Here is a 72,089-nt window from a genome sequence, read left to right on the forward strand (position 1 = left end):
AACAGATTAGTTTGTATAGATATTGTCTAGTGAGTTTCATTGTAATAATGTTGCTCAAGTCCTTCTGCTGCTAGTATTGACTTATTTTCTGAAATAGCTTGAAATGACAAAAAATGATTCTGCCTTGTGTGATTTAGTAACAACATTTCAACAGAGTGATGTCTTTCATTTAGTTTCGATGGTAGTGATTTTGCATCATGTGCTTAGGATATATTTTGAATATTTGTTTGTTGCTAAGTTTCTTATGTTTATGTCTTACAGTCTAATATGCACATTGCAGGCTGAGAAAATAGGACTGGACTCGATGGATGTTGAAGCTTTGAAGAAGCTCAACAAAAATAAGAAACTAGTGAAGAAATTGGCTAAGAAGTACCATTCATTTTTAGCTTCAGAAGTTGTTATCAAGCAAATTCCGCGTCTTTTGGGTCCTGGACTCAACAAGGCAGGCATGTGTTTTATTTTGTAAAAAAAATGTCGACATATGTTTAGTCCTAGCATGTAGAACTGAATTATGGGCAAGAGTTTTCTCTCAATTGGCCCTGATTCTATTACTGATGAATATATTCTTGTGTATTCAGTTTGTAAATGTTTTATGTTCGTATTGATCTGTCACTACTACTTAATGCCATTGTCTACTAATTTAACTTATCTTTAATGTTGTAGTTACCATTAGATCAAGGAGGAGGTGAGGGTAAAGCTATGGACATAGAAGCTAAGGGAACATTTAGGCCTCAGCGACTCTTACAGATTGCAGACAGGTATAATGATTCTTTATATTGCTTTGTTAACCTGTGTCTGTGAAATGTTCATTTGATATTTATGTTACTTAATGCTACAGGTTTGAACTGAATGGTGCTGATGTATTGAAAAAAAAGACCCACTTACTGAACTTTTTGCAGACTACTACTTATGATATCTTTGAAGAGTCTTGGTTTTTCTTCTTCAGCTCAAGTCAAACTGTATAGATCATACTGGTTCAATAAGATAGGGGTGATGGTAGTGCTTGGTTATTGATCACATTTGTTCTATAGTTTAAGGCGAAAATGGAAATGCATTTGTGAATAAGTGTGTACTATAGGTTGTGAATAATGGTTTGAATATTCAGGATTTAAAAAATCTATTTTACTCTCATAGTCAATATTAATGGGTTCACAACACTGAAACCATTTAACAAGACTAATGGTTTCAGTGTATAACATGTTGAAACCATTTTACAAGAGTAATGGTTTTAGTGTACAATTTTTATTAAAGCCATTTAACAATAATAATGTTATACTACATTCACTTATAATCTGCCAATATTAAGGATTTTAAAAATCTATTTTACCCTCATAGTCAATATTAATGGGTTAACAAAACTGAAACCATTTAACAAGACTAATGGTTTCAGTGTATAACATGTTGAAACCATTTAACAATAGTAATGGTTTCAGTGTATAATCTTTATTTAAAATCATTTAACAATAATAATGTTCTATTACATTCACTTATAAATGCCAATATTAAGGATTTGAAAAATCTATTTTACCCACATAGTCAATATTAATGGGTTAACAAAACTGAAACCATTTAACAAGACTAATGGTTTCAGTGTATAACATATTGAAACCATTTAACAAGACTAATGGTTTTAGTGTATAACATTAGTCAATGGATTATAAATATACTAGTAACTACTACTATTGATATGGACTAAGCAGTGTATAATTTTTCAAGTCAAGAATTGCGAGAATTTGTGTCATGTTTCTTTTACTTGTCTAGTTCTTTATGAATTATCTTTTGGTGTGAAAGGTAAAAAGATTTAGGCTTTTTTATAGTTAAGACTTAAGATGAAAAAAACGGGAGTGACTTTGAGAGATGAGAGGAAAGATATATGAGAATTTCGTATTTTGTTTGAAAGAAAATTATTAAAGGAGGGAGGAGGAGAATGTTTGTGATCAATATATTTTTTTGTTACCCTCATAGTCAATATTAATGGGTTAACAACACTGAAACCATTTAACAAGACTAATGGTTTCGGTGTATAACATGTTGAAACCATTTAACAATAGTAATGGTTTCAGTGTATAATCTTTATTTAAAATCATTTAACAATAATAATGTTCTATTACATTCACCTATAAATGCCAATATTAAGGATTTGAAAAATCTATTTTACCCACATAGTCAATATTAATGGGTTCACAACACTGAAACCATTTAACAAGACTAATGGTTTCAGGGTATAACAGATTGAAACCATTTAACAAGACTAATGGTTTCAGTGTATAACATTAGTCAATGGATTATAAATATACTAGTAACTACTACTATTGATATGGACTAAACAGTGTATAATTTTTCAAGTCAAGAATTGCGAGAATTAGTGTCATGTTTCTTTTACTTGTCTAGTTCTTTTTGAATTATCTTTTGTTGTGAAAGGTAAAAAGATTTAGGCTTTTTTATAGTTAAGACTTAAGATGAAAAAAACGGGAGTGACTTTGAGAGATGAGAGGAAAGATATAGGGGAATTTCGTAATTATGATTTTCAATATTATAACCTTGATTTTGTATATTATTAACCCATGATGGATTTGTACACTGAAACCATTACTCTTGTTAAATGGTTTCAGTAAGTTTTACACTGAAACCATTATGCTTGATAAATGGTTTCAGTACGTTATACACTGAAACCATTAGTCATGTTAAATGGTTTCAGTTACATATACACTTTTGATAAAAGGTTCAGGAACTTCCATTAGTTGAAACTTTCATTATAGTCTTCCATCAGTCTTGTTAAAAGTGCAAGAGGAAAGTAACAAATGGCTAAATATAATAATAATAATGGACTAGAAGAATTGCATAACTAGTAGAAACTATGGGAAGGATATTGAAACCAGAAAAATGATATTGCAAAATCATTAGAAATCTAATTGCATTAATCGATAGTACACAAATATAGGTCTAAATTCTTTACAATATGTATGTGGTGATATTACAATTTCTACCCAAGATGACACATAAAATAACTTAAAATATATAAATACATCCAAAGGTCTACAACAATTTATACAACAAGAATAACATCAATTCTGAGAACTTTTCTAAATTTACTATGCAACTCTTTTAAGAGCTTCAATGGTCTTTTCAGTTTCAACAACATTGTTCTCTTGCCAAACTCCAACAACATCAATTGTTTTAACATAGTTTCCTTGAAGTGGAAGAAATAGTCACAAGAAAGGGGGGGGTTTGAATTGTGACCCTTTTAAAATTAATCCTGCACTCTACAAAATTAATCTCAAGTGTATACTTGGATAAATGTTAGTGGAATATAAAACAGCTTGTTCTGAGAATGTTCTCTGCTGCGTGAGCTTGTTCTGAGAATGTTCTCTGCTGCGTGAGAATTCAAAGTGAATATAGATTAAGTGGTTTGTGTGATGTGTGTTTGCAGTAAATAAATAGTTAAAGGTAAGAGAGATTCACACACAAAAATTATACTGGTTCACCCAAATCCTGGGCTAGTCCAGTCCCCACGCCTGTGAGTTTTCCACTATGATCTCGAGATACTACCGATCTCAAATACAAATCTTCTTTGATCTAAACCACGATCAGAAACCTCCAATCCCTACAAGCTTGATCTACCTCAGCCTTACAGAGGTGTCACTCAATCAATAGTTACGTATTGACTTGAGCCAATCTTCTTTTTACAAAGGGAAGTTGTTCTGGATCTAAGCTTATATAAAAACTCAAAACTAGTTTGAGAAGCTTATACAAAATACACTCAATACACTCAGTAATATTGTGATCCAATAGGTTGATAGAGAGCTGGAGTGTGAGTGGTAAAATTGAGAGACAAAGATATAACCACTTAAAAGTGAGTTATGTTGAAAAGTGGTCTCTTAAGAAATTTGCTTGTAGAAACTCAAAGGTTGTTTGAGAAGCAAATAGAAACACTCAAACTCAGAAGTATGATGTGAATGAAGTGCCTGAGTTTGAGTGATGAAAGAAGAGCTTTAGGACTTGTAGAAAAAAACAAGTAATTGATGATTTTGTAGCTTGAACTCTTGCTCTTTCTCTTGGATTTGCTTGCCTTTTATAGATGCTTGCTTGAGGTTGAAGCTTGGCCTTCAAGTATATCAGTTAGAGGGCAAAAAAGAGCTGTTACTCAGTGCTCCACAAGCAGCAGACAACTTCTGCATATTTGACAGGTTCTCTGTTCAGTCTTGGAACAGTCTTGAACTTCATTTTGCTTTGATCCACAAGAGCCAAATATGTGTGAGCTGTAAGCAAGTACAAATGAGTTGTTTCCTGCATCCTTCCAATGTCAGAGGTCAGATATAGCCGTTTGGAACCTCAGTAAAAGGACTCATGACAGTTGGAGATGGTTTTGCAAAACTGTGTGCAGGAACGTTCTTGAATCAGTCTTGAACCAGTCTTGATTTCCATTTGGCTTTGATCCATAAGATCCAAATGTGTGTGAGCTGTTACCAAGTACATATGAGTTGTTTCTTACTTCCTTCCACTGTCATGTATCAGATATAGCCGTTTGGATGCTCAGAAAAGGACTTATGACAGTTGGAAATGGTTTTGAAAAACTGTGTGCAGGATCAGTCTTGCATCAGTCTTGAAACAGTCTTGACTGCACCAGCAAGTGTGATGAAGCTTCATCTCTATTTCCTTTGTGATATGCAGCTGTTCAGTAGGCTCAAGGACAACTCAGAGATAGCCTTAGCTTGGGAATAAACCAGCTGGATTAGTACAAAGGCATGTGAGACAAAAATGTACTTGTATGACAACACCATTGAAGAATGTTCCAACATAGTCATTTTGCAAGTACATCACAACTCATAGTTCATAATGTGTTGTTGCAATCTGATTGGCCTATGATATATGATCAGGTATTTTCATTGGATGATCAATACCATAAAAGATCATAAAAGATATAATTCATTGCATGAATTATGACTAGGAAAGGTATATGCTCATTTTCCATCAAAAGTGTTGATCCAAAAAGATATTATCTTCTGTAGAGATTTGATCCATATTTCCTTTGTAAAGTGCTTATTTGTTTTGTCCAAAGTTGACTTATAAAATCAGAAAGCACTTAATCCAAAATGTGCTTATATTCAAAAGTGCAGTCTGTCTGTTAAGAATGTTCTCAGATCATTCTTAAAACAGTATCTCAAGATTTTCTTAAGGAGGGATCTTCATGTTGCTGCAAAACTTTCCACAATTCCTCTTGATGTTTTGCACACATTGTTACTTGTTCATTGAGTACTTTGAGATGCTTTTAGTGGAGGCGTGGGAGTACTCATCATGAGGATTATCATTTTCTAGCTTAGACAATGATTAAAACTTTTATGCCTTGTGGTGCATAAGCTCCTTTGTAAATTCATGGAAAATCATTCTTAGATCATTCTTGTCTTGAGAAGCTAAGATGAAACTTTGAGTAGGTTTTGAAGATCTTCAACATATGCATCATTTCCATTGATGTTAATTGTAGTAGTAAATCCTCAAAGCATGTAACAAAACTCAATGTGAGTTTTGACATGATAACATCAAATATGTTCTTGTGTAGCTTGTGATGCAAGTATTTCCATCAACTATGATCTTCATATTCTTCCTTGAATCTTTAAGCTCATTGTGAACCTTGTGGTGATGAGGAAGACTATTTTACCATGAAACTTGCTTTCTTGTTTGAATCTTCAAATGAAACTTCTTATGATTCAAACAACATCCTTTAAAAATCTTCATGAAGCTTGTGATGCTATTGTTGTGATCATCTGATGCTACTCTGATTCTTTCATTGCTTGAGTATATAAAATGCACTTGTTGATGTGAGTGGCTTCTAGATTGTCCACTTTTGTCATTACCTATCTTTCAACAAAAACTCAAGTGCAAACATCAGTAGATCACCATTCATAAAACTTAACATTTATTCCATAAGGTTTGTTGTCATTAAAACACTAAAATGGATTTTGCCTCAACAATCTCCCCCTTTTTGATGATGACAAACCTTTTGAATAAATCTTATGTTTTATGGATGGAAATAATAACAAATGCAAGAATGTTCGTAGATATGCAATTAAGCTCCCCCTAAACACATGCAAGGGTTTAATTCTTATCATTTTAATTAAACTCCCCCTAAATACATGCAAGAGGTTAATTCATAACATTCTTCATTAATTAGTTTCATCTAACATTTCTCTCCCATCATATATATCTCTCCCCCTTTTGTCATCTATCAAAAAGTATTGGGGGTAATTTTAAATATGAAGTGCAATGATAGGATTCAAATTAAGAAACATTGCATACATAGATCATGAAGTTGAGAAGTTCATTCATATATCAAACTTATCAAGTTTGCATTTAAACATTAAAGCACATAGCATGTATGATCATCAATAATCATTGTAATCAAATATTGCAATCACAACATGAATAATGGTTAAATCACATGTAAACATATTTTTAAAATCTGTCAAAAAAAATATTTGATTTTAAAAGATAATGTTATACATTCTCAATTTAAAAAAGGATTTTGACCTCAAAGATATTGCAAGTTCTAAAGAAACAAAATTTCTCAAAATTTAGAAAAACTCCCCCTAAATCTTATGAGATGAATATTCTCTAAAAGTTTCAAAATAATTTGGGTAGAGGTAACTTTTTTTCTTTTAAAACATGATCATTCCAAAAAAAAATGATGGACAAGAATATGTTGTGGTCATTTTAACAATAAAATATAGTTTAAAATTGTCCAAAAACTTTGAAATTAGAGAGAAAATGGCGCAAACGAAAAAACTTTGAAATCAGAGTAAATTGACAACATGTCAAAAATAGATTTCTCTCTTTTCCAAATATTTCTATGATGAAGATGTTTCCTTTTTATAGAAAAAAATTCAAGAGGATTTTATGTTAAAACATATGATCAAAACACATAAGTTTAGAAAAAAGTCAAATATGAGTTTATGAACATAATGTGCAAGAACTATTATTCTTAGACCAAATTCTAATTTTATGGAGAGTAGACACACAAATTATTCTCACGAAGACCAATCATATGTTCTCTTGTTAAAATCCTTCAAATAATAAATCCAACAAAAAATGGATATTCATTTAAAACCTTTGAAGGAGGATCTTTTACATAAGTCATAACAAAATCTCAATTTTTGAGAAGCCATGTTCAAAAAGTTCTACTTAATCATCAATTAAGCAAACTATAGGCTAATCAAGATGTGCAACAAAATTGGATTCATCCAAAGTTTTATATTAAGAGCGGTGCACATATAAAAGACTTATAGAAAAAAAATGTGTTTTCATAAAAAAAATATACTATAAGCCGGACTTATGTAAGAACAAATATGACATATAATTGTTTATCAAAATTATGAGTTTTATGTCATTTTTCTTGTTCTAAAAGTTTTGGTCTATCATGAAGGATAATTAAGAGACTAACTCCAAAAATTATTCATTGATCATTAAGGATAATTTTTCATTAAGCACATAACATGACTTGTATTTTAAAAATATTTATCAACAATGTGATTATGAACTTTTAAAATATTTATCACGAGATCATAAATTAAGACAAGTGTTAATTTAAAATAAAATTGTCTTTTGGTATGTCAAAATAAAATTGATCATTGAAAAAATGTGACTAAGACATATGGAGAAAATCTAACTTGATAAAATAACCCTTAACAAAAACTTTGATAGCAATATGAGTATAGCATTTTTGAAAATGTATTCCTTACAAAGGTGTAGAAAGATGATTTTGCATAGCAACAATGTTCATTCATTTAACACTTAGCATGATATTTTGAAAGAGATGATTTTACATTATATGAACAAAAATCATGAAAAAGTGTAAGAACAAAGAGTGGATTAAAGATATGAATTAAGCATCTGCACATATTAGTCATTAACAAACAATGATATGCATTTTAAGCTTTTAAAGTCATATATTTGCATAGAGAAAATTTCACACTAAATTCTAGATTTCAAGATCATCAAATCAATCACATAATAACATTGCATAAATGTATTCAAGCTTAATATAATGCAAATGTTATAAGATCTAGAATTTTGTGTACCTTATATAATGGATTTCGTCACTTGAGATTCAATGATGAGAGCATCTTTAATTGTTTGAAATTTCACCACATGCTCGTCATTGGAAATATAAAACACTTGGTTGACGGTTGAGTAGAAAAGTTTTATCCAATGTCAATGCTTGAATAATGAGGTGTCAAGATTAAAAAATAGAGCTGCAATTGGTTATCTTCAAGTAGAACTTCTTTGCCTTTTCACTTGTTGCCTTGGCAGGAAGAACGTTCTCAGATTAATCTACTGGATTCAACATAGTATAAAGTAACTCATCCAAGTTCCTCTATTTTTCAAGGTCCTCTCTTCCCATTTTAGAATGTTTAGACCTGATGTTTTCTTCATCTCAAACTGGTGCAGCGGAAGTAGAGAATACGAGAACAAATATTTCGGGGTTTTTGGGATTGGTATTTTGAGCAATTTTTGTTTAGGAATTCAGAGCTAAAAATTGAATCAAAATATCTTTGATAGTGATTCTCATATGGGAAAAACAAAGAGTTGTCGAAAGGATGAGGTATGGTTGAAAATTTCCAAGAACTCTTGTAGTAACTTTGTGAAGGAGTGAGATCAACACCAATATACTTGAGTCAAAATGCAGCGATGCATGCATCAAGGTCCACAAAGGGAATAGACTTAGACTAAAATCCAGTACCCTTAGTGAAAGATCATTTGCCTTTGGAAGTTGTTATCATAACAGCAAGAACGTTCTCAGATTGTACTCCTTGAAAAATTCAGCTTCAACAAATGTTTTGAAAAAGCTTTTGTTTCCAGGTTTGGCTTCAACATCAATTATCTCATGTAATGAATGTTCTTTATATTTTGTTGTCATTCATCATCAACACTATTATCAATGTTTCTCTTATTATCAAAAATAATATGCATGCTTTTTAAAATATGAGTTTTGAGATTGCATATTTTATAATCTTTAATGTAGAGAGTAAACAAAATATGCTTTTTATATTTTAAAACAATTTTCTCAATGTTTTCTTTACTATGTCAAGTATAGTAATGACATCAAAATTATAAATGCATGATATGATTAAATTTTTATATTTTCACATGGGATGAAATTTTACTCAAAACATGATGCAAAAACATATGCAATGTCTATGGTTTCTTTCAAAAATATTTTTCAACACTTGATTAAAAATATTTCATCTAATGAATTTTTCTTTATAACAATTCTGTTTTTGCTGAAATTCTAAACCAAGAAAATCAAGTGAAATATCATTTTCTTCAAAGAATGTTTTGATATATAGTTTTTCATAATCTCCCCATGATCACTACTACTAAGAGATGATTTTTGAGATCTTAAAGTTTAAACCATTTTTCAAAGAACATAAAAGTATTTAAAGAAATCATTCTCATGTTTTAAGAATAAATTTCATATGTATCTTTGAATAAATCATCAAGTATTAAAAAGTCATAATACTTGTAGTTTTGACAAAAACAAACTAGTAAGTAGTAATTCAAGATGTTTTTGGTTGAAATTATATTTTTGAAATGAAGACTGCTCTTGACACAATACATACAAGTTTCACAAAATTTATCCTTTTCAAAATCAGTAAAAATATCTTACTAGATAAAATTTGGGCAAAAATGCAATAGTTTTCATACTTACTTGATAGGCCATTTTATGTCCAAAATATTATTTTTTCAAGGACATTAAAACATGATTTGATTTAAAAATCATCTAAGTATCATAATCATGAGGATGAGGATGAAATAACTTTAATTCCAATTTTCCCAAAATTTAATGAAGTTATGTGTTAGACCTTTAACATATCAATCATCCTTAATTTATGCAAAATCATTTTACTTAATGATACATGTACCTTTGGTTTGATTTTTGTCGATGATTGCAACGGTTGTAGATTCACCATTCCTCCCTTTTTAAATGTGAGGAAATATTGTCTTTCTAAAGTCATATTCCTTGAGCATCAATTTTCCAAGCCTTAAAGCTTTTTCTTGATTGCTTAAAGACATTCCTGCAACACAAGTTAATAATGATTTTGGTACCCATAGTGATTTGGGTCCTTGGAGGTTAGTGTTGTTCCTCTTATAAGATTTCTTCTTATGATAATAAGTTGATCTCTTATAGGAAGATTTGGAATAAGAATGCATTTTCAGAACATTCTGAGACTGTTCTTGTTTCTGATGAGAATGTTCTTTTCTTTTGAATTTTCTTAAAGCAAAAGGATTCAATATGACCATATTTGGAACAATATGAGCATTTGTATCTTTGTATTCTTTGATCATTATGAGGAACAAAACAATCCTCAAATGACTTATGTTTTTGAAAAGTTCTACAACCTAAACTAGTTTTGTCAAAGATTATAACTTGTGATTCCTTAATGTTTTGAAAATTCTTTGTAGATTTTACAGAGCTAGTTATGTCTTTTTCCAAATCTGAAATATTTTCTTTTAAAACAACATCATTTTCATGAACTTTAGAACATTCTAAAAGATGATTAGTGGTTTGTTTATCATGGAGAATCTTTTGTTGCTCAAACATATTAAGATGAGAGTATTGCAATTCTTGAATAATTTTGAAATATTTATCATTCAAGATTTGTAATTTCTCATTTTCTTTCTTCATCTCAAATAGTTGATTTTGTAGTAAAGTACACTTTTGAGATAGAGAGTTTGAGTTATTTATAAGACTATTAAATTCAACTTCCCTTTTAATACATAAAGAACAAGGTTTAGAATCTGTTACCTCATTATTTACCATTAAGCATGTGTTGCCTTTTTCTTCTATTTTTGAATCATCAAAGTCACCTTTTGTTGTCATCATGAATTTCTTCTTGGAAGTGAACTCTCTTTGCATTTTCTTGTTTTGAGAACATTTCGTTTTGGAATGTCCCTTCTTTTTGCACTTACGGCATGCACTTTGATTTGTAGGTTTTGACATCACTTCTTCCTGAATCTTTTTCTCTAACACTGTTAAGTGCTCAAACCTTAGAGCCAGAGCTCTGATACCAATTGAAGTGGAAGAAATAGTCACAAGAAAGGGGGGGGTTTGAATTGTGACCCTTTTAAAATTAATCCTGCACTCTACAAAATTAATCTCAAGTGTATACTTGGATAAATGTTAGTGGAATATAAAACAGCTTGTTCTGAGAATGTTCTCTGCTGCGTGAGCTTGTTCTGAGAATGTTCTCTGCTGCGTGAGAATTCAAAGTGAATATAGATTAAGTGGTTTGTGTGATGTGTGTTTGCAGTAAATAAATAGTTAAAGGTAAGAGAGATTCACACACAAAAATTATACTGGTTCACCCAAATCCTGGGCTAGTCCAGTCCCCACGCCTGTGAGTTTTCCACTATGATCTCGAGATACTACCGATCTCAAATACAAATCTTCTTTGATCTAAACCACGATCAGAAACCTCCAATCCCTACAAGCTTGATCTACCTCAGCCTTACAGAGGTGTCACTCAATCAATAGTTACGTATTGACTTGAGCCAATCTTCTTTTTACAAAGGGAAGTTGTTCTGGATCTAAGCTTATATAAAAACTCAAAACTAGTTTGAGAAGCTTATACAAAATACACTCAATACACTCAGTAATATTGTGATCCAATAGGTTGATAGAGAGCTGGAGTGTGAGTGGTAAAATTGAGAGACAAAGATATAACCACTTAAAAGTGAGTTATGTTGAAAAGTGGTCTCTTAAGAAATTTGCTTGTAGAAACTCAAAGGTTGTTTGAGAAGCAAATAGAAACACTCAAACTCAGAAGTATGATGTGAATGAAGTGCCTGAGTTTGAGTGATGAAAGAAGAGCTTTAGGACTTGTAGAAAAAAACAAGTAATTGATGATTTTGTAGCTTGAACTCTTGCTCTTTCTCTTGGATTTGCTTGCCTTTTATAGATGCTTGCTTGAGGTTGAAGCTTGGCCTTCAAGTATATCAGTTAGAGGGCAAAAAAGAGCTGTTACTCAGTGCTCCACAAGCAGCAGACAACTTCTGCATATTTGACAGGTTCTCTGTTCAGTCTTGGAACAGTCTTGAACTTCATTTTGCTTTGATCCACAAGAGCCAAATATGTGTGAGCTGTAAGCAAGTACAAATGAGTTGTTTCCTGCATCCTTCCAATGTCAGAGGTCAGATATAGCCGTTTGGAACCTCAGTAAAAGGACTCATGACAGTTGGAGATGGTTTTGCAAAACTGTGTGCAGGAACGTTCTTGAATCAGTCTTGAACCAGTCTTGATTTCCATTTGGCTTTGATCCATAAGATCCAAATGTGTGTGAGCTGTTACCAAGTACATATGAGTTGTTTCTTACTTCCTTCCACTGTCATGTATCAGATATAGCCGTTTGGATGCTCAGAAAAGGACTTATGACAGTTGGAAATGGTTTTGAAAAACTGTGTGCAGGATCAGTCTTGCATCAGTCTTGAAACAGTCTTGACTGCACCAGCAAGTGTGATGAAGCTTCATCTCTATTTCCTTTGTGATATGCAGCTGTTCAGTAGGCTCAAGGACAACTCAGAGATAGCCTTAGCTTGGGAATAAACCAGCTGGATTAGTACAAAGGCATGTGAGACAAAAATGTACTTGTATGACAACACCATTGAAGAATGTTCCAACATAGTCATTTTGCAAGTACATCACAACTCATAGTTCATAATGTGTTGTTGCAATCTGATTGGCCTATGATATATGATCAGGTATTTTCATTGGATGATCAATACCATAAAAGATCATAAAAGATATAATTCATTGCATGAATTATGACTAGGAAAGGTATATGCTCATTTTCCATCAAAAGTGTTGATCCAAAAAGATATTATCTTCTGTAGAGATTTGATCCATATTTCCTTTGTAAAGTGCTTATTTGTTTTGTCCAAAGTTGACTTATAAAATCAGAAAGCACTTAATCCAAAATGTGCTTATATTCAAAAGTGCAGTCTGTCTGTTAAGAATGTTCTCAGATCATTCTTAAAACAGTATCTCAAGATTTTCTTAAGGAGGGATCTTCATGTTGCTGCAAAACTTTCCACAATTCCTCTTGATGTTTTGCACACATTGTTACTTGTTCATTGAGTACTTTGAGATGCTTTTAGTGGAGGCGTGGGAGTACTCATCATGAGGATTATCATTTTCTAGCTTAGACAATGATTAAAACTTTTATGCCTTGTGGTGCATAAGCTCCTTTGTAAATTCATGGAAAATCATTCTTAGATCATTCTTGTCTTGAGAAGCTAAGATGAAACTTTGAGTAGGTTTTGAAGATCTTCAACATATGCATCATTTCCATTGATGTTAATTGTAGTAGTAAATCCTCAAAGCATGTAACAAAACTCAATGTGAGTTTTGACATGATAACATCAAATATGTTCTTGTGTAGCTTGTGATGCAAGTATTTCCATCAACTATGATCTTCATATTCTTCCTTGAATCTTTAAGCTCATTGTGAACCTTGTGGTGATGAGGAAGACTATTTTACCATGAAACTTGCTTTCTTGTTTGAATCTTCAAATGAAACTTCTTATGATTCAAACAACATCCTTTAAAAATCTTCATGAAGCTTGTGATGCTATTGTTGTGATCATCTGATGCTACTCTGATTCTTTCATTGCTTGAGTATATAAAATGCACTTGTTGATGTGAGTGGCTTCTAGATTGTCCACTTTTGTCATTACCTATCTTTCAACAAAAACTCAAGTGCAAACATCAGTAGATCACCATTCATAAAACTTAACATTTATTCCATAAGGTTTGTTGTCATTAAAACACTAAAATGGATTTTGCCTCAACATTCCTCGCATTCGCTTCCAAGAGATGCAAGTAGCATCAAACCTACAAGTAAAAACAACCTATATCAATCCCTTTGCGCAAAACTGTCAAAAATAAATCATACTTTAAGAAGAAGTGCATTATTAAGAAGCATTGTCCATGACAAAATGAAGTTAACATACTTGATATTTTCTCTTTGATGTTTGTAGGTTTCAAGAGGCAATCTAGCACCTTGCATATTATCTCCAACAATCTATAAGTTTTACAAAAAAAGATAATCATAATTGATTGATAAGATAAATGAACTGATGTTAATTTTGTAGTTCCTCCAAATGGAATAAACTAAGGATGTAACTGGTACATAATCATTTGAAACCATTCTACCAGCAAAATGGTTTATGAAGCAACAATTAAACATCAACTACCTGAAACCATTCTACCAGCAAAATGGTTTCAGAGTACAACTCTCTGAAACCATTCTACCAGCTAAATGGTTTTAGTGTATAAACTATTGAAATCATTTTCAAAATCAAATTAGAATCAATACAAGCTAAATTCATTTTCCCCCTCAAAATCAAAATCAAAACAAGAATAGATGTAATACTTGCCTAATGGTTTTAAATGAATTTTAAAAGGATGAAATGATCGTTTCAATAACACAGATGTACCAAACTTGCAGAACAAATGAAAATATACCATCTAGGAGTTAAACTGTCACAATTTATTAAAAAGAAGAAAACAAAACAAGAGAAACCGGCACACTTAATCCAATTTAGTGGTAATGGTTAATTCAAAACATAAAGTTGCCGAGAACATAGCATGTTAATTTCGTTAGAAAACTAATTACTAACATGTATGGAAAATACTCTAACATATGCAGCATTCATTCTTATTCTCAAGAGCACTAACATCAAAACTACAATGTTTCAAATCAATCGTAATGCTCCCAAACAATGCATCTTAATTCTAATTCAATCTTAACTTTCCAATCAAACCAAACACTTAATTCTAATTCAGTCTTAACTTTCCAATCAAAAACCATTCAATTCCACAAAAACAACAATGTAGTTTCAACAAAGCATTACTGTTATGATATGAGGATATAAAAAACACAGAAAGAAGTAGTACTTGAAAATGTGACATATATGTTAGTAATAGGAAACACATTAATCTATTTCTTACAAAAACATTGTCTTGCTTACTAGATACCCCATTACATTTCAATACCAGTCATATACATTAATAGATACTCCATTATAGATGAACTCATAATCATGAAAAAACATGTTCATCACATCACAATATAACATCTGCAAACTTGGTTTAACACTCAATGGAATAACAGGCAATCACAAATTCTCTTAAACGATAATCAACGATAAGCATTGCAGCATTGCACCAGATATAACATATAAGTAAAACACAAACAAAATCACAAAAAACACACAAATAAGCAATTATTAAAAAGAATAATGAATCTATAATGTAAGAACAAATATAATGATCCAATGCAATAGAATTACCAGTGCCAGCAGCAGTAATAGCTTGTCTATACTTCTTATCCTGAACATCCCCAGCAGCAAAAACTCCCTCAACACTAGTCTTCGTCGTCCCAGGCTTCGTCACAACATATCCATCCGAATCAAGTTCTAATTGACCATCCAAAAACTTAGTAGCAGGTTCATGACCAATTGCAAAAAACAATCCAGAAACCTTCAAATCAGAAACCTCTTCAGTCACCACATTCTTCACCTTCAAACCACCAAGCTTCTTATTCTCTCCATCTCCATAAGCCTCAACCACCGCCGAATTCCATATCACCATAATCTTACTATTACTCAAAACTTTACTCTGCATAATCTTCGAAGCCCTAAACGTATCCCTACGGTGAATTATATAAACTTCTGAACCATATTCTGTTAAGAACGTTGCTTCCTCCATAGCCGAGTCACCACCTCCGATCACCGCTAACGGCTTGTTTCTAAAGATCGGAGCAGCACCATCGCAAACAGCACAAGCTGAGATCCCTCGGTTCCAGAAACCATCAGGACCATCACCAGAGCCAGTAAACGGTAACCGTTTCGCAACAGCACCGGTAGCGACAATAACGGAATCAGCCTCAACGGTTCTTGAATCAGTAAAAACTCTAAAAGGACGAGATGAGAAATCAACCTTAGAATTGGTACGAACACAGACGGCGGAGTTGGAAGCGACGGCGGAGTTGGAGTGGAGATATTTTGTCTGAAAGATTTTGTCTATTAGGTTAGGGTGAGGTGTGCGAAGTGGGGGTGTATGAAGCAAGGACATGGGGGTGTATGAACGAAGTGGGGGTGTATTCAGCAGTTTACTGTAGCTTATGGACGGTGCATAAGCTTGGACTTATGCACCATAACCGGACCCGTTTTAAACTAATGAAGGCTCACAGGAAGGAGACTCAGCAGCCAATGGAACGCTGCCACCTCATCATCTCCTTCCTCACCCTCTTTAAGCTTGCACGAAGAAACACAACAGAGCAGCCATGGATGAACAAAAGCAAAACGGTACAACAACAACTTCATCAATTCTTAACCAAAAATCATAAAATAAAATTCCATTTTGGTCGAAATCTCGTGTAGATCATGAAAACAAACTTATATTTTTCAAAAGATGTTTGTATCTCAAAAAAAGTTCGAATCTTTGAAACCCAAAAAAACTTTAAAATTCACATTTGTACGATTTAAACAAAATCAAGGGTTGTAAAAGCTTCAGTGGATGTTCATGAGTAAAAAACGTTTAGAAACGTACTTGTTTTGTGCTTTGTTTCGGTGGGTTAACTCTCACTCTTTTATTGGCTATCTTTGAACCTTGTGTAAGCTTTTGTTGATGGTTTTTCTTCGTTTTTATTGCGGGTTCAAGCTTAGGGAAGTGTTTGGAGTGATTTGGGTGAAGAAATTGGAAGGTTGGAGGTGGTTTTAATGGATTTCGAATTTTTTGGAAAAGTGATGACAAGATGAGTTTTTTCTGCTATTTTTCTCTCCTCTTTTCTTTCTCTCGCCTCCCTTTGTTCTTAATTCTGCTCTCAATTTATAGAGAGTGTTGCTGAGCTCTCATGTCCAGTGGATAAAATGGAGTTTGGATTTTCTATTGTTTTGGCACAAAATGTGGTTTTGGCAGGGATCAAAAGGGAATGGAGTGGCTGCACTTTTGCTTTGAGTGTATTCATGGGGAAGACTAAACTTATTTTGGGAAAAGATCATGAAAAGAAGAAACTGAAAATAAGGGATGAAGGAGGCGCAGCAGCAACAACAGTGTTGTTGTTGTTGTTTTTTCTCTTTTTTTTTTTTAAAATTTTTGATAATAATAATAATAATAATAATAATAATAATAATAAAAAATAAGTGAAAAATAAAAAAATAATTGTAAAAAGAGGGTAGGACAAAATTAGGGTATGACACTCTCCTTTCCACAACGGGACAGCAACATGTTTTCCAAATCCCGGCAACAAAGACAAGTCAGTCGGACCACCATCATAACATGTAACTGGTGGTGGTTTTACTCGTGGTGGGTTCTTTCCTTGTGTTACTCTCGTAAGCTTTTTCCGTGATTTTTTAGGTTCTGGTGGTGGTTGTTCAGACTCCTCTTCCTCCTCCCCTTCTTCCTCTGCTTCCTCATCCGCTTCCTCCTCCACTTCCTCCTCCCCTTCCTCAGCCCCTTCCTCAGAAAAATTTTCCTCCACATCCTCAGCCTCCTCCTCGTGTTCATTTTGAAAGTTGTCATCCTCATGTCGAGGCTCATCCGTTGTGGTTGCAACTGCTTTCCCCTTAGTCCGAATTGGAATTTTATCTACGTTGACCGCGACCTCTCTACGTGCAGAGCTATGTGCTTTACTTGCATCGCCACGTCTTGTTCGGCCAACTTTGTCGCCTGTCATTATTCCTATAAGAAAACAGTCACTATAAACCAGACTACAAATCCAATTCCTATGCCCTAAATTAAATTACCCTATACAAATCCAATCATATACCCTAAATTAAAATACCACCCCAAATTTATTGGAATCAACACAATAAACACGAGCATTATCAAATCAAAATCACAAAAAAATAAAAAGCAAGAAAATGAGAGAGTTGAGTTTGAAATCATACTTGTAGAGATGAGTTCGATGATTAGCAGAGTGAAATTGAAGGATTGGAAGAGAGAAATAGTCGTTCTACTGATGAAACCCTCAATTTGCGATTGAAACCTTCAAATCGCCCTATCCTTTGTTACAAAGTGTTTTGACGCAAATGATGAAGGTTTTAAGTTTTTTTCTGATATATTAGGTACTTTCGGTAACTGCGAACCGAACCACAACGTTTTCGGTAATTGAGTACCGAAATGTCTCAGAGTTCGGTAAATGGTCCCCGAAATTTTCGTTGGCTCACTGGAATAAAGCCATTTCGGCAGAAATTTACCGAAATTTATGTTCGGTAACCAGGAAACGAATTTTACCCAGATTTCGGTAAGTGTGTACCGAAATTTTCGTTGGCTCACTGGAATAAGGCCATTTCGGCAGAAATGTACCGAAATGTATGTTCGGTAACCAGGAACCGAATTTCGGTAAGTGTGTAGCGAAATATTCATTTGTTCACTGGAATCAAGCCATTTCGGCATAAGTTTACCGAACTCTTTGATTCAGTACCTGAGCACCGAAATTTACCCAGATTTCGGTAAATGGTTACCGAAATGTTCGTTCACTCACTTAAAGGTCAATTACTACATCACCACCTCACCACAATTGATTTCCAAACCTGTTTTTTTTTTTTTTTTGCACATTTATATATCGTCATAAAATATCATAACATAATTGAGTATTAGACATATCACGTTAACGGAAATCACAAAAACTTAACGGGTAATTAAATGTAGTCAAATACACCAAATTGTTGAAATCAAATTACATCCAAATTCGGCAAATTAAAATAATAAAACTACATTAAACAACATCTGAGTTACAATATTAGCTAAGCCTACTCTCGAGTGTTGTATCGTCTCCCCCTACCCCGCTTAAGTCGTCGACACGTTAATACAGGGTTAAGAAAATTCAAAATCCTCCGCAAAGTACCATAAACAGGAGTTCCTTCCACCGCCTCACCTTCGCGAAGTGACCTCTCCACCTCATCCCTAACACCACGACATACCTGAAGCATATTAGGGTCATTCCTTGCTTCTGCGGCCTCTATCAACACATCTAAGTTAGGTGACCTTGGTGGTGACGCGGGAGCTTGTACGGGTCGCATTACTGGATGCGACACTTTGTAAAACCATGTCATATATCCAGGTTCATGGTCCCATGCGCTAACCACAGCCTGACCCCTCATCTCTTCAACAATCATCTTCAAATCCAACTCCTCCATAAAAACTCGATTAGTCTTGTAACACACAAACCCGTTATTTAATTAACTCTGCCTTTATAAAATCTTTTTCGAAAATACACAGCGGAAAAATTGAAAATCTGATTATAAAGCGCTGGTTTGAATATCACAAAATACAAAATCCTCCGCATCAACACGATGCGTTATAAGTTATACAAAACCAATACTTTTCACCAAGAATAATTCTTATATGAAAACATAAGCAATTACAGAGTAATTTTCTAAAGGAATTTATATATATATATATATGTACAAAACCCCTTTTCTCCCCGTGTCACAATCAGAGCGGAGCTTCACCACGCTACTCGGACAAGCTAACATATAACCTGTCAATCTGGATATCTGAACCCCCAAAGGTCCAGCAATTAACACAAAGCAGAGAGTTAGAAAACATAATCGCATATCATACGAGTATAAGAAAGGCCTTACACTTTCGAACTATCATACATATTCTAACTCACGCCATAATGTCGCACTAAACAGTTATCAATTAATAAAGTTTAACACAATTCAACCAGATAATGTCACATACCATTTATCAAATATATGCGCATTTACCCTAATGTATCTAATGCCAATCAATTCACTGTCATGCCATCCCTAGACATGACTAAATGCATGTGGTACCAAGGTGTCTCACCAACGGTGGACCAAGAACAGTTTTATATCTTGCTGGATATGTCGGAACTTACCGAACCATCTTATCTCCCTTGGATAAGCCAACACAGTTTTATATCCTGTTGGATAGCAGCTCTTGACTCATGGATTCATCTAATCCGATCCTCGGCTTCATTATGGACACATAATCCATTTTCGTTATTGGAACCCAAGTTTCCAATGTTCACATACAATCATGAATGCATGTATTTATGCACATATCAACCATATGATATTCTTTAGCTCGAAGCTACTCTTTTATGAATGCGGGAACACAATCCTAACACATTCACTTAACATTACAAATTAATGCCAAAACATCACATTACTCACTTTAAACTGCAACTTATTGCATACACGTTTATCAATCATATAACGATTAACAATAAGCATTAACAGCATCAACATGTATCAACAATCATGTAAGGATACCCTTAAACCATGTTACAAGTGCCTAATTACACTTACAACCATTAACAAAAGTTGCAGGTTCAGTACTGTTCGCTAAGCGAAGCAGTAGCGAACAGGTAGCGAACTATTCGCTAAGCGAAGCTCAATTCGCTGCAGTGAACTACGTCAGAGAATTACAGGTGCATGGCGAACCGGTAGCGTGCTTGTGGCGAACAGGTTCGCTGTAGCGAATCTCATGGTCGCTCAGCGAACTACACCAGAAAAATATCTGTTCTTGAGTTTTCTAAGGCGGTTTAACATTGAATCAGCTCAAAAATTCATTCAAACATGTTATAAATTCTTATAAACAGCAATTTCAAACATATATGGTATCAAGGAACATTAATCATCCCTTACAAACCTCTAAATACCTCACAAAATCATGATCATGCCCTTTTCTTGGATTTTAAGCAACTTTCATAAACTTTTCAAACATGATTCAAACACATACATATTTTTCATGGCATCAAGCTAGTGATTAACACATACAAAGTGATGATGAAGAACATTACACTCACATACAAAAGCTTAATCAAAAGTCTAAAAAGAAATTGAGTGGGAGAGTTCGGGAATGGAGACATAGACAATCTCCCCTCTCCTTGCCACTCAAGAATCATGAATTCTAATCTCTTACCTTAGAAATTTGATGAATCCTCAAGCTCCTCATGTTCTAGCTCTCATGAGCTCCTCTCTTTCTCAAGTCCTAGCACCCTCTTGCTTTGCTCTCTTGCTTGCCCTAGCTTAGGGATGATGATCTATGAACCCTCATGGTTCCAACAAGCTTCTAATAATTGAATTTGGCTAAGGAATGGAAAATTGGTGATGGTTAGGAGTAAGCAAAGGAGGCTCACGGTTTTGGAAAGAAAAATGAATGAATGAAATTGTGATTTCCTATTCATGATCATAAATATCTTGTGAGATTAATTCTTGGTCACTTGATTCTTCTTGCTCAACAAGGAAAGATCCTAGCCACCACTCAAACCAAGCTCACTACATGCACACACACTAGATCACTTGGTCTTACTACTTGCCTAGCCCACTTGCCTTGCCACTTGCTCATAAAAATCTCATGACAAACCAAGCCCAACAGTATTCATTTCTAAGCCCAAATTTTCGCCCCCTCTAGGCCCAACTCACACAATCTCGTTCGCTAACTTACGCTCGCGCAAAATAAATAATCTCTGATTACGAGAAAATTCTTTTGAAAGTCAAACAATAAAATAAAACATATAGAATATATTTTACGAAAAACGGGTCGTTACAACTCTCCCCCACTTAAAATATTTTCGCCCTCGAAAATTGCTCGACTAAGAACAACCCCGGATAAAACTCTCATCCAACTCCCTAATTCCCAACTACAATCTAACCAACGGGTTTCTACCCAGGCTGCTTTAACCAAGACACACAAAACTCTTCCTGCAAATTCGCCCATGATGGCGGCAAAGCAACCCAATATTCAACTTCTTCCAAATCATACCAACAAAACGTTCCAACTCCACGCATTAATAAGTTTGACAAAATTAGTCCATCCCAATCAACACAATCTCGTTTACTCATCAACAATAGATCAAGGGTAGCTAATTCCTCGATTTGTCGATAGATAGTCAATAATCACGATGATGGCAAAAACCATTCTTATCAAACTACTTAAAACGTCCTCTTATCATTTTACGGTACTCACGGCACCACTCCAAAACAAAACCACTCCACTCGAAATACTCCGTAAGACTCTTCCATTGCATACTTCACAACTTTTCAAATTCCATAAGTCCTTAACCTTTTCTTTAATCACTTAACTACGCCGAAACATACTATCTCCAACCGTCAAATTCCTTTACTTCTCGCAATTCCAAATCATTGCGTCGAATTCCAACACAATCACTTTATTCCCAAATAATCGCTTAATCAATTTCTAAGTTCCTTAACACGACATTTTCAATGTCACTTTTCCGTCGAGATATTCTTATCGAAAAATATTACCTTAAGTTACTTGTCGACTCACTATCGTTTCACCATCCACGATGAAATTATTCGAAATCCTTAAATTACTTACCACACGGTATGACCTTATTATTCCAATAGGTTACAATGTATCCAACATCTCTAGTATCCACCGACTTTTCCATTTCATAGTTAACTTATTCAATAATCGGTTGCTAATCTCCTTCTTACTCCCGAATGCTACGAAACATTTTCTCTGATACCTACTTCAAGTATCACTCCAAATCCTTAACATATACTCACAACATAACATCCGCTTATGTATGAGACAATCCTTTTGCGAACTCTTACTTGACATAAGTCACTCCTATACGCCTTTCTAGTGCTCGTGCTCGACACGTTTCCAACGGTTAACTTCCTTATTTCCAATTATTCAAATACGACACTTCACACTTAGCTTTATTTCAACCTCCAAAGGTTCATCCACCCTCGACACTAATTGTCCGATCACCATCTAAATGAAAATATTTCCTTCTCGACAAACTCTTACAAAATCCATCAAATTGTTATCCCATTTCCATCTCGGAATAACTCTACTACTTGTACAATCCACTACCACTCGATAACTTAACAAGTATACCAATCCTAACACGGTATTTCTTAATTCCATTCTCATCTACTTCTGAGAATTCACTTCTTTTCCTTGGTTAAATAACACTAACGGTTCTCCAACCTTCACATCTATTTTCTAAGCTTCTCAAATCTTTCCAAGAAATGACTACTCGGTTCTAACACACTCAGCCGCTATAAATCCTTCCTAGGCTCTTCTCGATCACCTAGTAATTCCATATTCACTCTCGGTGACTATCCAAAAGTTGATTTCCAAACAACCACAGTTCATATCTTGTTGATTCCAACAACGTCCTTATTTGTCGCACACAATCCAACTAGTCACGTTCCTTATCGTTCTTCACCGTGACAAACATACTTTTCTCCATTCGACCAGTTCTTATTCGCATCTCGTGACTATCTTAAAGTCATAACATCCTAAAGTTCATCCACACAAAATCTCTATTCCAGTCTTGACTAGTCTCTTCGAACTATTCAAAATGTTTACTTTCCTTAAAGGTTCACTTGCTAATAATTAACAAGTTTAGCTCACACCGATACAACTCTATAGGTATTCCCACCAATCTTATAACCATCACCTAATCATCACTAGGTTCGCCTACTCTTAACGCACAACGTCTTCTCCGTTTTCCAACAACGGTTTCCATTTAACATCTCTGTCCGTTCCACCATTCCACAATGGTCACATTCTCTTTACGGCTAAACAACTTTAGTTCGACTCATTCTGAATCTTCCGGAATGATCATCTAATATTTCCTCCAAAATACTCTACAAATAAGAACTTTACTTTCAATCCCTTATCAAATTGACGTCTACTCGTCCTTACTCAACTTGTCTGAACGACAATGTCCTACTCCTTCCATTCCATGGTATTGCTTCTGAGAAATTCTTGTAGTTCTCATCCGCCTCTAGTCCATACTCTTTTGTACACTACACGATCTCCAATCGTTTCCAAACGGTCTTCATCTTTCTTAACCAATCTCAGTGTTGATCCCATGACGAACACTTAGTCCAACAACTTCTCATCTAGCAATCCTCACAACTTGCTGTCCAAGTTCCTTCCACTTCGAACAACACTAATCAATCTTGAACAATCTACTTCAAGAGCATCTCCATCCATCCAAACTTCTTCACATTCGAACCATCTCGGAGAGACACAACTTTCTCCCCCACTTATCTCAAACCCCTCTATACTCTTCCACTAGAACTTCCGGTATAAACACCTAGTCATTCTATCGATTCTAAATATATTCTCCCAAAAAGAATCTAGTACCGACAACATTCACATGCGTGTCGCATACAAGGGTAAACGTAAGGCATTAAACCTAGACATCTACACAAATATCTTGTACAGTCCTCTTGACATATACGCCATTACGCAAATACATAAGTATTCTATTCCCCACATATACTAGTGTAACAACCTTCATACCAACTAGCATACGCAAACACAACAACATGTCAATACATATATTTATAACTAAAATATATGTAAGACAACAAAACATCCATGTACACAAGACATCGAGTCAAGTACATGCATTACATTTCATTTGCTCGCATACTTACAACATCTACTCAAACATGTATAAAACATAGCATGTTCTCAAACAAGTTCTCTTCATGAGAATACATTCACATAGTTCAATTAAAGAACCACACTAAGTACTAGTAATCAATCTACCACATGTTATAAACAAACATATAACAACACACACTAGGATCTATTTACATCCTACTCCTTTCTCACTCTAGTGAAAAATTCATTTTCACTTACTCAAAAGAAAATAATCTTATATTTTCAACAAAATCTTCATCACATGCAGTTTTACATCATGCCGGATAATCAACAATTAGCAATAAGCATCTACAAACCAAAAGTTCAAACCACACAAATTTTTAAAACTTTAAGCATAGAAATACACAACCACTACTTGACTTGATAACTTATAACAATGATAAGTATCAATCGCATCAAGTACACACAACAAGAAAAGACAGACACAACTGGCACACACGCTCACTCGATCTGACTGCACAGAACGGCTCTGATTGACACATAACCTCACAGTCCGAAGACAACCTGCTCTGATACCACTTTGTAACACCCAAACCCATTATTTAATTAACTCTGCCTTTATAAAATCTTTTTCGAAAATACGCAGCGGAAAAATTAAAAATCTGATTATAAAGCGCTGGTTTGAATATCACAAAATACAAAATCCTCCGCATCAACACGATGCGTTATAAGTTATACAAAACCAATACTTTTCACCAAGAATAATTCTTATATGAAAACATAAGCAATTACAGAGTAATTTTCTAAAGGAATTTATATATATATATATGTACAAAACCCCTTTTCTCCCCGTGTCACAATCAGAGCGGAGCTTCACCACGCTACTCGGACAAGCTAACATATAACCTGTCAATCTGGATATCTGAACCCCCAAAGGTCCAGCAATTAACACAAAGCAGAGAGTTAGAAAACATAATCGCATATCATACGAGTATAAGAAAGGCCTTACATTTTCGAACTATCATACATATTCTAACTCACGCCATAACGTCGCACTAAACAGTTATCAATTAATAAAGTTTAACACAATTCAACCAGATAATGTCACATACCATTTATCAAATATATGCGCATTTACCCTAATGTATCTAATTCCAATCAATTCACTGTCATGCCATCCCTAGACATGACTAAATGCATGTGGTACCAAGGTGTCTCACCAACGGTGGACCAAGAACAGTTTTATATCTTGCTGGATATGTCGGAAGTTACCGAACCATCTTATCTCCCTTGGATAAGCCAACACAGTTTTATATCCTGTTGGATAGCAGCTCTGGACTCATGGATTCATCTAATCCGATCCTCGGCTTCATTATGGACACATAATCCATTTTCGTTATTGGAACCCAAGTTTCCAATGTTCACATACAATCATGAATGCATGTATTTATGCACATATCAACCATATGATATTCTTTAGCTCGAAGCTACTCTTTTATGAATGCGGGAACACAATCCTAACACATTCACTTAACATTACAAATTAATGCCAAAACATCACATTACTCACTTTAAACTGCAACTTATTGCATACACGTTTATCAATCATATAACGATTAACAATAAGCATTAACAGCATCAACATGTATCAACAATCATGTAAGGATACCCTTAAACCATGTTACAAGTGCCTAATTACACTTACAACCATTAACAAAAGTTGCAGGTTCAGTACTGTTCGCTAAGCGAAGCAGTAGCGAACAGGTAGCGAACTATTCGCTAAGCGAAGCTCAATTCGCTGCAGAGAACTACGTCAGAGAATTACAGGTGCATGGCGAACCGGTAGCGTGCTTGTGGCGAACAGGTTCGCTGTAGCGAATCTCATGGTCGCTCAGCGAACTACACCAGAAAAATATCTGTTCTTGAGTTTTCTAAGGCGGTTTAACATTGAATCAGCTCAAAAATTCATTCAAACATGTTATAAATTCTTATAAACAGCAATTTCAAACATATATGGTATCAAGGAACATTAATCATCCCTTACAAACCTCCAAATACCTCACAAAATCATGATCATGCCCTTTTCTTGGATTTTAAGCAACTTTCATAAACTTTTCAAACATGATTCAAACACATACATATTTTTCATGGCATCAAGCTAGTGATTAACACATACAAAGTGATGATGAAGAACATTACACTCACATACAAAAGCTTAATCAAAAGTTTAAAAAGAAATTGAGTGGGAGAGTTCGGGAATGGAGACATAGACAATCTCCCCTCTCCTTGCCACTCAAGAATCATGAATTCTAATCTCTTACCTTAGAAATTTGATGAATCCTCAAGCTCCTCATGTTCTAGCTCTCATGAGCTCCTCTCTTTCTCAAGTCCTAGCACCCTCTTGCTTTGCTCTCTTGCTTGCCCTAGCTTAGGGATGATGATCTATGAACCCTCATGGTTCCAACAAGCTTCTAATAATTGAATTTGGCTAAGGAATGAAAAATTGGTGATGGTTAGGAGTAAGCAAAGGAGGCTCACGGTTTTGGAAAGAAAAATGAATGAATGAAATTGTGATTTCCTATTCATGATCATAAATATCTTGTGAGATTAATTCTTGGTCACTTGATTCTTCTTGCTCAACAAGGAAAGATCCTAGCCACCACTCAAACCAAGCTCACTACATGCACACACACTAGATCACTTGGTCTTACTACTTGCCTAGCCCACTTGCCTTGCCACTTGCTCATAAAAATCTCATGACAAACCAAGCCCAACACTATTCATTTCTAAGCCCAAATTTTCGCCCCCTCTAGGCCCAACTCACACAATCTCGTTCGCTAACTTACGCTCGCGCAAAATAAATAATCTCCGATTACGAGAAAATTCTTTTGAAAGTCAAACAATAAAATAAAACATATAGAATATATTTTACGAAAAACGGGTCGTTACAAGTCTCACATAAGCTCATCCCCGGCGTCGCAGACAAATCCGATTTTCTTGGAATGCCTTGGACATGTTTAAATTGTCTAAGCACACGTTCAGGCAAGTGCTTTGCTTTCAAATTACCACACCTTAACCATCCAGAAAACCAGCATGAATTTTGTAACGACCCATTTTTCGTATTCGTATATTTTATTAAATGTTATTTTTTTATTATTAATTGGCTTTTATTATTCGTTATTTAATTATTTTATTACGCGAGGGCGTGATTTATAATTAAATTATTAAGCGGCGAATAATTAATTAGCGCGAGCGTAAGTTAGCGAGCGAGATTTTAATGGTTTTAGGCTAGTGTTGGGCGCAAATTGGGCCTATGAGCATGAATAGTATTGGGCTTGGACTTGTCAAGTGGGCTTAAGAGATAAGCATAGAATAGATATTTCATGAGAATTTGCTTGGTGATCAAGATTAAGGAATGGCCATGATTAAAACCACATGGAGTTACTATTTGATCCAAGGGCTAGGAAACATTACTTGGGGAACAAGTTGATCCAAGAGCTAGGAATTGATCATAGAACTTTACACTATTTGATCCAACGGTTTAGATCGATCCATGACTTATTTAAATAGTGACTTTGGCCACTTGATGGACATTGAACAAAAATCACATTTTTACTCATTCCTTCTCTTTCAAAACCGTGAGCCATTTTTCCATGCCTAAACCTTCACTAAAATTCCATTTCTTATCCAAATTCATCCATTAGAAGCTTGTTGGAACCATAGGAGTCCATGGATCATCATCCCTAAGCTAGGGCAAGCAAGAGAGCAAAGCAAGAGGGTGCTAGGGCTTGAGAAAGAGAGGAGCTCATGAGAGCTAGAACATGAGAAGCTTGAGTATTCATCAACTTTGCTAAGGTAAGAGATTAGAATTCATGATTCTTGAGTGACCAAGAGAGGGGAGATTGTCTATGTCTCCATTCCCGAACTCTCTCACTCAATTTCTTTTAGACTTTTGATTAAGTTTTTGTATGTGAGTATGATGTTCTTCATCATCACTTTGTATGTGTTAATCACTAGCTTGATTTCATGAAAAATATGTATGTGTTTGAATCATGTTTGAAAAGTTTATGAAAGTTGCTTAAAACCCAAGAAATTGGCATGATTTTGATTGTTTGATGTATTTGGATGTTTGGAAGGGATGATTAATGTTCCTTGATATCATATATGCTTGGAATTGTTGTTTAAAAGAATTTATAACATGTTTGAATGAATTTTTGGTTGATTTCAATGTTAAACCGCCTTTGGAAAAACTCACAGGAAATGCACGGTCGCTGAGCGAGCTTGCAGCGAGCTTTAGCGAGCGTGTCTGTTCTTGAGTGGTCGCTGAGTGAGGCTTCAGCGAGAGATAGCGACCAGCTCGCTGACTCTCGCCAGTGCTCGCCAGGGATCCCATGACCACTGCCGTTTGGTCGCCAGTGTTCGTTGATTCTCGCTGAGCAAAGGGAACTGATTTTCCAAATTTTTTTGTGGAGTCCTATAATTTATTTGGGCTATTGGGGTATGTTTCCTTGGTATTATAGTGTATTACCAAAGCGTAAAATATATGATTCGTACGTATATGCAATAAGTTGCAGTCAAAAGTGAGTATGTTCATTATTTGGCATTAATTTGCAATGAGAGAAGAAATGTGTTTGAATTATGTTTCCGCATTCATAATGAGTAGCTTCGAGCTAGAAATATCATATTGATGATATGTGCAAACATACATGCATTCATGCATATATATGTTGAATTGGAAACTTGGGTTCCAATAGATTTAAATGGATTTTTGAGTCCATAAGGAAGTCGAGGATCGGATTAGATGAATCCATAAGATCTAGAGCTGCTATCCAGCAGGATATAAAACTGTTTAACTTATCCATGAGGGATATGAAGGTTTGGTAAGTTCCGAACAATCCGGCAAGATGTAAAACTGTTTAACTTATCCATGAGGGGTAAGAGGCAATTGGTACCACATGCATTAGTCGTGTCTAGGGATGACATGACATAGAATGATTGGCATTAGATACATTAGGGTAAATGCGCATATATTTGATAAATGGTATGTGACATTATCTGGTTGAATTGTGTTAGACTTTATTAATTGATAACTGTTTAGTGCTATGTTTTGGCGTGAGTTAGAATATGTATGATAGTTCGAAAGTGTAAGACCTTTCTTATGCTCGTATGTTATGCGATTATGTTTTCTAACTCTCTGCTTTGTGTTATTTGCTGGACCTTTGGGGGTTCAGATATTCAGGCTGAGGATCGTACCTACGTTTAGACTGCTGGTTTTAGTTTGCTGTTGAAGTAACTGTGGTGAGGAGACTTAGCATAGATTTCTCCTTTTAGTGCTAGTTTTTGGTTAAGAGTTTGTATATAGAAACTGCTCTGGTAATGTAACATCGAGTCGGGGATTACGCTTGACTTTCATCGTATATCGGTGTTACCTTTTGTTATGCTAGTTCTTGTATAAGTGACATCCTTAGGGATGAATTTGGCTTATGTATATATATATATATATATATATATATATATGCATGCTTGGTTTGATTGAATCCGCTGTTGCTTTTCATGTTAAACTTCATGACGCTCTGTGTGTATGCTTGTGTTTTTAATTACCGCGTGGCACTCTGCCTTTACACTTGTTAAAAAGTTTTTAATATTACGTTTTTAAGGGTAGTATGGGTTAGGGTGTTACAATAGTGGTATCAGAGCAGGTCGGTTCATGTGAACCAATTAGGACTTTTCTTTTCTCGTATGAGCATGTGTTGGGAACACTGTTAGTACATTCTAACGTCTAGTTGTGATTCGTTCAGGAATCATGGCTGCTGCTGCTGCGAGAACGAATGCCCAGATTGCGGAGACTTTGGCCGCACTCACCAACATAGTGGTTAGAGATCATCAACCTGGAAGAGAGGTAGAGATGAGGTTGGAACGGTTCATGAAGCAGAAACCGCCAACATTTACCGGAGGTTACAACCCGGATGGAGCTTACAAGTGGCTAGAGGAACTTGAAATAATTTTTGAAGCAATGGATTGTTCCGAGGAAGGGAAGACAACCCTTGGAACATATGTGTTGCGCGAGGAAGCGAACGTGTGGTGGAAGAACGCCAAGTTGAGGCTAGGACCTGGTGGTATGGCTATACCATGGGCAATGTTTAAAAGAGAATTTTTGGTTAAGTATTTTCCTGTTGATGTGAAGAACAAGAAAGTGGTGGAATTCATGGAACTGAAACAGGGGAATATGACGGTAGCTGACTATGCCGTCAAGTTTGAGACTTTGTGTGCGTTTAGTCCGCATTACAACACTTTGGAAGCGGAGGACGACAAATGCGTGAAGTTCGAGAGTGGCTTACGCCCGGACATTAAACATATGATTGGATTTTCGCAGATAAGGGACTTTGCGACCCTTGTGAACAAGAGTAGGATTTGTGATGAGGATGGTAGAGCTAAGGTGAACTATTATAAAGCTGTGAACGACCGAAAAGGGAAAGGACAAGAGCGCGGAAAACCTTATGACAACCGCGGTAAGGGGAATACAAGTGGAAGTAGGAAACCGAATAATGGAAATTGTTACAAATGTGGAGAGCGGGGTCATATGTCGTATGATTGCCCGAAGAAATTGGACAAGTGTTTGAATTGTGGGAAGTTAGGCCACAAAGCCGAAGTGTGTAGGACAAAAGTGGTGTGTTTCAACTGTGGTGAGGAAGGCCACAAGAGTCCGACTTGTAAGAAGCCCAAGAAGGTGATGGGGAAGGTGTTTGCTTTGAGTGGAGAGGATGCTAGCCATGAGGACAATCTCATTAGAGGTACGTGTTTCATTAACAACGCTCCTTTAATTGCGATTATAGATACGGGAGCGACACATTCTTTTATTTCTTTGGATTGTGTAACGACCCAAATTTATTATTCACTATTTAAGTGTTTAATTATTTGGTGATGTAGTTTTTAAATAAGATAGTAACTTTAAGTTATTTATCGAGAGTTTTAGTTAACGCGCGAGTAGAGTGAGTTAACGTGTAATTGGGCCAAGCCAATTGGGCTTGAGGCCCAATGGGCCTTGGCATGTGGGGGGCGCCCATATAGGGCATAGTGAGGAAGAGAAATTCATTTTTCTCATGTTCTTGTGTTCTTGAGAGAGGAAGGAGAGAGAGCTTGAGGAGCTAGGGCGAGAAGGAGAGCTAGGGATTCGAGAGCTTCGTCGTGTTTTCTTCGAATCCAGGTAAGAGAGTAGATTTCATATTCGTGGGTGACTCGAGGAAGGGGAGAATGTCGATTTCTCCTCACCCGAACTTCCTCCACCTCATTTTCGTTTTAGTTTGGATGGATTTTCTTAATGGAAATCGATTCTAAGGTTCATAACATGTTTAACATGCTCTTATCATGATGTATGAACGAATCTAATGGTTAAAAACGAGATTTATAAAGGATTAAACTCAAGAACATTGTGTTCTTGAGTGTTTTGAGTAAAAGTGTTCAATCTTTACTTTTTCGATGTTTATGATGTAGATCTGAGAAATGAATTGTCCTTTTGTGTTTAGATATGCTTGTTATACTTGAATATGAACTTATTTGGGGTTTATAACATGAAAAATGGGATTTTTGGGTGTTTTGAGATGAAAATCGCAAGGTTTGAACTGTCCTGACAGAAGGCCTTCGCCACGGGTTCGCTTAGCGAATAGTTCGCTGACTGCTCGCTACTGGTTCGCCACGAGCTCGAACTACCCTGACTTGGTTCGCTATCCATTCGCTACGGGTTCGCTTAGCGAACAGCTTCGCTACAGCTTCGCTACAGCTTCGCTTAGCGAACAGCACTGTGACAGCAACTTTTTGATAATTGTTTTAAGTGCAATTAGGCACTTGTAACATGGATTTAAGGTATCCTAACATGCAATTAGGTGTTTATAACCATGATTAATTGTATTGTGATGATAGTTGTTGATTATATGTGTGGAATATAATTGTTGTTGATTGTGTTGATGATGTTTGTTAAAATGTCAAAGAAGTATATTAAGGTGTTAATTAACTTAATAAAGAAGTATATCGAATTATGTTATTCGATAAAGAAGGATATTAAGGTATAGTGTTATCTTAATAAAGAAGTAATGTTGGATAGTGTTCCACATTAGTAAATGAAGAGCTTAATGCTAATTAAAATGATTGTGAGTGAATTCATGAAAAACATATACATGCATTCATGAATATATGTGATATTGGATATTCCAATAAAGAAGGATATCGGATTATATTTATCCGATAAAGAAGGATATTAGAGGTGAGATACTCTAATAAAGAAGATGGTACCACATGCATTAGAGGTGTCTAGAGGACATAGCATGAATGTGAAGCATTAGATTGCATTAGGGATTATGTGTGCATTTTATGATAAATAAATGTTTGACACGTACTTGGTAAATGTTGATTGTTAATCCGTATGTGAGGAGCAGAGTCCGTCATGACTATAAAATGAACAATGCAGGGTCCGTCATGACCATAATCTGAACCGTGTATTTGTGGTGTTAGATTACATTAGGAACTTTATGTGTATTCCTATTTGTAATTGAGTTATGTGTATTTGTTGATGTTTTGGTGTTGTCCGAGACGACGTGAAACTATATGTTTGGTGTATTTTGTGGATGATTGATTATGTGATAAATGAAGTATATGCATGATATATGAATATGCATGAATGATGGTGATGTATATGTATAATGTATGATTATGCATGTTTTATGAAGAAGTGTTTAAGTACCATTTACTTACACTTATATTTTGAGTATGTTATCTAACTCTCTTTTATGTGTTATGTGCTGGACCGTTGGGGGTCCAGATTTACAGGTTTTGTGGTATTCGATGTCGAGTCGTCGGTGAAGCTCTGCTCTGATTGTGACACGGGAAAAGGGGTTTTATATGTATATAGAGTCCCCTTATCTAGGTTGTTTTGTATAATCAATAAATACATTATTTGATTCAAAGATTTGTATAAACACTATTTCTACTAATTAATTACATTAGTATTATTTTGATAGAGGAGTGTAATACTCGAACTGATATTCAATAAATTAAATGTGATTTTCCGTTGCGTATTTTGAAAAAGATTTTACTAAAGTAGAAGTATATAAATAATGGGTTTGGGTGTTACAATTGGTATCAGAGCCCCGTTGTCTTCGGACTGTGTGGGTTATGTGTCGATCAGAGCAGGTCTGTGCAGTCAGACCAAGTGAGTATTGTGTGTCAGTCGTGTTTGTCTAACGATTTGGTTGTGTTTGTTTTGTGAAATCACTTATGTTGTTCATTTAGGAACTATGAGTGGTGTGAATTGATAAATTGATCCATTCTTTTGTTGAGTAATGGTGTGAGTGCTATACTTCTATGCTATAATAGTTGAATATGCTTAGAGTTTAACCTTGGTATAGTTTAAACTTGGTTGATTGATGCTTATTTGCTAATTGTTGATGATCCGGCATGATGTAAAACTGCATGTGACGATCCGGCATGATATAAAACTGCATGTGGTAATGATTTGAAATAATTTTAAAAACTAATATTATTTCTTGAAGATTTTGGTGAAAATATAGAGTTATTTTCTTTTAGGTGAGTGAAAATTAAATTTTCAAAATGGTGAGACGAGTAGGATATTAATGTGTCCTGGTATGTGTTTGTTATATGTTTGTTTATAACATGTGCTAGATGATTACTACGCATTTGAATTGCTATACGTTTTATGAGTAAAAACATGAAGATATCATAATCCTATGTTGTAATTGTGATGCATGATTCTAATTGTGCTTTCAAGTCTATAATGATGTTATATGCTTGATGTTTTGGATTTTGTGTATTAGTGAGTCGAGAAAACGAGAGTTTAGTGAGCGTAAGTTCAAAACCGTAGCAGAGCACCCAGATTTTTGGATGTGCTCGCTAGGCGAAGAATGAACCTCGCTAAATCTCGCTAAGTCTTGCTAAATCCTGTGAATGTTTGTGACTTGTCTCGCCGGGAGCTCGCTAGCTTTTGCTAAGCGAGGGAGCCAGACAAGAAATTTATTTTATTGACGTCTTGTTCTGAGTTGATTGAATGTGAGTATGAATTATTGCTATGCAATGTTCATTTTTTCTTGTGTTGTTTTGATTTCCTAACTTTGAAAAGTGAGGGAAGTATAGGTTACTTGAATGCTTGCATGAATTTGTGTTAGTGTTTAGGTATCGTGGGTTAGGTTTTGTCCCTTGTATGCGACATGCGTGTAAATGATGTCGATACTTGTTTCTTCTTTTGGGAAGAATATGTTTAGAGACGATAGAACCGTTAGGTGTGAGCACCGGAAGTTCTAGTGGAAGAGTGTAGGTGGGTTTGAGATAAGTGGGGGAGAAGGTTATATCCCTCCGAGATGTTTCGAACGTGAGAAGATGAGATGAGTAGAGATGTTCTTGAAGCGGAATATTCAGGAAGAGGTGACGTTGTTCGAAGTGGAATGGATGGGCGCAACAAGTTGTGAGAAACTACTTGAAGGGAAGTTGTCAGACCAAGTGTTTCGCCGTGGGGCGTTAGTGAGATTGGTTAAGTGAGATGAAGAGTATTCGGAATGATTGGAAATCGTGTGTTGCACTAAAAGTATGGAGGCGGGTTTTGTGGACCAAAGTTGAAGTATCTGTTTGATCAAAATGAATCGAATATGAAGAAGAGGGAGTGATTAAGATTCTTGAGGAGGTGATGATTTTGAAGTAAGTTGTCATCCAAGTGGATCGGATGTTGTACCGGATTCTTGAGTAAGAAGCTTTATGTGAGTCGCGCATATGGTAGTAGGTTGAATTGGTTGAACAATTTGGAGTTCTAAGTCTAGTGTGTGAAGTAATTTTCATAAGAGATGTGAAGATTAGTGAACCGTTGGTGTTAATTAATCGATGAAGGGAAGTAGGCTTTAAAGTAGACGAGAATGGAATTGAGAAATATCATAATAGGATTGGTAAGTTTGTTGAATCGTTGGAAGTGAGGATTGTATAAGTAGTCGAATTTATTCGAAGATGGAAGTAGGATAACGATTCGAAGGATTTTGTGAGAGGCTCGTCGATGAAAGAGTGATTGGATTTGGATAATGACCGGACAATTGGTGTCACATGTTGAACGAGAACGTAGAGTCTTAGAGGTTGAGACGAAGCTAAATGAGAGGTATCATTTTTGAATGATGAAGAATAAGGAAGTTAGCCGTTGAAGGACGTGCAGAGAATGAGTAATATGAGGTCATGTTGGAAGTGACTTGTGTTAGGTGAGAGTTGCGAAAAGGATTACCGCACATGTGAGTAGATGTTGTGTTTGAGCACATATAGTAAGGGGTTGAAGGTGATGCCTAAGGTAAGTGTCAGAGAGCATTTGGTAGTGCCCACAAGATAAGAGTGAGTAAGTATTTGCTAAGGAATTTGGATTCATGGAATGGAAGAGTCGGTAGAGACTAGTTTTGTTAGATGCATCGTGGATGTTGATGTAGTATGGTCACAATCGGTGACAATGACGTAAAGGATTTTAAGTTGTTTCATCATGGATGATGGAACGGTAGTGATTTGGTGTATAACTTAAAATGTATTTTGGACGAGAATTTTGGAAATTTTCTAGATGTCATGTTGGGATTAGACAAGGAGTCATGAGTAAGAATACTAAGACAAAGGTTGATTAGAACTTAATGGATGGGATTAGATCGTATGGCGAATATTTGGAGCTTTGTAGATTTAATTCAAGAGTTTTATTTTGGTATCGAATGTACTAAGGAGGAGTTTAAAGATAGCTATCCAAAGAGAGATGATGATTGGTAGAGGTCGTAAGTGAATAAGAAACCGATGAGTGAATAAATGGAGAAGAGTATGCTTGTTGCAATGCGAGATGATGAGGAACATCGATAGATGGATTATGGGCGAATTGAAGATGTCGTTTGGAATCAACGAGATAGAGGTTATGATTGTTTGGAGAACCAATTTTAGGCGGTAGCCTAATTTTGAAGTAGCAAATTGCTAAGGGATTAAGGAGAAGTGGTATTGTAAAATGTTTGCGTTAAGGAATGCAAATATTGGTTGAGAGATTACTTGGGAACAGAGTAGTCGTATTGGATTCGACTCAATGTGAGAAAAGGAATTTGACGGTTAGAGACGGTAGTTTTTAGCATGTGTCAATGAAGTTTGAGAATGTTGGTCATCAAGTGATTGTTGGAATTGAACTATCAAGTGATAAGTTGGAATAAGATTCGAATATGAATAAGTGATGTAACACGGTTAAGTGATTCATGAGGGAATCAAAGATTTATGAGAATTATGGAGTCGTGGAAGTATTCCACGGAAGTATCTTTCGGAGAGTTCGATTGTTTGTACCTGTTTTGGGGTAGAGTTATGTGTACCGTGGAATGTGAGTCTATGGATGTTTCGTGCGAAGTTGACGTTTTAGCGGTTTGATAAGAATGGTTTATGCCGATATCATGATTGTTGAATATTTATCGACAAATTGAGGAACTGGCCGTCCTTGATCTCTTGTTGATAAATGGACAAAATTGTGTTGGATGAGATAAACTAATTTTGTCAAACTTGGTAATGTGTAGCGTTTTGAGCGTTTCGTTGGAGGGTCGGATACAGGAGTTATCCGGAGTTGTTTTAGTCGCGTAATTTTCGAGGGCGAAAATCTTTTAAGTGAGGGAGAGTTGTAACGACCCAAATTTATTATTCACTATTTAAGTGTTTAATTGTTTGGTGATGTAGTTTTTAAATAAGATAGTAACTTTAAGTTATTTATCGAGAGTTTTAGTTAACGCGCGAGTAGAGTGAGTTAACGTGTAATTGGGCCAAGCCAATTGGGCTTGAGGCCCAATGGGCCTTGGCATGTGGGGGGCGCCCATATAGGGCATAGTGAGGAAGAGAAATTCATTTTTCTCATGTTCTTGTGTTCTTGAGAGAGGAAGGAGAGAGAGCTTGAGGAGCTAGGGCGAGAAGGAGAGCTAGGGATTCGAGAGCTTCGTCGTGTTTTCTTCGAATCCAGGTAAGAGAGTAGATTTCATATTCGTGGGTGACTCGAGGAAGGGGAGAATGTCGATTTCTCCTCACCCGAACTTCCTCCACCTCATTTTCGTTTTAGTTTGGATGGATTTTCTTAATGGAAATCGATTCTAAGGTTCATAACATGTTTAACATGCTCTTATCATGATGTATGAACGAATCTAATGGTTAAAAACGAGATTTATAAAGGATTAAACTCAAGAACATTGTGTTCTTGAGTGTTTTGAGTAAAAGTGTTCAATCTTTACTCTTTCGATGTTTATGATGTAGATCTGAGAAATGAATTGTCCTTTTGTGTTTAGATATGCTTGTTATACTTGAATATGAACTTATTTGGGGTTTATAACATGAAAAATGGGATTTTTGGGTGTTTTGAGATGAAAATCGCAAGGTTTGAACTGTCCTGACAGAAGGCCTTCGCCACGGGTTCGCTTAGCGAATAGTTCGCTGACTGCTCGCTACTGGTTCGCCACGAGCTCGAACTACCCTGACTTGGTTCGCTATCCATTCGCTACGGGTTCGCTTAGCGAACAGCTTCGCTACAGCTTCGCTTAGCGAACAGCACTGTGACAGCAACTTTTTGATAATTGTTTTAAGTGCAATTAGGCACTTGTAACATGGATTTAAGGTATCCTAACATGCAATTAGGTGTTTATAACCATGATTAATTGTATTGTGATGATAGTTGTTGATTATATGTGTGGAATATAATTGTTGTTGATTGTGTTGATGATGTTTGTTAAAATGTCAAAGAAGTATATTAAGGTGTTAATTAACTTAATAAAGAAGTATATCGAATTATGTTATTCAATAAAGAAGGATATTAAGGTATAGTGTTATCTTAATAAAGAAGTAATGTTGGATAGTGTTCCACATTAGTAAATGAAGAGCTTAATGCTAATTAAAATGATTGTGAGTGAATTCATGAAAAACATATACATGCATTCATGAATATATGTGATATTGGATATTCCAATAAAGAAGGATATCGGATTATATTTATCCGATAAAGAAGGATATTAGAGGTGAGATACTCTAATAAAGAAGATGGTACCACATGCATTAGAGGTGTCTAGAGGACATAGCATGAATGTGAAGCATTAGATTGCATTAGGGATTATGTGTGCATTTTATGATAAATAAATGTTTGACACGTACTTGGTAAATGTTGATTGTTAATCCGTATGTGAGGAGCAGAGTCCGTCATGACTATAAAATGAACAATGCAGGGTCCGTCATGACCATAATCTGAACCGTGTATTTGTGGTGTTAGATTACATTAGGAACTTTATGTGTATTCCTATTTGTAATTGAGTTATGTGTATTTGTTGATGTTTTGGTGTTGTCCGAGACGACGTGAAACTATATGTTTGGTGTATTTTGTGGATGATTGATTATGTGATAAATGAAGTATATGCATGATATATGAATATGCATGAATGATGGTGATGTATATGTATAATGTATGATTATGCATGTTTTATGAAGAAGTGTTTAAGTACCATTTACTTACACTTATATTTTGAGTATGTTATCTAACTCTCTTTTATGTGTTATGTGCTGGACCGTTGGGGGTCCAGATTTACAGGTTTTGTGGTATTCGATGTCGAGTCGTCGGTGAAGCTCTGCTCTGATTGTGACACGGGAAAAGGGGTTTTATATGTATATAGAGTCCCCTTATCTAGGTTGTTTTGTATAATCAATAAATACATTATTTGATTCAAAGATTTGTATAAACACTATTTCTACTAATTAATTACATTAGTATTATTTTGATAGAGGAGTGTAATACTCGAACCGATATTCAATAAATTAAATGTGATTTTCCGTTGCGTATTTTGAAAAAGATTTTACTAAAGTAGAAGTATATAAATAATGGGTTTGGGTGTTACAGATTGTGCGAAGCGTCTTAGTATTCCTTTAACGGATATGTCGGGTAGGATGGAAATAGAAACTCCTGCTAATGGTTCAGTGATTACTCGACAAGTATGTCGTAATTGCCCCGTAACCATTTTTGATAGGCACTTTGGTATGGATTTAGTGTGTATTCCACTTAGTGGTATGGATGTAATTTTTGGTATGAATTGGTTAATCTTCAACCGAATTCATATCAACTGTCATGAGAAGGCCGTTGTTTTTCCGAAGTCGGAGGAGAACTTGCAACTGATGAGCGGGAAGGAAGTATCGGAATCGTTGAAAGAACATGCTGAGATGTTCATGATGTTTGCATCATTGAAACTCGAAGGAGGAGTTAAGGTAGAAGAGTTACCGATCGTTTGTGAATTCCCAGATGTGTTTCCGGATGATATATCTGACGTGCCTCCGAAGCGAGAGGTAGAGTTTTCTATCGACCTAGTACCTGGAACTAGTCCGATATCGATGGCGCCATATCGAATGTCAGCGTCTGAGTTGAATGAATTGAAGAAGCAACTTGAAGAGCTGCTTGAGAAGAGGTTTGTTCGGCCGAGTGTTTCGCCATGGGGAGCGCCGGTATTGCTTGTAAAGAAGAAAGATGGAAGTATGAGATTATGTATAGACTATCGTCAGTTGAACAAAGTGACGATCAAGAATAAATATCCACTTCCGAGGATAGATGATTTGATGGATCAACTAGTTGGAGCTTGCGTGTTTAGTAAGATCGATTTGAGATCCGGATACCATCAGATTAGAGTGAAGACGGAAGACATACCTAAGACTGCATTCAGGACGAGGTATGGGCACTACGAGTACTTAGTTATGCCGTTTGGTGTGACCAATGCACCCGGAGTTTTCATGGAATATATGAACCGAATTTTCCATTCATTTTTGGATAAATTCGTGGTGGTGTTCATCGACGACATTTTGATTTACTCGAAATCCGAGGAAGAGCACGAAGAGCACTTGAGGATTGTTTTGCAAGTCTTGAAGGAGAAGAAGTTGTATGCCAAGTTGTCGAAGTGTGAATTTTGGATGAAAGAGGTGAGTTTCCTAGGGCATATAATTTCAAGTGGAGGAATAGCGGTAGATCCTGCGAAGGTTGACGCTGTGTCACAGTGGGGAACGCCAGAATCTGTTTCAGAGATTAGAAGTTTCCTTGGTTTAGCCGGTTATTATAGAAGATTCATCGAAGGTTTTTCGAAGTTGGCTTTACCGTTAACCAAGTTGACGAGGAAAGATCAAGCGTTTGTTTGGGATGGTAATTGTGAGAAGAGCTTCCAAGAGCTTAAGAGAAGATTGACTACTGCACCCGTGTTGATTTTACCTGATGCCAAAGAGTCGTTCGTCGTGTATTGCGATGCTTCGAAGTTAGGACTTGGCGGAGTGCTTATGCAAGGGGGTAATGTGGTAGCATATGCTTCAAGGCAACTGAAGGTTCATGAGAGGAACTATCCAACGCATGATTTGGAGTTAGCCGCAGTGGTGTTTGCTTTGAAAGTGTGGAGACGAAGATGGCTCGAATTCTTAAAGGACTACGATTTTGGATTGAGTTATCACCCCGGAAAAGCCAATGTGGTGGCCAATGCATTAAGTAGGAAAACTTTGCATATGTCATCGTTGATGGTGAAAGAGTTAGAGTTGATTGAAGAATTCCGAGACTTGAGTCTTGTGTGTGAGGTTACTTCTTCAAGTGTGAAGCTTGGAATGTTAAAATTGACGAATCCTTTTCTCGAGGATATTAAAGAACGTCAGAAATCGGATAAGAAATTGATGGAGAAGGTGGTACTCATCAATGAAGGCAAGGAGACCAATATCAAGATTGACGAAAGTGGAGTCATGAGATTTCACGGAAGAGTTTGTGTACCGGATGTGCCCGAATTGAAAAGAATGATCATGGAAGAAGGTCACAGAAGTGGTTTGAGTATTCATCCTGGAGTAACCAAGATGTATCAGGATTTGAGGAAGTTATTTTGGTGGCCGGGAATGAAGAGGCAAATTTCTGAATTTGTTTATTCATGCTTAACTTGTCAGAAATCGAAGATTGAGCATCAGAAGCCGTTTGGTTTGTTGCAACCAATGTTTATACCAGAATGGAAATGGGATAGCATTGCAATGGATTTTGTGGGAGGTTTACCGAAGACCAAGAAAGGTAACGAGGTGATTTGGGTAGTAGTAGATCGTCTGACGAAGTGTGCTCACTTCATTGCTGTCAGGAAAGGTACTTTGGTGCCTAAGTTGGCCGAGATTTATGTGGAGCAGATTGTGAAGCTACATGGTATTCCAACAAGTATTATTTCAGATAGAGATCCGAGATTTACTTCCAGATTTTGGGAAAGCTTGCAAGAAGCTTTAGGAACGAAGTTGAGGTTGAGCTCAGCTTATCATCCTCAGACAGATGGTCAGTCGGAGAGGACGATACAATCCTTAGAGGATTTGTTGAGAGCTTGTGTTTTGGAGCAAAACGTGAATTGGGATTCTTGTTTGCCGTTGGTAGAGTTTACATACAACAACAGTTACCATTCTAGTATCGGAATGGCACCGTTTGAGGCTTTGTATGGGAGAAGGTGTAGGACACCTCTGTGTTGGTATGAAACTGGAGAAGGTGCAATTCTTGGACCAGAGATTGTACAAGAAACAACGGATAAGATTCGGATGATTCGTGAGAAGATGAAAGCGTCTCAAAGTCGACAGAAGAGTTATCATGATAAGAGGAGGAAGGACATTGAATTCCAAGAGGGGGATCATGTATTCCTACGAGTTACATCGACTACTGCAGTAGGACGTGCGTTGAAGTCAAGGAAGTTAACATCGAGGTTTATTGGACCATTTGAGATTTTGAAGCGAGTTGGGAAAGTTGCGTATAGGATTGCATTACCGCCATCATTGGCGAATTTGCACGATGTTTTTCATGTATCACAGTTGCGCAAGTATGTGTCTGATCCGACACACGTGATTGAATCGGACGATGTTCAAGTGAGGGATGACTTGACCATCGAGACTGTGCCTTTGAGAATAGAAGGAAGAGAAGTGAAGAGGTTGAGGAATAAAGAGTTTGCATCCGTGAAAGTCGTGTGGGGAGGACCGGCTGGGGAGAATGCAAAGTGGGAGCTAGAAAGTAAGATGAGAGATTCTTATCCCGATCTGTTTCTAGGTAATTTCGAGGGCGAAATTCTTTTAAGGGGGGTAGGATTGTAACGACCCATTTTTCGTATTCGTATATGAAATTCTGGTATAGCAGAACCAGATGTTGTATAGAATGTCGAGACATCTGGTCTGACATGAATAACACGGCAAGGCATATAACATTAAAACGGATACTGAGAAATAATGTTTTATCAGATGTTCCAACATTCAATTTAAAGAGAATGTCATACTTAATGTTGGAACATCTTACGAAACATAATAAAATCAACAAGTAAATAAACTGCACAGGAAATTGTTAACCCAGTTCAGCCAACCTGCCTACTCTGGGGGATACCAATCCAGGAAGGAAATTCACTAATAGATCTAGTCACTAAGACCTCCAGCAAACCCTTTGAATTTACGTCTTACACTAAGACCTCCAGCAAACCCTCGGTTTACGTCTTACACTAAGACCTCCAGCAAATCCTAGGTTTACGCCTTATGACCTCGACACTACTTATGCAACTTCTGCCTAGGAACTCCTAGACATGAGATCCCATCTCACTTCCACACAGCCAACACAACCTGTGTTGTTCATATAATGTTGAATAAAATGTGGCGACAATCACCGTGACATATTTTACTCTTGCTTAAAAGCTTCTGAAGGTGTGAAAACACAAGAAGGGGGGGTTGAATTGTGTTTTAGCTAAGTTAAAACTTTTTCAAGTTCTTAACTCAACTTCGTTAGCAGCGGATAAATAACACAAATAAAAGCAAGAGAGAGAGAGATCACACAAGCAATTTATACTGGTTCCTCTCACAAAACGAGAGTAGTCCAGTCCCCTTGCACTTCCAAGGGATTTCACTATAATCACACAAGATTACAACTGCTCAAGCACACAAGCAAGAGACTTCTCAACAATGCTCAAGCACACAAGCTTAAGACTTCACACTTAAGCACACAAGCTTAAGTTTCCTCAAGAATAGTAAAGTATATGAAGATATACAAATGCTCTTAGATGAACCTAAAGAGAGCAAATACAAATAGTACAGAGTATTTGACTAAAGTGCAAAAACACTTAAGAAAGGTTCAGAGCTTGTATACACAGAATTCAGAGTTTGCTCAGCGCACGTTCAAATCTTAATAATTGTATATATTTGTAGCTGATTCTTCTAGTATATATAACACAGAAAAGAGTCGTTGCAAAAAGAACCGTTGGAGTTGATAATCTTTTGTCTTCAAGCAGCCTGTCTTGATGCAGTTTGGTTGTATCCAAAACTAAGAAAGAGTTTCAGTTACTTTGACTACTGCAGAGTGGACTTTCCTTATTCAGCTAACAAAACTGAAGACCCACGTTCTCAAGATAGGACAGACAAAACAAGAGTAGCTGAACTGATCAGGCTTGAAAGGTCCTTTTCTTCATTGGTAGAAGAGTTGACTTGCAAAGGGAATCTTCACAGATTTCAAGAAGCTCTTCAGAGTTTGATGAAGCTTGAAGTCAGTCAAGAAGATCTGAAGTCTTCATCCTCTGAATGTTGTAACTTCTGAAGTCCAACATCTTCTGAGCGCATATGAACTACTGAATTCACATCCTCTGAGCTTCACTCAGAGCTTGTCTGATGCTTATATCTGCGCACTTAAAATAAATTTTTAGTCCATCCAATTGTTTATTAATACTTTGTTATCATCAAAACCTTTATAGATTTAGGGGCTAATATTTTCAAATCAATTTTGTTCCAACAATCTCCCCCTTTTTGATGATGACAAACATAAGTATTAATTGACAATTGTTGTTAAATTAACTTATCATGTTTCTCTTAGGTTTATGAGGTTTGCAAGCTCCCCCTAAGATTGATACTCCTTAAAGCCAAAACTTTAAGTTCTATCCATGATATTTAATTTAGTATAAGATTAAGATAATTTGAAATAAACTAAATTTCATATCTTTCTTCAGAGCGAGAGGTTTGCAAGCTCTCCCCCTAAGTCTCATAAGGCTAAGTTAAAATTGCACTCTTAACTTATCCTTACTTATGAAATTTATTTCAGTTTCAACTAACTTAGTCTCCACCTTGAAATACGTAAAACAACTTAAAAGTAACAACTTTTAACTTAACGGATAAAAGCGAGATAAAAGCATAAAAAACGTGGTTTCAGTTTTGAACTTATCACTTATCAATTAATGCGTAACTACTCCCCCTTTTGTCATTATCAAAAAGTAAAAAAAATTTATATAACCAAGACAGTCAAAGAAGAAGAGTGGTTGTTACAAAGGTGAATTAATTTTAAAAACGAAAACCAACGCGCTCAAAGGTTTATAAAAAGGTGAACGAGTTAACATGCCTTCTTCAAGTAAAAACAAGAATAAACGAGTTAATCAAGAAAGATTAGGAAGAATGAGAAGATTCAGCACACGCATTGCAGAGTTTAGGAGAAAGAAAGACGACGAAAAACGCGAAGAAGATGAGAAAAATAAAAAAGACGACAAGAAACCACAAGAAGCTGAGATAATAATCATCTCATCAGATTCTGAAGCTGAAGAGAATGAAGATGATGCTGACTATGTTGAGTTCTTGGCTAGCTATGTTCCAGAAGAGGAACAAGAAGAAGAAGAAGAAGAACAAAACCCAGATCCCATAGAAATTTTATCAGAGGATGCTGAGGAGAAATCTGAGATTTCTTCTGAGTACTATCCATCTGATTAGGATTAGGTTTTCTTTTTCCTTTTCTTTTTACCAATGTACGCAACATGGTGAGATCATAAAAAAAATTTCGTTTTAATAGCATCTTGTGTTCTTATGGTCTTATTTAACATAGAAAATTTGCACACACAAATAAAATAACAAACTAGAAAGATAACAAAACAAAATATAACAAACCACAATTAATTAAAAAAAAACCAAAAGAAATTGTTTAGACAAAATATGAATAACAGGTTCAGAAAACAAAAGATATGATCAAGCAAAGCATAAACAAAAACATAAAGAAAATGTGCATAGAATCCTAGGGTTTCTTAAGGTAGGCTAAGAGTTGGTCAAATTTGTCATTCAGCGATCCCACATTGGAAACAAGACCATCCACTTTGGATTCTAGGTTGAGGTGAGCTGTCCTTTGCCTTTCCAAACCTTCCTGCTGTTCCCTCAGGGCTTCTTGAAAGATCTGCAACTGACTAACCACCACAGGAGCTTGATCTTCAACCATAGGCACTTGTTCTTCAACCAAAGGTGCCTTGCCTTTATCAGAGGGTTCACCTGCCTCTGGATAGTCAATCATTAACACATCCTCTTGATTCTGAGAAGCAAACACATCATCCTCTGAGATGTCCTCTGGTTGCAACTCATTTGCCAACTGGGCAACTCTTGCAGCAGCTTCTTCTAACCTTTCAGATTCAGACCTCTGAGCTTCAAGACTTTGAACCAGCTTGGAGTCTATCCAGATGACTTTGAAAGCGTTCAGACGTTGTTCAGCAGCAGCAAGTGCTTCCAGCTTAGCACGTTCAGATTCATCATGATTAAAAGTAGTAATCCTCTTCAACTCAGCCCTAGCCAGACTTTCCCTCATGAAGTCTATCACATCCAAATCCCTCTTACCAACAACAGCCTTAATTTCTTCAGCAGCATCATCCAAGGCATTGCAAATCCTTGCCTTAATGCTTGACACTTCTAGGTCCACATCAGAAGGACAAACTAAGAACCTGTCCTTTATCTTAGATAATCTACATAAGTCATCATGAAACTGAGTGGATAGATTACAGAAAGGGTTAGATGATGAGGGTGAAGGATTGGGAATGGTAGAGAGATTAGGTGTTTGATGACAAATCGTCACACTATCTAATCCATGCCTATTTTAGCAACATTAGGTACAATTTAGTGGGTTTTTAAGCAATAAATATGAGAGAAATCTAACCATTAGCTTGATTACTTGTTTTGCAAGAAAACAGGAAAAACTGCAGGAAATGGAGGATTTTCACTACGCTGGGGGCGTAGGCCATCACGCGCCGCGTGATGGAGCTCACAGAGAGCCAAGATTTTGACTCTAATCACGCGCCGCGTGATGCCTTACCACGCGCGGCGTGAAGCTTTGCTGAAGATGAAGATTGCTCTCTGACTTGATCACGCGCCGCGTGATTCTGTTACCACGCGCGGCGTAGTTGATGGATTTGCAACCACGCGCGGCGTGATAGATCTGGCGCGCGGCGTGGTTGCCTTCTGTATATATATTTTCTGCATAATTCTGTTTTCTGGTTGGAAGATTTCTGCACTTTTCACTACATTCTGGTTTTGATACTTGAAGATCGTGATTCAACACTCCAGTGGGGAGCTCCAAGCGCATCGGATCATGGATTCACAAGCCGTGGCGATGAAGCGAGGAAGCAATCGAAGAACGATGAGGAGCTAAACTCCTTTGGAGGTAGGATCTAGGGTAGTTTAGAATGTAGCTCAGCTAAATGTAACCTGCAATTGTTGTAAGATCGTACTCTCTTTATAGTGATTCATTCAATACAATCTGATTTTAATGCTTTATAATCCTGCATTAGTGTTATAATGATTTTGAGTTAAGTCACGTGCGAGAGTATTGATTTAATGTCTGAACTGAATTGTATTGAGCACTCGAGTGTCTCCGGTCGAGAGATTGAGGCATAGAGTGTAGCGAACGATTGACGCGCGTTAATCTCATTCGTTGTAGGTAGCTTCCGCCCGAGAGATCGGGGGAGTATCGACCACGAATAGAGTGGATTTTGACAAGAGATTGCGATTCACTAATTTGTCGATCTAGTTGTGAACACTTGAGTAGTTCTTATGACATTGTAGGTTGCATGCGGTTAGCTATAGACTAGATGATTCCGATGATTCTACCTCGCTTTTCCTTTATATCAAAAGCACGTTTTCTAACCATTCATTACTCAACTTACCCCCAATTTATGTGTATTTTCTGTCAAATGTCTATGAACACAATTCGATTAGTTTGATCACACAATCCCTGTGGATCGATATTTTTATTACTACGTGGTTTTCGTGCACTTGCGAAATTATCCATCAAGTTTTTGGCGCCGTTGCCGGGGATTGTGATTGATTCAACTAGGCAATAGTGTTCATATTTTCTGTGTTTTCTTCATTATTTTCTGTTTTATATTTGTTTCCCGGAGCGTTCTACTTGTGTGTTTCATTGTGCATGCGGAGAACAGGTCCTCAAGAGCTGCAATTTGATCCAGAGATTGAAAAGACAGCTCGCGCAATTCGAAAGGCAAGAAGGGAAGCTCAAGCTTCAAGGGGAATAGTTTTGCTAGGTGGTACACCGGACTGTCAAGGACAGAATTCAGCAACAATGGAAGAAGAACAGGTTCCACCGGTCCATGTTCCACCGGTTCCTCAACCGCCAAGGCGTACCCTTGGTGATTATGGGAGGAGAGACAACGACGCGTTGGCAAATCAAGGCTTCCAGCCGGCGAATCCTGTCTCATTCGACATCAAGAACACGGTCCTTTCCGCCTTAAAAGAGAATCCGTATTCAGGTTCGGAAGCTCAATGCCCGAATTTACACTTGTCTCATTTCTATGAAGCCTGCGACTATACCGATCCACCGGGGGTGAGCGAATCGGACAAAAGACTGAGGTTATTCAAGCATTCTCTCACCGGCCGTGCCAAAGATTGGTTAGACACGATACCCGCCGGAACTATTGAAACTTGGAGACAGCTGGAGCGGAAGTTCTTAGATCGTTACTTCCCTATTCATAAGTTTCTAGAAAGAAGGGCAGAGATTAGCAACTTCGAACAAGCGGATGGTGAGACGTTGTATGATGCTTGGGAGAGGTTCAAAGTTTGTCTTAAAAGGTGTCCGAATCACGGTTTCGATGGCCACAATCAGATGCAAATGTTTACCCAAGGTTTGAGGGCTCAAACGCGAATGATACTTGATGCATCAGCCGGTGGTTCGTTGAAGAACCGTGACGAAACTGAAGCGAGAGAATTGGTGGAAAGCATGGCTCAAAACGAGTATAGAGCTACTAATGATAGAGGAGCCAAAAAGAAAGGCGGAGTGTTGGAATTGGATACTCAAACTGCATTATTGGCTCAGCAAAAGCTCATGACTAGCCAAATGGAAGCAATGATGAAGCTGCTGTCCAATCCGCAAGTCCAAACTTCTCCAATAGGTAAAATTGACAATGTGCGCTGTGATTTTTGTTTGCAGGACCACCCAAATGGCGGATGCTTTCCGGAGGGTTCAGAGGAGGCTCGCTACTTGGCCAATTTTCGGAAGCCGTACAACAATAACAACGGTTCCGGATGGGGGAATGGTATGCAAAGTCAAGGTGCACCGCAACCGCAGCAAAGGCCTCCATCAAGGATGGAAGAGACTCTAAATCAGTTCATGCTCATGACTCAAAGCAACTTTGAAGCGATGAAATCGAGTCAAGCAACCTCTAACAAGAATCATGAAGCTTCTATAAAGAATCTTGAGGTGCAAATGGGCCAGCTGTCAAGACAGTTCTCTATGTTGCAAAACCAAGGAGGTTTCGGTGGAAACACTCATGACAATCCGAAAAATGAAACTTGCAATGGAATCACCTTGAGGAGTAGAGAGATACCGGAAAGACCAGCTGTGGAGAAACCCTTGAAAAAGAAGGTCAATGAGGGAGAAGTTGAAAATAAGCAAGAAGTGGTAGTTGAAAATGAGAAATATGAGGGAGAAGTAGAAAAGGAAAATATGCCTAAGGAAGTTGAAATTAGTGAGGATGAAGTAGAAGAAGTTGAAAAACAGAGGGAGATAAAAGAAAAAGAGAGTAAGAAGGTTGAGAAAGGTAAAGGAGTTGATGAATCGCCATATGCTAGGATGCCTTTTCCTAGGAGAAAGAAAGTTAAGAATCTTGAGCGGGAGAAGGAGTTCAAGAAGTTTATGAAGGTGTTGAACAAGCTTGAGATGGCTATACCGTTAGTGGAGGCATTGGAGCAAATGCCAAGTTATGCAAGGTTTTTGAAGGAGCTGCTCACGAAGAAACGGAAACCATTAGATGATGAAATGGTAAGTATGACGGAAGAGTGCAGCGCCCTCATTCAACGGAAGCTACCTCAGAAAAAGAAAGATCCGGGGAGCTTTACAATTCCTTGTTCTATTGGAAATCTCACTATTGAAAAAGCTTTATGTGATTTGGGTGCTAGCATTAATCTGATGCCGTTATCAATGATGAAGAAGATACCGGGAGCGGTAGCAAAACCGACAAAGATGAGTCTCTCTTTGGCGGATAGATCGGTTGTGCATCCGGAAGGTATTCTCCATGATGTGTTGGTTAAAGTTGCTGGGTTTGTGTTTCCCGCGGATTTTGTGGTCTTAGACATAGAAGAGACTAGGGAGTGGGAACCCTTGCTACTTGGTAGACCCTTCTTAGCAACTAGCCGTGCCCTAATCGATGTGGAGATGGGAGAACTCATGCTAAGGACTGATGATCAGCAGGTTACATTCAATGTCTTTGATAAGATGGAGTGTGATGATGGAGACCCACAATGTTTTAAAATCCAGGTTTATGATCATATGGTTAAACATGCTCTTAAGTTACCTTGGAATGCACACTACGTGCCACATGGTGGCACTTCTTCGCCATAACCCTTGGGGGGTATGGAACGTCAAGCATCGGGACGTTAAACAAGCGCTGGTTGGGAGGCAACCCAACGGTTTCTAATGTTTTAGTTTGTTTCCTTTTGAAGTATGTAGGTAGGTGTGCAGCAGAAGCAAAGACGGAAGCAAAACAGGGCAGAACAGAATCCTACTACGCCGGGGGCGCAGTACAATCACGCGCGGCGTGATCCTCATCACAGAGGAAGAAGTTTTCAGAAAGCATTACGCGCGGCGTAGGGGTGCATCACGCGCTGCGTGAAAACTGGAGAAATATGGAGTCTCTGACTTAGGGACTACGCGCCGCGTGATGGTGATTACGCGCGGCGTGGCCTTGAAGAAATAAGTTCTTGACCGTTACAATTGGTACTACGCGCGGCGTAGCAGGGGTCACGCGCGGCGTGGTTACACAGGAAAGCGTGTAAAATTTGAATTTCTTCATCTTCTCAACCATTCCATCCGTCCCATCATCAATTCACACGGTATCCCACACGGAAAACTCCATTGACAACCCATTTTCACTCTTCAAACTTCTCCAATTTCACTTCTAATCACCTCCAATCATCCATTTCATTCACATTCACATACCACTCATATCACCCACTCAAATTCCACTTCCAATTCCTCATTTCACCATTTTCCCAAATTAACCCATTTCAATCTATCTACTCTCACCATGTTCACACGGCTAACCGGAAAGGGAAAGAAGAAGAGTGATGCTAATCCAACACAAGAGCCACCCAAGAAACCAAGAACAAAGATGAGTGCTAGCAAGGGCCAATCTTCTAGGTCCGCTCAAGCATCCCCTCCTCGCCGGAGCAGTGTCACCAGACCGCAAGTTCATCCTCACTTCATTAGTGAAGTGCATGAGAAAAGGTACTCACAGATTCGAACTTTTACTATTAATCAAGAGAAGGGTTTTGGTGAAGACTTGTTGAATGGTGTAGCTGAGTTAGGGAATGAAATAAAGTCTAGGGGATGGGAGAAATTTAATAAATTGATGATTAAAGATGAGGTGAATCCTGGAAATCAGATGTGGGCTAGGGAGTTCTTTGCAAATGCTTATTTGCCGGATCAACCTATGTTTCCGGAATATATTTCTGTGGTTAGGGGTGTCAAGGTGAGTTATTCTTTTGAAACTATAAATAATCTGCTTGGTTGTGCTGTGGGAGGCGTGTGTGAACTCTTGCGTGATAGAGAGAGGATCGACAAGAGTGGAATCGAAGTTAGGGAGGAACTCAAGAGTATAGTATGTCGTCCGGGAGCAATGTGGCTAGCCCACTCAGCAGCTTCTCTTCCTAGAAGGTTAAGCTTAACAAGTTTTAATCCCGTTCACCGAGCTTGGGGTGAATTTTGGTTGAAAAATGTGAGGGTTGTTGGCAACAATTCAGAGATTCAGCTGGATAATGCGCACGCGGTTCGACTGTTGGTTGAAGGGAAGTATATTAATCTGGGGTATTGGTTACAAAAAGATCTTCATGAGATAGCCAATCATCCGAATCCTACTTTTACGTTGGGACATTGCAATCTCATCGCTGCTTTGTGTAGGGCGAATAATGTTCCAATGAATGTGCAAGAAGGTGATCTTCATCCTGTTCGTCCTTTGTCATTATCCTACTTCACGAAAAAGTTTGAGAGAGGTCCGATTGTGCCCCGAGGTGAGGGGAATGCTGCAAGGGAGGAAGCTTTGAGAGAAGAAGAAGAGATTAATCGGTTTGAAGAAGGTAATCATCCGGATCAACAGGGGGATCCGGCATATGAGTCTCAAGAAATACCGGCACACGCTCCTCCTCTTTACTCTCATGATGTTAATCAGCTTGCGTCTATGTTGCATCAAATGGAAATTTCTCAATATTCCGGGCTGCCGAACCTTTACTTTGATACCGCCTCTTCCATGTACACCGAGGCGATGACTTACCGGTCTACCTTCCCTCCTCCTACTTTTGGGACTTTGTATCCCGTTGACACTGATTGGGAGGCGCATCAGGCGAGGGAGCTGAACTCATTTCAGGCCAGACAAGCATACAATTCTGGTTTGAGAGCTTCTGAGTTGGCGGAGATCGAAAGGCGACGCCGGGTTGAGCAGGATGAGGCTGCTGCGATGGAGAGGGAAATGCTGGATGTGGATGGGCTAAATTTGAATTTGAATAGCCCGTTCACAAACTACTTCACTGGCCAGCCGGATGACGCGGTTTGACGTTGTTGGTGCTTCTGTTCTACTGCTGCTGCTGCTACTATTCTCCTACTCTATCTCTATCTTTACTTCATTGTCTTTTATTTGCTTGGTTTGTAATAATATTTGATGTTGCTTGGATATTGGCTGGATATTTTAATTGTGTACTGATGACAAATCGTCACACTATCTAATCCATGCCTATTTTAGCAACATTAGGTACATTTTAGTAGGTTTTTAGCAATAAATATGAGAGAAATCTAACCAATAGCTTGATTACTTGATTTGCAAGAAAACAGGAAAAATTGCAGGATTTGAATGATTTTCACTACGCTGGGGGCGTAGGCCATCACGCGCCGCGTGATGGAGCTAACAGAGAGCCAAGATTCTGACTTTGATCACGCGCCGCGTGATGCCTTACCACGCGCGGCGTGAAGCTTTGCTGAAGATGAAGATTGCTCTCTGACTTGATCACGCGCCGCGTGATTCTGTTACCACGCGCGGCGTAGTTGATGAAATTGCAACCACGCGCAGCGTGATAGATCTGGCGCGCGGCGTGGTTGCCTTCTGTATATATATTTTCTGCAGAATTCTGTTTCAGTGTTGGAAAATTTCTGCACTTTTCACTACATTCTGGTTTTGATACTTGAAGATCGTGATTCAACACTCCAGTGGGAGCTCCAAGCGCATCAGATCATGGATTCACAAGCCGTGGCGATGAAGCGAGGAAGCAATCGAAGAACGATGAGGAGCTAAACTCCTTTGGAGGTAGGATCTAGGGTAGTTTAGAATGTAGTTCAGCTAAATGTAACCTGCAATTGTGTAAGATCATACTCTCTTTACAGTGTTCATTCAATTCAAGTCTGTTTCTAATGCTTTACAATCCTTCATTAGTGTTGTAATGATTTTGAGTTAAGTCACGTGCGAGAGTATTGATTTAATGTCTGAACTGAATTGTATTGAGCACTCGAGTGTCTCCGGTCGAGAGATTGAGGCATAGAGTGTAGCGAACGATTGACGCGCGTTAATATCATTCGTTGTAGGTAGCTTCCGCCCGAGAGATCGGGGGAGTATCGACAACGAATAGAGTGGATTTTGACAAGAGATTGCGATTCACTAATTTGTCGATCTAGTTGTGAACACTTGAGTAGTTCTTATGACATTGTAGGTTGTATGCGGTTAGCTATAGTCTAGATGATTCCGATGATTCTACCTCGCTTTTCCTTATTATCAAAGCACGTTTTCTAGCCATTCATTACTCAACATACCCCCAATTTATGTGTAATTTTCTGTATAATGTCTATGAACACAATTCGACTAGTTTGATCACACAATCCCTGTGGATCGATATTTTTATTACTACGTGACTTTCGTGCACTTGCGAAATTAGTCATCAAGTTTTTGGCGCCGTTGCCGGGGATTGTGATTGATTCAACTAGGCAATAGTGTTCATATTTTCTGTGTTTTCTTCAGTATTTTCTGTTTTATATTTGTTTCCCGGAGCGTTCTACTTGTGTGTTTCATTGTGCATGCGGAGAACAGGTCCTCAAGAGCTGCAATTTGATCCAGAGATTGAAAAGACAGCTCGCGCAATTCGAAAGGCAAGAAGGGAAGCTCAAGCGTCAAGGGGAATAGTTTTGCTAGGTGGTACACCGGACTGTCAAGGACAGAATTCAGCAACAATGGAAGAAGAACAGGTTCCACCGGTCCATGTTCCACCGGTTCCTCAACCGCCAAGGCGTACCCTTGGTGATTATGGGAGGAGAGACAATGACGCGTTGGCAAATCAAGGATTTCAGCCGGCGAATCCTGTCTCATTCGACATCAAGAACACGGTCCTTTCCGCCTTAAAAGAGAATCCGTATTCAGGTTCGGAAGCTCAATGCCCGAATTTACACTTGTCTCATTTCTATGAAGCCTGCGACTATACCGATCCACCGGGGGTGAGCGAATCGGACAAAAGGCTGAGGTTATTCAAGCATTCTCTTACCGGCCGTGCTAAAGATTGGTTAGACACGATACCCGCCGGGACTATTGAAACTTGGAGACAGCTAGAGCGGAAGTTCTTGGATCGTTACTTCCCTATTCATAAGTTTCTAGAAAGAAGGGCTGAAATTAGCAACTTCGAACAAGCGGATGGTGAGACGTTGTATGATGCTTGGGAGAGGTTCAAGGTCTGTCTTAAGAGGTGCCCGAATCACGGTTTCGATGGCCACAATCAGATGCAAATGTTTACCCAAGGTTTGAGGGCTCAAACGCGAATGATACTTGATGCATCAGCCGGTGGTTCGTTGAAGAACCGTGACGAAACTGAAGCAAGAGAATTGGTGGAAAGCATGGCTCAAAACGAGTATAGAGCTACTAATGATAGAGGAGCCAAAAAGAAAGGCGGAGTGTTGGAATTGGATACTCAAACTGCATTATTGGCACAGCAAAAGCTCATGACTAGCCAAATGGAAGCAATGATGAAGCTGCTGTCCAATCCGCAAGTCCAAACTTCTCCGATAGGTAAAATTGACAATGTGCGCTGTGATTTTTGTTTGCAGGACCACCCAAATGGCGGATGCTTTCCGGAAGGTTCAGAGGAGGCTCGCTACTTGGCCAATTTTCGGAAGCCGTACAACAATAACAACGGTTCCGGATGGGGGAATGGTATGCAAAGTCAAGGTGCACCGCAACAGCAGCAAAGGCCTCCATCAAGGATGGAAGAGACTCTAAATCAGTTCATGCTCATGACTCAAAGCAACTTCGAAGCGATGAAATCGAGTCAAGCAACCTCTAACAAGAATCATGAAGCTTCTATAAAGAATCTTGAGGTGCAAATGGGCCAGCTGTCAAGACAGTTCTCTATGTTGCAAAACCAAGGAGGGTTCGGTGGAAACACTCATGACAATCCGAAAAATGAAACTTGCAATGGAATCACCTTGAGGAGTAGAGAGATACCGGAAAGGCCAGCTGTGGAGAAGCTTTTGAAAAAGAAGGTCAATGAGGGAGAAGTTGAAAATAAGAAAGAGGATGTAGTTGAAAATAAGAGATATGAGGGAGAAGTAGAAAAGGAAAATATGCCTAAGGAAGTTGAGATTAGTGAGGATGAAGTAGAAGAAGTTGAAAAACAGAGGGAGATAAAAGAAAAAGAGAGTAAGAAGGTTGAGAAAGATAAAGGAGTTGATGAATCGCCATATGCTAGGATGCCTTTTCCTAGGAGAAAGAAAGTTAAGAATCTTGAACGGGAGAAGGAGTTCAAGAAGTTCATGAAGGTGTTGAACAAGCTTGAGATGGCTATACCGTTAGTGGAGGCATTGGAGCAAATGCCAAGTTATGCAAAGTTTTTGAAGGAGCTGCTCACAAAGAAAAGAAAACCATTGGATGATGAAATGGTGAGTATGACGGAAGAGTGCAGCGCCCTCATTCAACGGAAGCTACCTCAGAAAAAGAAAGATCCGGGGAGCTTTACGATTCCTTGTTCTATTGGAACGCTCACTATTGAAAAAGCTTTGTGTGATTTGGGTGCTAGCATTAATCTGATGCCGTTATCAATGATGAAGAAGATACCGGGAGCGGTAGCAAAACCGACAAAGATGAGTCTCTCTTTGGCGGATAGATCGATTGTGCATCCGGAAGGTATTCTCCATGATGTGTTGGTTAAAGTTGCTGGGTTTGTGTTTCCCGCGGATTTTGTGGTCTTAGACATAGAAGAGACTAGGGAGTGGGAACCTTTGCTACTTGGTAGACCCTTCTTAGCAACCAGCCGTGCCCTAATCGATGTGGAGATGGGGGAACTCATGCTAAGGACTGACGATCAGCAGGTTACATTCAATGTCTTTGATAAGATGGAGTGTGATGATGGAGACCCACAATGCTTTAAAATCCAGGTTTATGATCATATGGTTAAACATGCTCTTAAATTACCTTGGAATGCACACTACGTGCCACATGGTGGCACTTCTTTTCCTTAACCCTTAGGGGTATGGAACGTCAAGCATCGGGACGTTAAACAAGCGCTGGTTGGGAGGCAACCCAACGGTTTCTAATGTTTTAGTTTGTTTCCTTTTGAAGTATGTAGGTAAGGTGTGCAGCAGAAGCAAGGACGGAAGCAAAACAGGGCAGAACAGAATTCTACTACGCCGGGGGCGCAGTACGATCACGCGCGGCGTGATCCTTCATCACAGAGGAAGGAGTTTTCAGAAAGCATCACGCGCGGCGTAGGGGTGCATCACGCGCTGCGTGAAAACTGGAGAAATATGGAGTCTCTGACTTAGTGATTACGCGCCGCGTGATGGTGATTACGCGCGGCGTGGCCTTGAAGAAATAAGTTCTTGACCGTTACAATTGGTACTACGCGCGGCGTAGAAGGGGTCACGCGCGGCGTGGTTACACAGGAAAGCGTGTAAAATTTGAATTTCTTCATCTTCTCAACCACTCCATCCGTCCCATCATCAATTCACACGGTTTCCCACACGGAAAACTCCATTAACAACCCATTTTCACTCTTCAAACTTCTCCAATTTCACTCCTAATCACCTCCAATCATCCATTTCATTCACATTCACATTACACCCATATTACCCACTCCTAAATCCACTCCAAATCCCTCATTTCATCTCATCTCACCATTTTCCCAAATTAACCCATTTCAATCTTTACAATAGCAAGATGTTGACTCGGCTAACCGGAAAGGGAAAGAAGAAGAGTGAGGCTAACCCACCACAAGAGCCTCCAAAGAAACCAAGAACAAAGATGAGTGCAAGCAAGGGCCAATCTTCTCGGTCGACGGAAGCATCTCCTCCTCGCCGGAGCAATGTGACTCAACCACAGGTCCACCCCCACTTCATCAGTACAGTTCATGAAAAAAGGTACACAAAAATCCAAACTTTTACTATTAATCAAGAAAAAGGTTTTGGAGAGGACTTGTTGAAGGGTGTTGCTGAATTAGGAAATGAGGTTAAGTCTAGAAAATGGGGGAAGTTTAATAAGTTGTTGATTAAAGATGAAGCTAATCCGGGTAATCAGATGTGGGTAAGGGAGTTTCTCGCAAACGCTTATTTACCTGACCAGGCGTCGGTTCCGGAGTTCTATTCGATGGTTAGGGGAATAAGGGTGTACTATTCCGCAGCTCACATTAATACATTATTGGGTTGTCGTGTGAGAGGTGCTTGTGAGTTGGTATCCGAGAAGGAACGAATTTCCAATGGTGGCATTGCGGTAAGAGAAGAGTTAAAGGCAATCGTTTGTAGGCCTGGAGCTAGATGGCTGCCCCACTCAGCCTCATCCCTTCCTACTAGGTTGAGCTTGACGAGTTTTAACCCTATTCACCGTGCTTGGGGGGAATTCTGGCTGAAGAATGTCCGAGTGGTTGGTAATAACTCTGAAATTCAGATTGACAATGTTGCTGCTGTTCGATTATTAGCTGAGGGTCGCTATATCGATCTTGGTCTTTGGTTACAAAGGGATTTACATGAAATGGCAAATAATAATAATCCCACTTTTACTTTGGGGCATTGCAACTTAATTGCTGCTTTGTGTAGAGCAAGCAATGTCCCTATGTGTGTGCAAGAAGGTGATTTACATCCCGTCCGTCCACTATCTTTATCATACTTTGAGAAGAGGTTTGAGAGAGGTCCGATTGTGCCCCGAGGTGAGGGGAATGCTGCAAGGGAGGAAGGGTTGAGAGAAGAAGAAGAGATTAACCGGTTTGAAGAAGGTAATCATCCGGATCAACAGGGGGATCCGGCATATGAGTCTCAAGAAATACCGGCAAACGCTCCTCCTCGTTACTCTCATGATATGAATCAGCTTGCGTCTATGTTGCATCAAATGGAAATTTCTCAATATTCCGGGCTGCCGAACCTTTACTTTGATACCGCCTCTTCCATGTACACCGAGGCGATGACTTACCGGTCTACCTTCCCTCCTCCTACTTTTGGGACCTTGTATCCCGTTGATACTGATTGGGAGGCGCATCAGGCGAGGGAGCTGAACTCATTTCAGGCCAGACAAGCATACAATTCTGGTTTGAGAGCTTCTGAGTTGGCGGAGATCGAAAGGCGACGCCGGGTTGAGCAGGATGAGGCTGCTGCGATGGAGAGGGAAATGCTGGATGTGGATGGGCTGAATTTGAATTTGAATAGCCCGTTCACAAACTACTTCACTGGCCAGCCGGATGACGCGGTTTGACGTTGTTGGTGCTGCTGTTCTACTGCTGCTGCTGCTACTATTCTCCTACTCTATCTCTATCTTTACTTCATTGTCTTTTATTTGCTTGGTTTGTAATAATATTCTGATGTTGCTCGAATATTGGCTGGATATTTTAAATGTGTACTCTGAAATTGAATCTTTCTTTTGTTTAATTGTGGAATGGTTTTTACTTCTAGAGTTTGTTTCAATATTTTGGCATGTTCCTTCTAGTTACTTGAGTATCAATTACTTGATTTTCTCCGTGTGTGATATGTGAAACTTGCAGTGCAATAGCTTGTTGCACTCATGTGATCAAGAGGCAAAGGAAGGGAACGCACACTTTTTGACCGGTTCTTTGATTCGACCAAACCGAGAGGTATTGAGCCAAACACTCCTTTTTCTTCTATGTGTGATATCCACTCATGTATTGTCTCTCGATCTTGCTTGTAGTCTTTTTATTTGATTGGTACTTTTGTAGCACACACGAGGCATGTTCCTTGGTACCTTTGAGCCTTTCTATCCACCCTTATATATAATTATCCTTTGCTTAACCAATTTGAGCTGAAAAAGAATATGTTATTTTTGCAAAACCTTAAGAAATTTTTGATGAAAAAAGGAATGACTTTCTTGGAGGTTAGGCACCTAATTAGTGGTTGATGCGCATTGCTCACTACTAAGTTTGGGGTTGCTCTTTGGAATTAGCAACAAATAAAGTTTGGGGTGCGGGTACTAGAGAACTTACAAAATGTTTTGATTGAAAAATTGAGAAAAATTTCAAAAATTGCAAGGCAAGGAAAAAAGAAAAATGAAACAAAAAAATGAATGTGAAAAAAAAAAATAGAAAAGAAGTACAAAAAGAAGTGATAGCCTTGAATTCAAAAAATTGCAAAACTTTGTTTGATGTATTGAAAAAGTTCTCTAGTCCACTTTAGTTCAAAAGGGGTTTGGTTTATGAATTTTTTGACCTTAGGGGGATCTAACTCCAAGTTTTTCTACTACTTATCCAAAAATGTCACCATCCACCCTAGCCAAGCCACGTTATAACCCTAAAAGACCTCTAATGTGTGTGCACAAAGGGAACCGAATGAATTCTTAGACTACTTGCAAAATTATTGTTGACTTGCATTGATGTGTTGATTTGAGTGTATTACCAAAAGCTGAAGAGTGCATGTGAGTAGTGTGATGAAATCATAGAGCCTTGGTCGAAAAGTGTGAACTACTTGAAAATGTCTTGCGGGAACGGTTGTGCAATTGAGCATTGTTTGCAGGTGGATCATTGATCATCAGGTGAGTCTCACGTATGTATGATTCGAGTGAATTTAAGGAAAATGCCAAGGTCTTGACACAAAAAGCTTGAGGTAAAAGTTGTTTCCTTGAGGACAAGGAAAGGTTTAAGTTTGGGGTTGTGATGACAAATCGTCACACTATCTAATCCATGCCTATTTTAGCAACATTAGGTACATTTTAGTAGGTTTTTAGCAATAAATATGAGAGAAATCTAACCAATAGCTTGATTACTTGATTTGCAAGAAAACAGGAAAAATTGCAGGATTTGAATGATTTTCACTACGCTGGGGGCGTAGGCCATCACGCGCCGCGTGATGGAGCTAACAGAGAGCCAAGATTCTGACTTTGATCACGCGCCGCGTGATGCCTTACCACGCGCGGCGTGAAGCTTTGCTGAAGATGAAGATTGCTCTCTGACTTGATCACGCGCCGCGTGATTCTGTTACCACGCGCGGCGTAGTTGATGAAATTGCAACCACGCGCAGCGTGATAGATCTGGCGCGCGGCGTGGTTGCCTTCTGTATATATATTTTCTGCAGAATTCTGTTTCAGTGTTGGAAAATTTCTGCACTTTTCACTACATTCTGGTTTTGATACTTGAAGATCGTGATTCAACACTCCAGTGGGAGCTCCAAGCGCATCAGATCATGGATTCACAAGCCGTGGCGATGAAGCGAGGAAGCAATCGAAGAACGATGAGGAGCTAAACTCCTTTGGAGGTAGGATCTAGGGTAGTTTAGAATGTAGTTCAGCTAAATGTAACCTGCAATTGTGTAAGATCATACTCTCTTTACAGTGTTCATTCAATTCAAGTCTGTTTCTAATGCTTTACAATCCTTCATTAGTGTTGTAATGATTTTGAGTTAAGTCACGTGCGAGAGTATTGATTTAATGTCTGAACTGAATTGTATTGAGCACTCGAGTGTCTCCGGTCGAGAGATTGAGGCATAGAGTGTAGCGAACGATTGACGCGCGTTAATATCATTCGTTGTAGGTAGCTTCCGCCCGAGAGATCGGGGGAGTATCGACAACGAATAGAGTGGATTTTGACAAGAGATTGCGATTCACTAATTTGTCGATCTAGTTGTGAACACTTGAGTAGTTCTTATGACATTGTAGGTTGTATGCGGTTAGCTATAGTCTAGATGATTCCGATGATTCTACCTCGCTTTTCCTTATTATCAAAGCACGTTTTCTAGCCATTCATTACTCAACATACCCCCAATTTATGTGTAATTTTCTGTATAATGTCTATGAACACAATTCGACTAGTTTGATCACACAATCCCTGTGGATCGATATTTTTATTACTACGTGACTTTCGTGCACTTGCGAAATTAGTCATCATGTACTCTGAATTTGAATCTTCTTTTGTTTAATTGTGGAATGGTTTTTACTTCTAGAGTTTGTTTCAATATTTTGGCATGTTCCTTCTAGTTACTTGAGTATCAATTGCTTGATTTTCTCCGTGTGTGATATGTGAAACTTGCAGTGCAATAGCTTGTTGCACTCATGTGATCAAGAGGCAAAGGAAGGGAACGCACACTTTTTGACCGGTTCTTTGATTCGACCCAACCGAGAGGTATTGAGCCAAACACTCCTTTTTTCTTCTATGTGTGATATCCACTCATGTATTGTCTCTCGATTTTGCTTGTCGTCTTTTTATTTGATTGGTACTTTTGTAGCACACACGAGGCATGTTCCTTGGTACCTTTGAGCTTTTCTATCCACCCTTACTTATAATTATCCTTTGCTTAACCAATTTGAGCTGAAAAAGAAAATGTTATTTTTGCAAAACCTTAAGAATTTTTGATGAAAAAAGGAATGACTTTCTTGGAGGTTAGGCACCTAATTAGTGGTTGATGCGCATTGCTCACTACTAAGTTTGGGGTTGCTCTTTGGAATTAGCAACAAATAAAGTTTGGGGTGAGGGTACTAGAGAACTTACAAAAAGTTTTGATTTGAAAAATTGAGAAAAATTTCAAAAATTGCAAGGCAAGAGAAAGAAAAAAAAAAAAAAAAAAAAAAGAGATGAATGTGAAAGAAAAATAGAAAAGAAGTACAAAAAGAAGTGATAGCCTTGAATTCAAAGAATTGCAAAACTTTGTTTGTTGTATTGAAAAAGTTCTCTAGTCCACTATAGTTCAAAAGGGGTGTGGTTTATGAATTGTTTGACCTTAGGGGGATCTAACTCCAAGTTTTTCTACTACTTATCCCAAAATGTCACCATCCACCCTAGCCAAGCCACGTTATAACCCTAAAATACCTCTAATGTGTGTGCACAAAGTGAACCGAATGAATTCTTAGATTACTTGCAAAATTATTGTTGACTTGCATTGATGTGTTGATTTGAGTGAATTACCCAAACTGAAGAGTGCATGTGAGTAGTATGATGAAATCATAGAGCCTTGGTCGAAAAGTGTGAACTACTTGAAAATGTCTTGCGGGAACGGTTGTGCAATTGAGCATTCTTGCAGGTGGATCATTGATCATCAGGTGAGTCTCACGTATGTATGATTCGAGTGAATTTAAGGAAAATGCCAAGGTCTTGACACGAAAGCTTGAGGTAAAAGTTGTTTCCTTGAGGACAAGGAAAGGTTTAAGTTTGGGGTTGTGATGACAAATCGTCACACTATCTAATCCATGCCTATTTTAGCAACATTAGGTACAATTTAGTGGGTTTTTAAGCAATAAATATGAGAGAAATCTAACCATTAGCTTGATTACTTGTTTTGCAAGAAAACAGGAAAAACTGCAGGAAATGGAGGATTTTCACTACGCTGGGGGCGTAGGCCATCACGCGCCGCGTGATGGAGCTCACAGAGAGCCAAGATTTTGACTCTAATCACGCGCCGCGTGATGCCTTACCACGCGCGGCGTGAAGCTTTGCTGAAGATGAAGATTGCTCTCTGACTTGATCACGCGCCGCGTGATTCTGTTACCACGCGCGGCGTAGTTGATGGATTTGCAACCACGCGCGGCGTGATAGATCTGGCGCGCGGCGTGGTTGCCTTCTGTATATATATTTTCTGCATAATTCTGTTTTCTGGTTGGAAGATTTCTGCACTTTTCACTACATTCTGGTTTTGATACTTGAAGATCGTGATTCAACACTCCAGTGGGGAGCTCCAAGCGCATCGGATCATGGATTCACAAGCCGTGGCGATGAAGCGAGGAAGCAATCGAAGAACGATGAGGAGCTAAACTCCTTTGGAGGTAGGATCTAGGGTAGTTTAGAATGTAGCTCAGCTAAATGTAACCTGCAATTGTTGTAAGATCGTACTCTCTTTATAGTGATTCATTCAATACAATCTGATTTTAATGCTTTATAATCCTGCATTAGTGTTATAATGATTTTGAGTTAAGTCACGTGCGAGAGTATTGATTTAATGTCTGAACTGAATTGTATTGAGCACTCGAGTGTCTCCGGTCGAGAGATTGAGGCATAGAGTGTAGCGAACGATTGACGCGCGTTAATCTCATTCGTTGTAGGTAGCTTCCGCCCGAGAGATCGGGGGAGTATCGACCACGAATAGAGTGGATTTTGACAAGAGATTGCGATTCACTAATTTGTCGATCTAGTTGTGAACACTTGAGTAGTTCTTATGACATTGTAGGTTGCATGCGGTTAGCTATAGACTAGATGATTCCGATGATTCTACCTCGCTTTTCCTTTATATCAAAAGCACGTTTTCTAACCATTCATTACTCAACTTACCCCCAATTTATGTGTATTTTCTGTCAAATGTCTATGAACACAATTCGATTAGTTTGATCACACAATCCCTGTGGATCGATATTTTTATTACTACGTGGTTTTCGTGCACTTGCGAAATTATCCATCAGTGTTTCAGTAGCAGGGTTGTCAATAAACACAACTTCTGCCTCTGTAGGCTTGGGAGCACAAGTGTGAATACGCTCAGGAGAAGCGTGTTCAGCACTTGGGTTAGGATGGGGTTCAGGGGTTGGTTCAGATGATGAGATGTCAGAAGTTGATTCAGGGTAAATATGTTCAGGAGATGGTTCAGGAGACTTATGTTCAGGGGTTGGTTCAGGAGAAGGTTGTTTAAAAGGAGAGGTTGGTTCAGCATTGGGAATATCTGGTTGAGATTCAGATGGTGGAATGTCATGTGATAGTTGTTGTGGTTGAGGTAGAGGTGATTTTGGTTTAGGAGATGAGCTAGATTTGTGGGTTTCATGAGAAAGAGGTTGATTATTGAGAGGGTCAGGGCTCAGATGTTTTTCTAGTTCAGAAAGAGGGTTGTCAGAGGTTGGAATAATTGTGGGTTCAGGAAGTATAGTCCTAAGTGGTTTAGTATAACCTATTCCAATTTCAGCTTCATTAAAGATGTACTTAGTAGACTTACCTTTACCTTTAGGAGTAGGAGCAGGTCTTTTCCTCAAACGTTCAGCCAGAATCTCTTCATCAGATTCAGTCTCATCTTCTGACGTAGATTCTTCAGATGAACTGTCTACTTCAACAACAACAGGCTCTTTTGAAGCTCCTTCAGCAGCCTTGGTAGCAGATTCTTCATGTTTCTTCTTTGTTCTTTGCTCAGCCATAGATTGTTCAACTTTAACTTTCTTTTGAGCCAAAAGATCTGGCTTAGGTAGATCATCTTGAGCCTCAGCCTTTCTCTTTGGTTTCCTCTTAGGATTATACATGTTTACAGGAGCTGGAGGAACCATACTTCTATCAACAACAAATCCTTCTTGTCTGAGCACTTCCAAATAGTCCTGAATGATGTGCTCAGCATCAGCTTCTGAGATAACTGGATATCCATCCAAATAAAGGCGATCTTCCAGACTGACTCTAAACTCTTGTTTAGGTTGAACTAGCTTGGTGTTGATTAAGTGCATCTTTGTTAAGAAGCTTGCATTCAGAACTTCTGGCGAGAGCTTCTGAGCCATAAGTTCTGGATAAAACTTCTTCAGATTCTGAACGATGTGACCTTGGAACAGAAGATCTGAAAGTAATCTAGGATAAACAATGGTTGTTCTCCTCTGAGACTTGCTTTGGAAGATGGCTTCACAGATCCTCTCAAAGAAGTATTTACCCAGATTTACTTTCCTTTCAGTCAGAAGAAAATAAATCAGATGACGATGAGGCCATGAAATAGTATCAGTACCACCAACTCTTGGACTGATAGTTGACAAGATAATCTTGAATAAAACCCTGCACTCATCTGTCAGACCTTTAACCTTTCCCTTCAACTTCATATCAATGCACATCCTGTGCAGAAGTTCTTCTCTGAATCTTGTATCCTTTTCAAAATCATCCAGCACCAAACCAGAGTTGTCCAAACCCAACAACGCATTGAAGTGAATTGGAGAAAAAGTAAGATTGATACCACAGATGTTAGACCTAATCTGTGTACCAGTGAATTCCAGAAGACCCATCTCCTTCCTAGTTTTTCCTTTCAGACTAGGATTTCTTTCGATTGCGGCAAGTTCTTCTTGCTTAGCTTCATACTTAGAGAAAACTCTTGCTTTCATCCAGAATTTCTTCAGCAAATCTGGATATATAGGACCATTCAACATATCGAAATACTTGTTCCATCCTTGAGCAGAGAAGTACGGCTTCACATCATACCCATTTTCTTTCAAGCTATCAAAGTCGACCATCTTCTCAGATAGTAACGTTAGTTGCGATTCTGGGAATTCCATCTCATTCCCAACAATCTGAAGATGTCTAAACATGAACGGAGGGATCTTTGATGAAGACGAAGAAGAACCGGCCATGATGAAGTTTAGGGAAGGGTAGGAACTAATGAGAGAGAAAGAAATTTTGTTGAAGGTTTAGAGAGAAAAGAAAGTGTGGGTTGTGAGAGTGAGAAGTGTGCAAGTGTATTGTGTAAGTTTATTTAAATGCACACAGTTAACACGAAAATAGCAAATTTGGGAAGTTACGCTAATTGACAGAAAGTTGAATACCAAAAATCATCATTAACCACCCACTACCTGACACACGTAGACCACGTGCAGAAATTTACTCGGTAACTGCTATTTTAATGGACAACTGTTCAGCACTTGAATACTAAACGTTTCCCACTTAAATAGTTCAGAGCCTCTGAGTTATTTAAAATTCTCTATCAGAGTTAAGTACTTCAGAGCTTATGTTTCAGATGTTCTGAGATATAAGTTCTGATATACATAACCTCTTACACTTTAATTGCCAAAAAAAAATTTTTATTCAGAGATTGAAAACATGTTCAGATGTTTCTTAATAAAATCAAATCTTTCAACAGGTAAGGCTTTAGTAAATATGTCAGCCCATTGATTTTCAGTATCAACAAACTTAATATCTATAATGCCTCTCTGAACATAATCTCTGATAAAATGGTGTTTAATTTCAATATGTTTGGCTCTAGAGTGAAGGATAGGATTTTTAGATAAATGAATGGCTGCAGTATTGTCACAATATAAAGGAATATTGTTACTGCTTACCTGATAATCTTCTAACTGATATTTTAACCAGAGTAGTTGTGTACAACACTTAGCTGCTGAAATGTATTCTGCTTCTGCTGTAGACAAAGCTATAGTAGTTTGTCTCTTACTAGCCCAGGAGATAAGGTTTTCACCAACAAATTGACAATTGCCACTTGTGGATTTTCTTTCAATTTTATCTCCAGCATAGTCAGCATCACAGAATCCATTTAGCACATAATCATTGGATTTCTTATAGAGAAGTCCAAGATTAGTTGTTCCTTTCAGATACCTAAAGATTCTCTTTACAGCTGTAAGATGAGATTCTCTAGGATCTGACTGGAATCTTGCACATAAGCATACACTGAATAAAATATCTGGTCTAGAGGCTGTCAGATAGAGTAAGGAACCAATCATACCTCTGTAGACCTTTTGATCTACTTTTCCTTCATCATCTGTCTTGCTCATGTTGGTAGTTGAATGCATAGGAGTGTTCATTATCTTGCAGTCATCTAGATTGAACTTCTTCAGAAGTTCCTTGGTATATTTTGATTGATGAACATAAGTTCCTTCCTTCTTCTGATTTATTTGAATTCCAAGAAAGAATTTCAATTCTCCCATCATGCTCATTTCAAATTCATCCTGCATTATCTTAGAAAAATTCTTGCACAAAGCAGCATTAGTTGAACCAAAAATAATATCATCAACATAAATTTGAATGATTAAAATGTCTTCTTTGGTTGTTTTTCTAAAGAGTGTGCAGTCAACCTTTCCTTTTTCAAAACCTTTCTCAAGAAGGAAATTAATGAGTCTATCATACCAAGCTCTTGGAGCTTGTTTCAGACCATACAGTGATTTCTTCAGTTTAAAAACATGTTCTGGGTTTGAGACATCTTCAAAACCAGGAGGTTGCTTAACATACACTTCTTCAGAAATGAAACCATTTAAGAAGGCACTCTTAACATCCATCTGATACAAAGTTATCCCATGATTAACAGCATAAGATAGAAGTAACCTGATTGCTTCAAGTCTAGCAACTGGTGCAAAGGTTTCAGTATAGTCAATCCCCTCTTGTTGACTATAACCTTGCGCAACCAATCTAGCCTTGTTTCTTACCACTTCACCTTGTTCATTCAGCTTGTTTCTGAATACCCATTTTGTTCCAATAATGTTCTTGTGTGAAGGTTTAGGTACTAGAGTCCACACATCATTCCTTTGAAATTGATTCAGCTCTTCTTGCATTGCTACAATCCAAGCATCATCCTTCAGAGCTTCATCAATCTTTGAAGGTTCCATCATTGAGATAAGACCAACTAATGATTCCTCATTTCTTAGTTGAGATCTTGTCTTCCTTGGACTATCCTTGTTGCCTAATATCAGTTCCTCTGGATGTGATGATTTGTATTTGAAAGTGTTTCTTGGGGGCTCATCATCTTCAGACTCATCAACATCAGGTTCAGCAGTTGCTTCAGCTCTTTGTTGTTCAAAGTCTGTAGGAACTGTTGTATTTAGAGGTTCTTCAGAGAATGGATGTTCTGTGTAGTTTGGAATATCTGAATATTGATCCTCTGATACCTGAAATCTAGACAAACCTTCCACAAGCTCTGACACTTGGTCAGGCTCTTTGTCATCAAATTTGACATGCATAGTTTCTTCCACAGTATGTGTTTCAGAAATATACAGTCTGTATGCTTTTGAGCGTTCAGAGTATCCTATAAAGATACCCTTGTAACCTCTAGCATCAAATTTCTTTAGATGGACTTTGTTGTTTAAAATGTAACATGTACATCCAAACTGATGAAAATAAGAAATATCAGGTTTTCTTCCTTTGAACAATTCATAAGCAGTTTTGTTCAACTTAGATCTGATATAGATTCTATTTTGAACATAACATGCTGTGTTTACAGCTTCTGCCCATAAAAACTTTGCTACATTAGTTTCATGCATCATGGTTCTGGCCATTTCTTGCAGAGTTCTATTCTTCCTTTCCACAACCCCATTTTGTTGAGGAGTTCTAGGAGAAGAGAATTCATGCAGAATGCCATATTTTTCACAAAAGTTTTCAAAAGGTTCATTTTCAAATTCTCCACCATGATCACTTCTAACTTTTAAAATAGTGTAGCCTTTTTCATTTTGAATTTGTTTGCAGAAGATGCTAAACTCATCATAAGCTTCATCTTTTGTTCTTAGGAATTTTACCCAAGTCCATCTACTGTAATCATCAACAATTACTAATCCATACTTCTTTCCATTGATAGAGGCAGTTTGAACTGGCCCAAAAAGATCAATGTGAAGAAGTTCCAATGGTCTTGAGGTAGAGACAATGTTCTTAGGTTTAAAAGAAGATTTTGTAATCTTTCCTTTTTGACATGAACCACAAAGTGTGTTTGAGTGATATTTGATTTTAGGTAAACCTCTGACAAGGTCAAGCTTGCTAAGCTTAGAGATTAACCTCCAGTTAGCATGGCCTAACCTCTTATGCCAGATCCATTTTTCTTCACTCAAGGTCAAAAGACACATCACTTTTTGTTCATTCAAATCAGAAAGATTAATTTTATAAACATTGTTCTTTCTTAGACCTTTGAATATAATGGAGTTATCAGATTGTTTAGATACAGTACATGATTCCTTATTAAAGACAACTACATAACCATTGTCGCAAAATTGACTTATGCTCAATAAGTTATGTTTGAGTCCATCAACTAACCAAACATCATTAATAGATAGGGAAGAATTACCTACTGTACCTGTACCTATTATCTTTCCTTTTTGATTGCCTCCAAAGCCAACAGATCCTCCTTCTTTCATAGTCAGTTTGGAAAATAGTTGTTTGTCACCAGTCATATGCCTTGAACATCCACTATCCAGATACCATGAGTGTTTCATGATATTTCTTTGAGTGGCAGGCTGTATGAGAAACAACTTTAATCATTGCGATAGAACTCTTCATCAAGGTTAATGATAAAGTCATCCCAATATTCTTCCTCTTCATTTATCAAGTTCTGATTGTTAACTTGAGAACTTGTCAGCCATTGGTCTAGGACATAAGCCCTTCTTCCTTTGCATAGGACTTGTTTCCATACTTTAGGTAGGACATATCCTTTCCTAGTTGGTAAATCTGAATGATACATTATTTCAGCTTTTGGTACCCATCTTCTGGGTCCACGCTTGTTAGTCCAAACATGCTTATTATGTTGTCTAGTGTTAGAAAAAAATCTTGGTTTGGAATAATGACCTTTTTGAAACCTTTTCTTTTGAAATCTGTTATTATTCCAGGATTTGGATTGTTTATGATTCCAGGGTTTGTATTTATCACCAATCTCATGTTCTGATTGATTATATTTACTGACTCTAGAATCATAAATAATCTGAGTCCTGTACTCCATCTGAGATTTAGAATTTTTTCTTTTAACAACTTCTGATCTTTTAGATTGACTAGCTTCAGGTACTGAGGTTCCTTTGGATTCAGAATTTGAAGTTTCAGATGTTGAAGTTTTCAGAACTTCTGAACTGATGTTCTCAGGTTCTGAACAACTTCTATCTTCTGAACTTTTCTTTCCAAATCCTGAGAAACTAGGTTCCTCTGAGCTGTCAGCTTCTAAATCACTCAGATCATCTTTGTCATTTTCAACATTACCAGGATTCTTTCCCTCTTCACTTTGTGGAACAACATAATAAACCCAAGATTTTCCAACCTTTTTGGCAGAGGTCTTCAGCTTTGAATATGTTCTACCATATTCATAGCCAAGTCCCTCTCCTCTATGTCTCATGACATTATAAACAAGATTAGCAGCTTTGCTCTTACCAAGGTTGAGATGCACAAACTGTTGGAGAGCTATTTCCTGCTCATCAATAGGTTTGTGACAAACAGCACAACCCTTTTCAAAGTCATTTACTCTATTCAGAGTTTCTTGATACAGACCTTGAAAGTGTTCTGCTTGTTCAGTCAGAGTGTTAAGCTTTTCTTGTAAAACTTTTTGTTTACTTAACACTCTGAGATGTTTCTCAATGACCTTGTTAAGTGCAGTTATAAGTTGAGATTTAGAGCAGTCAGAAAATACCTCATCAGTTACTTCAGAATCTGATTCTGATTCATCGTCTGAGTCTGCATCTGAGTCAGTTGAAGCCATCAGGGCTAGATTTGCCTCTTCTTCTTCCTCAACTTCTTCCTCAGATGATAGCTCTTCAAAGGTAGCCATCAGACTCTTTCTCAATTTACTCTTGAATTGTTGCTTCTTTGAGCTGTATCTTTTGCTTTTGTCTTTAGCAGACATTTCTGGACAATCAGCAATAAAGTGTCCTGGCTTCTTACAGTTGAAGCAGTTCTTCTGATCATCCTTTTTGCTGACAAAATTTCTGGAGCTGTTACCTCTGAAATTTCTTTTGTTAAATCTGTTCCATTGCTGAAACTTGGTGAATAAAGCAAACTCATCCTCATTCATCTCATCCTCTTGACCATCAGCAGAAGATTCTTCTTCAATATCAAGAAGCTGAGTCTTAAGAGCCTTAGAAGTAGTCCTTGTTGACTGTAGAGCCACTGACTTGGACTTCTTCTTAGTTTCTGAGTCAGCATCCAGAACCATCTCATGGCTTCTGAGATTGCTTATCAGAGCTTCAAGACTCAGAGTCTTGAGATTTTGAGCTTCCTGTATTGCAGTGACCTTGGGTCTCCAAGCAATAGGCAGACTTCTCAGAATCTTCTGAACATGGTCATAGGTGGAATAACTTCTCTTAAGAGCTTTAAGACCAGATACAAGGATTTGAAACCTTGTAAACATAGTCTCAATGTTTTCATCTTGTTGCATAGTGAATAGTTCATATTGCCTTATCAAAAGACTAGCTTTAGCCTCTTGAACCTTTTCATTACCATCATAGGTAGCACACATAGAATCAAAGATAGATTTAGCAGTAGACTTGTTCTCTATTCTGACATAATCCTCATGTCTAATAGCACCAACAACAATGTCCTTTACTCTGTGATGCTTAGTGTAGGTTTTTAAGTTAGCTGGTGTGAGTAACTTTCTATGCTCAATGGACAATCTTCCATGTTCATTTAAGTTTTCAAAAGTTACTCCCAGCTCAACCAAATCCCACAACTCATGATCAATAGCAGTAATATTGCTATACAGTCTTTCCTTCCACCACTCAAATAACGATGCATCACCATTGAATATAGGGGCTTTTCTATTGCCACTATGTTCATGTGATTCATTACTTAAGTAGTCATAACCAAAAGCATTTCTAGGACCACCACCAGCTCCACTGGCCTCACCGGGTTCACCGGTTGTTCTAGTGCTACTATCGTCTCCTCCAGACATAGTGTTCTCACAAGATCTTTACTGTCTCACTGTTAAGTGAAAGTAACAGACCAGAGCTCTAGATACCAATTGAAGGTGTGAAAACACAAGAAGGGGGGGTTGAATTGTGTTTTAGCTAAGTTAAAACTTTTTCAAGTTCTTAACTCAACTTCGTTAGCAGCGGATAAATAACACAAATAAAAGCAAGAGAGAGAGAGATCACACAAGCAATTTATACTGGTTCCTCTCACAAAACGAGAGTAGTCCAGTCCCCTTGCACTTCCAAGGGATTTCACTATAATCACACAAGATTACAACTGCTCAAGCACACAAGCAAGAGACTTCTCAACAATGCTCAAGCACACAAGCTTAAGACTTCACACTTAAGCACACAAGCTTAAGTTTCCTCAAGAATAGTAAAGTATATGAAGATATACAAATGCTCTTAGATGAACCTAAAGAGAGCAAATACAAATAGTACAGAGTATTTGACTAAAGTGCAAAAACACTTAAGAAAGGTTCAGAGCTTGTATACACAGAATTCAGAGTTTGCTCAGCGCACGTTCAAATCTTAATAATTGTATATATTTGTAGCTGATTCTTCTAGTATATATAACACAGAAAAGAGTCGTTGCAAAAAGAACCGTTGGAGTTGATAATCTTTTGTCT

General features: G+C 37.8%; 2 protein-coding genes and 2 long non-coding RNA genes across 8 annotated transcripts in view; 1 reads left to right on the forward strand and 3 right to left on the reverse strand.

The window, feature by feature from the left end:
• Window positions 1-1,138, forward strand: part of LOC123887459 — a 2,841-nt gene extending 1,703 nt beyond the window's left edge. Inside the window, exons 2-4 of one of the 4 annotated variants that reach the window (XR_006801499.1) lie at window positions 281-446; window positions 664-758; window positions 839-1,138. Coding sequence is in view for 2 of the 4 variants with exons in the window: in XM_045936776.1 (XP_045792732.1) it covers window positions 664-758; window positions 839-965 (222 nt within the window). In the remaining 2 variants the exon portion in view is untranslated. Of the gene's footprint in view, window positions 1-280; window positions 447-663; window positions 759-838 lie in introns of those variants that run through there. The other 3 variants (XM_045936777.1, XM_045936776.1, XR_006801500.1) reach the window with 3 other exon arrangements.
• A 1,731-nt stretch (window positions 1,139-2,869) lies between these two features.
• LOC123887039 (thioredoxin reductase 2-like) lies at window positions 2,870-16,212 on the reverse strand. Of its 2 annotated transcripts, XR_006801324.1 has the most exons (4): window positions 15,346-16,212; window positions 14,005-14,075; window positions 13,848-13,885; window positions 2,994-3,190 (listed from the first exon to the last, which is right to left on the reverse strand). XR_006801324.1 is itself a non-coding variant. In XM_045936314.1 (3 exons), exons 1-3 carry the CDS (start codon window positions 16,127-16,129, stop codon window positions 3,047-3,049), a joined length of 966 nt encoding a protein of 321 aa, XP_045792270.1. In that variant the 5' UTR covers window positions 16,130-16,195; the 3' UTR covers window positions 2,870-3,046. The 2 variants fall into 2 exon arrangements, 1 of the variants encoding a protein (XP_045792270.1); XM_045936314.1 differs by lacking the exon at window positions 14,005-14,075 and having other exon boundaries at window positions 2,870-3,190; window positions 15,346-16,195.
• Window positions 16,213-19,276: 3,064 nt separating this feature from the next.
• On the reverse strand, window positions 19,277-21,316 carry LOC123885588. The gene is made up of 2 exons (XR_006801193.1): window positions 20,957-21,316; window positions 19,277-19,557 (listed from the first exon to the last, which is right to left on the reverse strand). It is a non-coding gene; the product is annotated as an uncharacterized LOC123885588 (long non-coding RNA).
• Window positions 21,317-25,069: 3,753 nt separating this feature from the next.
• On the reverse strand, window positions 25,070-27,093 carry LOC123885492. Its single transcript, XR_006801169.1, has 2 exons — window positions 26,734-27,093; window positions 25,070-25,334 (listed from the first exon to the last, which is right to left on the reverse strand). It is a non-coding gene; the product is annotated as an uncharacterized LOC123885492 (long non-coding RNA).
• Window positions 27,094-72,089: the final 44,996 nt, after the last annotated feature.

The sequence above is a fragment of the Trifolium pratense genome, linkage group LG5 (genome assembly GCF_020283565.1).
Source record: "Trifolium pratense cultivar HEN17-A07 linkage group LG5, ARS_RC_1.1, whole genome shotgun sequence".
Classification (NCBI taxonomy): domain Eukaryota; kingdom Viridiplantae; phylum Streptophyta; class Magnoliopsida; order Fabales; family Fabaceae; genus Trifolium; species Trifolium pratense.

Bases quoted from the DNA above. Each gene is read 5' to 3' on its own strand.
- LOC123887039 (XM_045936314.1), bottom strand. From the start codon at position 16,129: ATGTCCTTGCTTCATACACCCCCACTTCGCACACCTCACCCTAACCTA. The intron at 13,886-15,345 runs GTAATTCTATTG...TTTTACTTGTAG, and splicing joins TATTACTGCTGCTGGCACTG to GTTTGATGCTACTTGCATCT. The intron at 3,191-13,847 runs GAATGTTGAGGC...TTCCACTTCAAG, and splicing joins CTCTTGGAAGCGAATGCGAG to GAAACTATGTTAAAACAATT.